Here is a 72,089-nt window from a genome sequence, read left to right as displayed (position 1 = left end):
AAGAGTAGCCATAGACGCAGCAGATCTAAGCACGAATAAAGATCCAATGCTAGAAGCTGATCTGCTAGCAGAGGTCAAGGTGACCCATATTCAGTGCCATTAGCAGAATCTACCACTGTTGTTAAGTAAGCAGCTTCAATAGCATAGCCTATTGTTTAAGATCCCAATTACCCGCCTGTTAAAGAGGCATTTTCTGAAGATAGAGTTCTAGGCATTACTGAGACAGTAAACCTGCTACATTAGCATATTTGAAGACGCAAACCACTCAAGTGAAAGACCACTCTCAACGGAAAGCGCACTGTGCTCTATTCTTCCTTCCTGTTAGTGGCCTCCATTGCTACAACATCTCACAAGACAGGATTAAAGTCGAATTTGCCACGATTTCCTATACGCACCCGACAAATACAGGTAGCCTGCCAATGCCAATACCATGTTTAAATTTGTACACACTGCAGCCAGAGAGACTCCCCGGAACCCCATATCTAGATACACTACTAAGAGAAAATTGAGTGGAACATGAAAAAGAAGAGCAATTGCTGTAGACCATGGGAGCGGCGGTGTAATTTTCTGAGTTCTCAGGTAAATCCTGAGAGGATGAAGGAATGCCTGCGTTATTAGATCAGGCAGGGAGAAAACAATGTAAGTGCTTACCAGGCGAGTAATGCTTTTGTCCTGGCCGAACAGGAGAAGAATTGGCTCCATATTACACCACAAATAGGTTCGAGATGCAGCTTACTAAGTGACATAAGCAGGAGCAGGGCCCAGCAGAGGTTATAGAAGGTTACAGAGACGGAGACAGAAGTAAAGGTAGCACAGAGAGCATAGCCTTTTTCGCTCAGCTATCCAACATGCACTTGTCACCGTTGTCTTGCGGTTCAGCCACGTTTCTATCATGCATTATGCGTTATGTTCAATCACCTCGCTTGTTATGTTCAAACAGGTCTCCGTGGCGCCAGGTTTGTCTCTGGCGGTGGGGCCGAAAACCCTGCTGGCCTTGTCGTGGAAGCCCAGGTATCTGGTCACCTTATGGTTAACACCTACATGCTCATCTGGCATAAATATATCTTAAGTAGAATGATTCAAAACATGAAGACATATATAATGTTGTATAAATAAATGAGGGGCCCATTGATCACGTCCTGTATGGAAACATTTAGCATCGAGAAGTATGGATGAACGTTCTAATATGCCTCACATTTTTAAATTATATTAAAGCAAATTGTTCTCGGATATGTTGCCATATCCCTTAATTTGGAACTTTTGATTTATTATAAATATAGAGTATCACTCATTCAGAAAACTATGATGTATGGATGCATATCTGAAGCAGTGATTCGTTGTTCTGACGCAAAGAATTTTTTTGTTTTGGATTCTTTGTATCGATTTGGAAATTGGTCGTTTGCGTCTGTCAGAGAGCTAGTCTAAGTTTGATCACATATGGGCCTGGTTTTGTTCTTTGTGGGCCTGGTCGTAGTTTCAAAACCATATTTCAATGGGTTCTATGGTAGTGTGTTGTTCATGGCAAGGAGTAGATATGCGATTCTAACGTCTCTATGGTGAAATCGTATATGAATGAACACGTCATGCATGCAAGCTTGTGTAATTGGACGGCAAGCAACAAGAAGGTTCATGGCCAGAACGTCTCCATGGCAAAATCATATATAGTAACACGTCTAGATTTCGATATCATACGTGAAGCAGAAACAAGTGCTGGCTTACTTTGTCATTTTGATCCCACTCCTAGCATAAAACATTATGAAAAATTTAAACTCAATGGCCTCTTCTTCAAGTAAACATCTTGGTACTCACAAGATGAGATTGCCTTAGTCATTAAGTGAATTATGACCTCTAAGTCTGACCTAAAAGCGTTGCATCTCAAGTTAATAATTTCTTAAAAGCTTTACACCAAAGCTTTATGAACCTTATGATTATCAGGTACTATTATTTTGACATGATTGCATTAAAACATGCTCATGTGGTCACCGTGGTTAAAGGCGTTTTATATTTTAAACTTGGAAATGAGTCCTTTATATGTTAGGTAGATATAGTTGACATGAATTTGATCCTATGGTGCACATTGCTTAACTTTACTACTCACACGATGGTACTATCTATAAATTGGGTCAAATTTTATTATTTCTTCCCCTCATGATTATCAGGTACTATTATTTTGACCTGATTGCATTAAAACATGCTCATGTGGTCACCGTGGTTAAAGGCGTTTTATATTTTAAACTTGGAAATGAGTCCTTTATATGTTAAGTAGATATAGTTGACATGAATTTGATCCTATGGTGCACATTTCTTAACTTTACTACTCACACGATGGTACTATCTATAAATTGGGTCAAATTTTATTATTTCTTCCCCTTAAAGGAGGCTGTAGGTAGGTCGTTCAACTACCTCTGCGGACAGGAAGGGATACCTTGCGAGGTCCTGGCTTTGGATCTGCAGATGCCTTACGTGGATAAATCGGCGCGATTTGTGTTTACACATTTTCAGAATTGGCACTAGAGCATGGAGACTTACTGTTTCATTCTTCATGCCTTTTTATGATTTGTTATGAAAGAATTTACTTGGAAGTGTTGTATTTCTGTTATAACTTTACAACGGGATTTTGAGGTCGTATTTAGTCTTTAAAAACCTGAAGCATCTTGGGCATTGGCTATGCAACTATTCCTAAGTCTCAGGAACACTCCCATGTGAACATCCGCTTTTTGATGTCTAACAGTCTAATAGTTTTCTCACCTTTCCGTTAATCTTGACTAAACAAGATGAGCTGAGCGCCTTTGGGAAAACCTGGGCGACACTGGGTGAAAAACCTGGGCAGGGACTTGTTGCCTCGCAGCTCATCTTGTTAATATTGAAAAAAAATTGGTTACCTAAATAACTATGATACGGAATGGTTAAAAAACAATGCAAAGTTTGATAATGATTTTTTTTCTATTCTTGATATCATTCTAAAAATCGATTGTAAATACCAATGTAATACACAAGGATGTATTGATAATTCTATTTGCATTTTCCTTAAAAGAAGATCCAAGTACTTGGATCAAGCATTATTGTGAGCCCCCCAAAAAAAATCTCCGTTTCTATTGGGACCTTTATTAGGATGAAGAAAAGTATAAGAAGATCGATGAAGTTGTTATGGCAGCCATATAGAAGGAAGAAAAGGCAACTCATGATCCCATAGAGAATCAAGTACATAAAGAACATATGGAAGAGGAATCTTATGATGTTCCCATGCTACAACTAGAGCCACCTAAAAACTCCATTAAAGATCAAGAGAAAGAAGAAGAAGCTCCTTTTTACCCGAGAAAAGAAAAGAAAAGAAATCATAGAATAACACATAAATAAATATCACATTACAGATCAATACCATGTTGGTGAACATCATTCTCAAGACTCCATATATAGTTTATTATTCACGTTGAAAAAAAACTATGGATACCCAAATAATTATTAATATTGTTTTTAATAAATTTAAACAAATATCAACGTTATTAATATATTGTGTATAAAATAAATTTGATGGTTTGGTTTACTCTCCATAGTTAAAGTACCTTGTTAGTGAGAGAATATTGATATTCTTGGGATTATACTTCATGGTTGAGTTGAAGAAGGTGAATCTTTCAAGTGGGTCTATTTAATAGACATATTCCAATTTTTAGGTATAGTGAACTATATAGAAAAAATATATTTCACATAAAACATAAATCTATATTGAATAATGATTTATCGATAATAAATTAACATATAAGAAAATATTTTATAATTTATTTAAATGATATTTTAATTTATTATAAAAAAGTTTAAAACAATTATATAAAGGAAAAAAATTATATGCAACAACATAATTTTAGTACAATTTTTTTTATTTAGTAATATTTTAGTTGTGAAATGATGTAGATGTGCTTTTGTTTTTCATTTGAGGTGGCAAAAAGTCCACCTCTTGAATTGCCTTCTTCTGATGCAACGCATCTCTTGGCTTATTAGTATTTTAAAATGTGAGGAACTTCCTTGTTGCAGTTTAAGAATTGAAAGTCCCAACCTTGAAAGTGACTGATTTGGAAAGGATAAGAGTTGCTACAAGTGAATAAATAGAGCCACTTTCTCTACACCATAATGTTAAGAGGAAAAACTAATCAAATCAGTTACCTCACACACCTTTACTTTGATTTTACCTTAAACAGACCATTGGAAGAAGGTGTAAATCTTGCAAGCAATGAACCGATTGCCTTGGTTTATCCTTTGTACACTTATATTACTTGAGATTTCTTTTAGGGAGGATTGTCGATAAAATTTGTAAACTGCATTTTAGCCTTGAAATCATATAGTGATCGGAAGCAAACTAGTGGAAATGGTTTTTGGAAGTATGAGGGTAACTTGAAGTCACCTAGTGTGGAAAAGCCACCCATTAAACTGGGAAGAAACTATGGGGAGCAATACATTTCTCTGTTGCTCTCGTAGTCATCCACACTCCAACATTACAGCTTCCACCTACCACATCCAAATGAGACCCTAAGAAGTGATTCAACAAATAAGATATTCTACTTGATTTTTTTTCCATGGATGAGATCACCATAATTATTCCTTCGAAGTTTCTAAGAAGTGTCTCATAGATTCCAAAAGTATTCAAATTTTCTAGAGATAAATTGTCTTCATAACTCAATTCTATTGGTATCTAAAGCCTGTCCTTGAGAGAAAGCGATCCATTGTTATCTTCTCAGACTCTTTGGATAGGAACATGGGAAGCAAGGGTGCGAATCCATGTTCCCATTGCATTAGTTTTCAAGCCCGTAGGATCACCTCCATCCAGTGCAAGGCTTTTCTGTTCTTTTAGTGGAAACCTTCATATTTAGTTGTTTAGACATGCAAGGAATACCAATGCCATGCAAGTAAGAAAACCGATAAATTTGCACTTCATAACCTTCCATGAACCTGCATACTGGTTTTTCTTGTCAGGAACCTTGGACTTCATAATCCTCCATGAACCTGCATATTGGTTTACATGTCAGGAAAATAATACAAATAACAATTAAAACAATGAGAGTCATGATTTTGTGAATAATTCAGAGTAGTGGCACAACTTTCAAGGAACAATAATCGCATAAACCGACAACTCAATAATTGTTTCTTTGAATAGTCAAGAATAATGGTCTAACTTTCAAGCCGCATCATGACATAAACCAATAGCACAGGATAATTAAATCACGTAATACATCACATAAACCAAGATTGTAGGATAATGAAATGATGTAACAGATGTCAAATTAGGGAAAAAAGGGTAAACATAAATGTGAGGGGAGCTGATTCAAAAGAAACGCCTGTCGGCGTACTTATTTTGTTATTATTTAATAAATCATTAAAATATAAATAAATTACAAATTATAACATATATATATATATATATATATATATATATATATATATATATATATATACAGAGAGAGAGAGAGAGAGAGAGAGAGAGAGAGAGAGAGAGAGAGAGAGAGAGAGAGAGAGAGAGAGAGAGGGGTACTTTTATATTCAAAATTTGGATTTACACAGCTAGAACCATTTTTACAATATCACAGCAAAACTAACTTCAATTTAATCGTCTATTTCCATATCCCAATACATCCATAATACTAACTTCTTTCCCCTACTTGCATTAACTGTAACAAAACACTGAAATCTCCCATAATCCCAAAAAAAGGATCCAGTATCAAAACATAATGGTAGTGCATGAAGAAACATTAACTAAAGTTGGACGGCCCCACTTCCTCACTGACCTCCTTGCCTCGGCTACTCGAACCTGCTCTTGAGGCCCCATATCATCCAAATTTTTGCAGCTGAGCTACTACCTCCTCGCGTAGCCCTATAACAATTTATTTCACTTTGGTGAATATGTTATCACTGATAAGCTCCAAATTAGAGGTGAGGAGGTTGGTCTCCTTTTTCATTGTCTTTCTCTCCAATGATTCCTCCACACTCTCAAACTTTGCATTGATGTGCTCGACGTTGGCTATAGGATCCCTCTCCAACAGTTTGACTCAAAGGGTGATGAGATCAATCCTACGCATAAGTAATTTAAACATGAACTCTGTGGCCTTCTTCCAGCAGGCCAAGTCTTCCTTTAGGGCATTTCTTATCATATCCTTCCTTTGGATCCATGACAATATCCTTCCAACCCATACTACTATTGAATCGATGCTCCAAACCTGCTACAACATATGATTCAAGAGGGGTCTATACATCTTTAAATACACAAATTCCCCCCCGCTCTTCATTCTCAGCGGATCATGCTTTAATTTCCTTGAGATATTCAATCCTCAATCCCATCAAATATGCTGGTTGTCCAAGGGATCTTCCAAACCACCCTTGCAACCAATTCATTAGATAATGAGACATTATCCATCGCTTCACCATTAATTCTCCAGACAAATATACAATCCTTCTTCTTCCTTGAAGTGATTGATTCTCCATACTATCGATAGGCTTATTTACTTTCGTGTATATGCCTTGCATGGTGATAATCCAGGGATCCTGGAGGATTCCATCCATTGATAGTTTGCAATGCTTTCCCCACCTATCTTGTTTTCTAGTTAGACTTATCTGCATCATCCCTTCATTAACGATTACGAGGAGCGAATTAATTTCTCTCCTCACCAACATTTTGTTACGGAATGGGTAGTTGGCCCATCTCCCTCCCATAGATATCACAACTGCCTTTGCCCAAGATCACCCTGTGATTCACCGACTCATCAACGGTATTGTTAATGTTCCGTAGGATGTGAAATAACTCAAATTGATCAATTTTTTTTAACTAGTAGTATATTCTTGAAACAATAGAATGCCTTGTGTCATGCTTCTGAGCATTAGAAGTTGTGAACATTCTTATAACTAATAGGGAGTCCCCTACCACTTTAATTTTCTTTATTTCGAGAGATATAGCTAGGTCCAAAGCTTTGCATAAGGCTAATAGTTCCACATTGTTATTGGTGGCAACTCCTAATCCCCATGCATAATTTATCCCAATTTGTTCGTCGGGGCAACAAGTACCCCTCCTGCACCTGGTCATGCCACCCTTGCAATATATAATATTAAAATAAATTTTATTTATAAATTTATAATTTAAAAACATTTAAATGATCAAAATTATAAATATATCACATCAATCATTATTATCTTTAAAATTCCTTTAATTTTTAAAAAATTTAATGTCTAAACCTTCGAAATATAATGACTAACTAAAAAAATGTTATATTTATATAAATAAAAGTAAATTATTATATTTATATTTATATTTATATTTTTTTATAAATATTTACTTAAATTTAATCACGTAACTTTTTGCTATAAAATAAATCATTACTCGATATATGATATCTAATGAAATATGTATGATATATTTATGCCGATAGGCACCTCCTATCAGAATCGGGAAGTTAATCATTTTTTCATTAATCTTTTTGATCGAATGGCCTGAATTGAAAAATGCCAGCATATTATTGTAGTCGTCACTAAATCAATGAATGAAATTCATAGCAGTAACTTTCTTGCATGTCTAGAACACATGTTTAAACCATACTTAAATTAATTTATTACAAAGTATGATTAAAAACTTACTGTGCCTCTCGTTGATAACCACCTATGTAGGATTAAGAAAAAATGAAATAAAAAAACTAGTGTCGAACACCCGTCTTTCACAGTGCCTTCGAAAATGGTCTCTTTGCATTTTGAAACATATGAATGGCTGAAGCAAAATGACACGTTTTGATCTATAAAAAGAATATGAAACAATATAAGATGGAACAACAGTTTTCCTTCCATATGCCTAACCTGGCGACATGCAATTATCCCATCATTTAATCATGAAATGCTTCACTATTGGCATTCTTGGCATTCTCTGCTCCAGAGATGCTCTGCGGAAATGGTTACTCGTATGAAGTTGATATATGGAGCATGGGAGTAGTGTTGTATGTTCTTCTTAGTGGAAAGACACCTTTTTATGTTGAGCATGAGGATGCCAAGGGCATGTATAAGAAAATACAGAATACAGACCCAGATCTCAATAGCCCTATGTGGAGGTTCATATCTGATTCTGCAAAGGAACTCGTTCATGGAATGTTGCAGAAAGACAACGTGCAGCGATTTTCTTGCTATCAAATCTTGAGTGAGTTTTTTGTTTCTTTGGATTCTGTTGGTATGCAGATTGTGTTTGAGAATAGGAATTAGGGTTTTATAAATTACAGTATTCAAACGTGATGATTGCAGGCCATCCTTGGATTTTGGGCAATGGAGAGACGGATCATGTGGCTTCTAGCTCCACCATCTACCACTGGGGCCGATGCAGCCGACCATTGAATACATATGAATCAGAGTGATTACAGAGCAAGAAAGACAAGACTGTGTGATTGAAGAATGCTTATATGATATATATAATTTTTATTTTTTTTACTGTTATTTTGTAATTATAATATATAAGGAGACTCTGGCATGCGGTGCTATTCTTTACCTCTGCAACGCTATTCAAGACTCTAGATTCTTGCATGCGACGCTATTCTTTACCTCTGAATTGAAACCAAACAGAAATAAGAAAAGGCATAAATTAATTTCAATATTCATTATTATTAATATTAATTAATATGTATATGAATATTACTTTTAATCGGGGTTTTGGCACGGTTACAAAGTTTTCTTTTGACATTAATATTATAACTAATATTAATATTAATATTTATGAAAAATATTAAAAACATTTGGTAGTGGTGAATTAATATTATTATTTTAAATAAATTATTGTATTAACTTTTCATTATATAAGTATGGGGTTTGGGGTTTTATTTTTTAGTTTCATATATAAATATGGGGTTGGTGTTTTATTTTTTAGTTTTATATATTTTAGTTATATGTATAAAGTTAAGGAAGGTAATTAAAAAGTTTTATGGTGTTTTTAATATAATGTTTGTTAATCAGTAAGAATTTACTTTTTAGTATAATTATTTTTTATTTTTTAATTTTAGAAATTATTAAAGGGTTTATATTTTTAATTAAAAAAATAATTTGGGTGTTTTATTTTAGTTTTTTGACACGTGTCAGGTTATTTATGAATTTAGTCACTTTTATGCTAATTAATTTCAATATTCATTATTATTAATATTAATTAATATGTATATGAATATTACTTTTAATCGGGTTCATAAGCACGGTTACCAAGTTTTTTTTTGACATTAATATTATAACTAATATTAATATTAATATTTATGAAAAATATTAAAAATATTTGGTAGTGGTGAAAAAGCGAGAAGCTAACTCACAGTGAAAAGAGTTTTGCTATAGTTAAAGTGGTTTTTCGGTGACCTCGATCCCCTAAACAGGTTTTTAGGGAATGCACCATGCCATTCACCAATCAACACGTAGCTGCTGGGAGGAGAGAGGAAACTACCTTTACCGGGCGGGTTTTGCCCGCACTACTTTTCGGCATGGTATTCTTAACAGTCGTGGGATCTAATGTAAGTAGATTAACCGCTCAAGTTTATCGTGCAAGTTGGATGATCATGCCAGTGACAACTGTCGGATCAGGCTAGCCAACCAAAGAAAACAAACAAAACCAGTAAAATTAAAGATGAAAGTTCGTGCAATGAGGACATTGTAAAAGAAATTATAAATTAAAAAATTTAATCTTTCCATAAATCTGTAGTTAAAATAAATCTATATTAATTTAAAATAAAATATTATTTTAATGAAAATATTAAATAATTACTTAACATGGAAACTCAAATTTATAATAATAAATCCACTTCTAATAAATCGACATCTGAGTTGACGCCCTTGAGCTTGTAGGGCCCTCACAAAAGAATAGTATGTGAACATCCGAACTACCTTTATTAAACACTGAAAAAATGAATTGAACTACAAGAAAATAAAACTCGAATTTACATGTAAGGGATCACGTACCCATGCTTCAAAATTTCCTTGCCAAGCCACATGGAACAAATTACCAGAGGTCCATAGAAAGATTATTGCCAACTGACCAAAGTGGGAAGCAAAATTTTTATGATAAAGGCGTTCTTCGATAATATCATCATGACTCTCAAAGTCATGTGTGGTCGCAATACCGAACCAAATACGATGAGTAGTTGGGTCCTGAGCCAAGCCTTGGCTGAACTTTGGAAATCTTGATGCCATATACTTTTCAAATCCTCCTAGCCTTTATCCTATTGCAATAATTCTTGCCAGGAAGAACGCCCATGTTGTGACGATTCCACCCAGAAGGTAATGAGCTACTCCTACAGCACGTCCCTGTACAATGCTCAAGGCTCTGGGCTGGATAGCAGGAGCAACCTTCAATTTGTTATGAGCCCAAACAATAGATTCAATAAGTTCTTGCCAATACCCACGGCCGCTGAATACGAACATTAAATTTGAACTGAATTTATGTCAACTTAATTTATGTCATTGTCACTGATTTAATTATCAGAGTTATAAATTTGATTGTCAATGTCATTTTGCTAAGTAAATATAATACGTTTTTCAAAATATATTATAATTATAAATTTACTTTTTATTATAAATATAAAAATAATCTATATAATGTAAAATTAAGTCTAACCGTTTTATATATATTTGAATTTTGATCATGTTTAATATAATATGTTGATTGAGAATTATTTTGAAATCTTTTAAGAAAGAAGTTTCAACTTCTGGTTGTGTTTCATTTTTTCCCAAAAATAATTAGCAGTAATATCTATATAGCTGTAATTTAGACTATTTCAATTACATTTGTTTTCTATAACTTACCACTTTAGTGCAGAATTCTTAATATTATGTCTTTTATTAAGAGTATTTATTATATAAATATTCTATAAATTAAAAGTTATTAAATAAAATTAAATAAATAAATCTAAAAATATTATTTATTTAAAAAAATAAATTATTTAAAAAATATAGTCATAACCGAGAGAAAGAAATCTATTACTAATAGTATGAATCCATATATTCACTGTGAATTACTAATTTTATGAACCCTAATGTGAATCTACATAACGTGAAATAAAGTTCATTTCTTCCTTTCATTTATTGGTAGAAAGTATCACGTGAATAGACATGAATTTAAATAAAGTACATTTTCATTCTCTCTTTTGATTTATAGGTAAAAATGTTATGTATTTTTAAAAGGAAATAATTTAATTTAAATGAAATATTAAAATTTATAAAAACAAATATCTAACTATATATCTATTATGTTGAATAATTTATTTGTAAGTTAAAATTTATATAAATAAATTTTGTGTATAACAAAAGCTATATAGTAGTTAGTACCTTCTGCTTAATTTAAATATATTTTGATGAAATAACTATAGTAAAAATAAACAATTAATAAAATATTGTATTATTAAATATCATTACCAAAAATTAAGAAATATGATTAGCTAATATTGTTTATATTAAAATATATATATCTATATGTGTGGATTTTATTTTTATTAATGTATATAATTGTTTATAATTAATTTTCTTAAAACATGTTTTTAATATAATAGAAATTCAAAAAATTATAATTCATAAAAATAGAAATAATAGAAAAAGAAAAAGAAAAAAATCAAAAGTTAAATAAAATAAAAAATAAAAAAATAGTAGCTAATAGAAATGGAAATTACTAAACAACATAATAAGATGTCAACCAATCACATTACAAATAAATAAATTTTAATAATACTAAAAAAAATAAAAATTGAATTCCTAATATTAAGCTATGAATAAAAGTCATAAATTTTTGGTCAAATACAAATTAATACTCACTCAAAAGCAAATTGCTCATATTACTAAAATATAATATTATAATAATATAATATTATTATTATATTATTGATGATGATGATGATGATGATGGTTAATCTCCGCTAAGACCAAACTTGGTCTATGAGAACTAAATAAACAAATTATTTATTTTGATTTAAGATTTTATTCCTATGCTCAAAAAGCTTGGAGAGAAACCTCCCGAGCTCACTATAATTTTTACATTGTAAAAGGCTAGGAAGTTCAGTATTGTAACAAAGATGGTGGAACTAAGATCTAATGTGGTTGTATGCGGGGCACTCTAAGATGAAGTGGTTTTCATCCTCAATGTTCCTATTCTCACATATATGGCAAATCCTTTCCATCCATGGTGTTTTAGGAACTGCCCAACAACCTGTTTCACTATGGAGCTCATGAGAATTCATTCTAATCTTTGCTATATTAATTTTCTTCTTTGAGCTAGTTAAAATGGAGAGATACTTTTGATCTTCTAGGGTGGGGTTGATGACCTTATTATAATAACTTAATTTTCTTTTAGCCGCTAAATCTTTCTCACACCACATTTTTTCTCTGAACTTAGAAGTAACAATATCGATAATTATTCCCTTTGGTTGATAATAATATACAGATATAATTATTATTATAAAGATAATATAATCAATATTATTATAATAAGAACAATAAAGACCAATTATTTATTATTTATGATAATTAATAACTATACAAATAATAGCGCTATAGTAACAATTGTAAACAAAATTACTCGATTAATTTGGATCGCGGGGAGATCTGAGAGGAGCTAGGGTTGAACAAAGGAAGTGATAGAGGTAAATAGATAACCATGGAAGCGTAGGGAGGAGGGAGCTCCACTCCCTCCTACAGTAAGGTGGTCTCAAGCAGAGGCGAAGAAGGGAAAAAGGGCAAGCCTCCACACTCCTTGGAGGACAAGACAAAAATTCCTGAAACCTAGAAGGAGGAAGGCTACAAAACCCATGTAGAGGGTGGGACGCACGAGGAAGACTGATAAAAGGGGAAAGTAGAAGACAGAGGTCAGAGAGCAGAGAACAGAACTAAGATGGGGCCCTCTAAGCCAAAGTCTAGCAATAAACCATGGGTAATACTGAATGATACAACACTTCAAGAGCACAGGGATCACATGACAAACTATGCTATAATATGTAAGTTTATGGGAATCTGGCCAATGAAGAAATCGTTCTACACTTGGATAAAATACAACTGGAAACCAAAAGGGGAGTTAAATATACATCTAGGATCCAAAGGTTTTTTTACAGTAGTGTTTACAAACTTGGAGGACAAAGATAGGATTTTTGAAGGAGGACCATAGTTCTATGTGGATCCTGGTCTCTATATGCGTCGGTGGATGATGAAATTTGTGCCGGAGCGAGAAACATTCACATCAGTTCCGGTATGGATTAGAATCTACTCCTTACCTTTGGATTATTGGATGCCAGAATCTTTAAAAGATATAGGCAACAAATTAGGTCATATTTTAAAGATTTCAGAGGCAACGCTATGAGGAAAGTATACCTCCTATGCACGAATATGTGTTGAGATGGACTTACCAGGAGCTCTTTCAGATGAGGTCATTCTAGAAGTCTACGATGATGAATGGGTTCAGGCAGTTGACTATGAGCACATTCCTTTCCAGTGTCACAAATGTCATCAGCATGGCCACCTATTCAGAGATTTCCCTCTTAATAAGAAGGTGGAATACCAAAATACCAACAAAGGGCAAGACCCAATAGGTTTTATTAAAGTGGGAGGAAAAGGGAAAGAAGGGGGAAGAAGGATACAGAAGAACCCTAATGATGACAGAACAAGAAGTCACAATAGTTTTGAGATCTTAGAAGAAAGAGAATAAGATTAAAGAACTCCAAAGAAAACATAAAATAAGGTAGCAAGGGGGAAAGGAAAAGAGAGAAGCATGGAGTTCACACAGGAATAGAACAAACACACAACAGACCCATTGAGTAACATGGAAGTAGAAAAAGACCATGATATGACTCAAAGTGAAAGTGGCACAAAGGACCAAGACTTACAGGAGATCCTGGACATGGAGAACCTAGAGCTAGAAATGTTTCTAGAGCAAGGAGGCAACTAGGAAATAAACTCCATATCACAGGAGGAAGTTGACAAAATACAACAGATATTCCTTAACAAGTCACACCAAAAAGCTTTAGAAGTCAAAAGAGGACACGACAACCAAGATAAAAAAGGGGTTTCTTCAATAGGGTTAATAACAGGAAAATTGGCTAAAATCCCAGGAAGGAGAAGAGGAAGAAAGAGACAAAAAGAATTGTTGCTAGAATGTGGCAAACTCATGATTGACTCAGGTAGGATGAAAGACCTATCCAGTTACTCCTTCACTACCCCCCCCATTGAAGATCACAACCTGGAACATTAGAGGACTAGGGAGTAGGAGAAAACAGAGAAATCTAAGCAACAGAATCAGAGAGGAAAAACCAAACATAGTGTTCATTCAGGAAACAAAATGCTCAGTTGAGAAGGTCAGAGAAAAACATAGCAAATGGTTAAATAGATATGAATATCTTGAGATCAAGGCAAATAACTCTGCTGGTGGCATTCTTACTCTTTGGGATCCTCAGAAATTTGGATTGTAGGATGCAGAGGCATCCAAAAACCACCTTTCTTTGATTATCCAACCTGTGGGTGATAGGGAGTGTTACATTATCACTAATGTCTATGGCCCTCAACCACTGGAAGATAAACTTTAGCTCCTCACTTCTCTGGAAGAAATGAAAAAGAGATACCCTGCTTTACCCTAGATTCTAAGGCAAGATTTTAACATGATAAAATCTCTCACGGGGAAAAAAGGGGGAACTAGAACACTTAGAAGGGATTCTGTTGCCTTCCAGAACTTCCTCACCAATATGAAACTAGTGGATATGGACACTGGCAATGGGATTTTCACATGGAATGACAAAAGAGGGGGCTCTACCCAAGTAGCCTCAAAATTAGATAGATTTATCATCTCAGAGGAACTTCTACTCACTGGGAGGAGATTGACAGCATTCATCCTACCTTTTGGTGGTTCTGACCACTGGCCCATCTAATTGGAGATTTCTCTAATCGGTAAACCAAGGAACAACCCCTTCAGGTTTGAGAATGTATGGCTCATGCACTCAGATTTCCTCACAAACATAGAGAAATGGTGGAAAGAAGAGCTTCACCTACAAGGTACAAAGATGTTCCTTCTACATCACAGGCTCAAACACATTAAAGGCAGACTCAAAGAGTGGAACAAGAATGAATTTGGAAACATCTTCAAAGCTAAAAGAGAAGTGGAAGGGAAACTAAAGGAATAAACCAAATTCTCATCACAGAAGGATACTCAGAGGAAAGGAAAAAGCTTGCAGACTCACTTCAGCATGAATGGGAGAACAAATGTCAATAAGAGGAAATATTCTGGAGACAGAAATCCAGAGTCCAATGAATTAAGGAAGGGGAGAGAAATAACAAATTCTTTCACAAATCTACCATAGCGCACAAAAACAGCAATAGAATTGTGAAACTCATAGATCAACATGGAACAGAGAAAAGTACTTATGAGGAGATGGAAGAGGTTCTGGTCTAGTATTTTCAGAAAATTTCTAAGGAAACCACAATAGATAGATCATAGTTTACGAGAAGATTTACTCAGTATATTCCTAAACTAGTCTCCAGGGAAGACAATCACAATCTCAACAGACCAGTAACAGGGAAGGAACTTGAGGAAGTCATCACAGAGATGCATAATGGGAAAGCTCTAGGCCCAAATGGCTTCAATGTGGACTTTTTCAAAACATGTTGGAGCATTGTAAAGCATGATATACTGGAGGTAGTGGAAGACTCGCGAAGATCGTAATCTGTCTTAAAGGCACTCAATGAATCGTTCATAGCCCCAATCCCAAAATAGGAAAGGGCCAACTCTCCAAACAGATTCAGACCTATAGCATTATGCAATGTGGTGTACAAAATTATATCCAAAGTAATTGCCAACTGAATCAAACCCCTCCTCCCAACCCTGGTGTCAGAGGAACAAACAGGTTATGTGGAAGGGAGATAAATTCTCGATAACATAATTCAAGCCCATGAAGTGGTTCATTCACTCAACACCAATAAACAGGCAGGGATGATAATTCAGCTAGACATAGCGAAAGCTTATGATAAACTTAGTTGGACTTATATAAGAGAGGTGTTAAAAGCCTATGGCTTTGACTATAGTTGGATTAGGTGGATCATGGCTCTTATAACCATTGCTAGCTGTTCAATTCTTCTCAATGGTTGTCCTTCTAGAACCTTCAAGCATACAAAGGGGTCTCAAGCATGGTGATCCTCTTTCCCCTTTCCTTTTTATTCTAATGATGGAAGGGTTAGGTAGAGCAATCAAAGCTGCGAAGGAGGAGGGACACATTCAAGGACTAAGACCCACTCGATATGGAGACGTGGTGACACATCAACAATTTGTGGATGATACTATGCTTCAAGCCATACCTACAGTCAAAGAAGCCAAAGCATTCAAGCAAATTTTGCATGAGTTTGCAATGGCTGCGGGCACTAAGGTAAGTCTTACAAAATCAAAAATCTTCTTTTTCAATACTGATATTTTGATTCAGAGAAACCTATCCAGAATTTTAGGCTTTCAAAGAGATTCATTGCCCTCGAAGTATCTGGGAGTTCCCCTCTCCGACAAATCATTGCACAAACACATCTAGGAGCATGTTTTCAATAAATTGGAAGACAAAATCAGAAAGTGGATAAAAAGAGCCCTAAATTTAGCAGGGAGGCTGATTCTCACTAAGGCAATCCTCCAAACCATCCCTGTTTTTATGCTATCTGCCATTCCGGCACCAACTGGAGTCATTAATCAAATTAGAAACATTCAAAGAGATTTTATCTGGGGAAAAGGTGACGAGAAGAAGAAATGGGCTTTGGTGGCTTGGGATAGGATATGAAAACCTAAATCCCATGGTGGTTTGGGTTTACATGACCCAAAATTCTAAACAAAGTTCTAGGTGCTAAAGTTTAGTGGAGATGGCTAAAGGAAATATGAGCCCCCAGGTTAAACTATGGAAACAAAAATATGCAATGAATTGGTAGGAAATGAACCTTATAAGAATGATAGGGCAAGTGAAAGGTTCGCAAGTATGGAATAGGGCCTGGGAGAACAAAGCCTTAGTTCAAAAACATAGTTTATGGGAGATCAAAAGTGAAAAATGGCCAGATTCTAGGAGGACAATTGGCAGCAGAAAGGCAATCTCATCAGTGAGGAATTAGCAAGTATCTAGGCAGAAACCATAAATAAAGGATTAATTAGGGTGAATGACTATTGGGATCAGTCAAGGAACAATGGCAAATGGAGAATATGGAAAATTCCAGTTTACAATGAGATGAACATGCTAAAAACTCAAGCTAAAGCCCTTGAAGATATTTTGGACAAAAGGCAGTTTCTAACCTCAACTTTAGATGATCAATTAAGATGGGGAAGTAATAAGGCAAGTATATTCAACCTTAAATAAGCCAAAAGAATAGCTACAGGGCTTAACTTCCCAAGCACTTACAAGACTTGGAAAAACCTTTGGACTAACTGTCATTGGATGAAGATCAAACTGTTCAAGTGGCTAGTTCAACAAGGCAAGATTCGCACTTGGGAAAATCTAAGAAAGAGAGGCTTTGTTGGCCCCTCCAGATGTCCCCTGTGTGGACAACAAGAAGAAACCTCAAATCATCTCCTTAATCTATGCTCATTCACTGCCACATTATGGAACTGGGCTAAATATGACTTTGAGTAGACAGACAGGTAGGAAAATGATATCATTGCTACACTAAAGAATTGGAGACAAGATTTCTCGGACAATGAGACAATAAACGCAGCCTGGTCTTTGACTCCAGGTTTCATAATCTGGAATGTATGGAAGGAGCAGAACAACAGGATTTTCAAAGACAAAACATACCTGGTGAGTAGCATCATCAATCTAATTCTTAAGTAACTCAAGGAAACAGTCAACACCCTTGGGAGTTTCTTTGCTAATAAACCCATAGGTAACAGAGAGGCAAGCATCCTAGATAAGTTGGAGCTTCAGGCACTTCTCCCTCATATCCCTCTGCAGATCAACAAGCATACCTCAAAAGGAGAGGCTTTCTTACACACCCCCTTCTTGAGGTTTCTTAAAATTTAACATAGATGGAGCCTCTAAAGGAAATATTGGAGATGTTGGGTAGGGAAGAGTCATCAGAGACGAGAAGGGCAACATACACGTAATTTTCTACAGTTATCTTAGAAAAGCTACCAACAATATGGCTGAACTCATGGCAATGGAACTATGCTTGGAAATACTGATCAAGTACAACATGCATAATGTCATCATTGAGGTTGACTCAGAATTAGTCATTAACTCGGTCAAGCGGATAAGTGCAGGATCTGCACTAAAGAAAATTTTAGGTCATTGGCGACTTCTGCAAGTCTATCACAAAATTCAAGCACACCTAAGAATTTTAAGAACTCTTAGATTTATGCATGTTCACAGGGAAGCCAACAAAGTAGCGGATTGGCTGGCCAATGAGGGGGGTAGAAGCGCACGAACTGACATGTGTTACAGGTAACTTGGAGGAGGTAACAGACAATAGGCTGCGAGATGAATTCTCATCTCAGGCTCTCATGGACAGACAACAATATCATAATATACCAAGAGACATTGTTTTACTTTTCGTCAATGAGGAATAAGAACACAATAGAAAGTTTTAAAAAGGAGGAGCACTTTGGGACCTCTCATAAAGTCAACAAAGTCTACATTAGACTAGGAGCTACAGGGAGGAAAAGCTTGGAGGAGATGTGCCACCAAGAAAAATGTCAATGGGAAACAATAGGCTACTAAGAAAATAAACATAAGGGTTACAAGAAAGAGGCAACCCTTCTAGGTGCGTCTTCCTCGAGCAGTGTAGCGGGGGCAAGGGGAAAATAAAATCAGAGTCTAGAACTACATGGGATAAACCACCCTCATCAGGCGCCCTATAACCTAGAGGTAGTTTTCCTAAAAGTCAGGCAATGCAACTTGGCTAGCAATGCATGGCGGGGGAAGGAGAGAGCTTACCACTCTCATCGCTCAGTATTCCTCGGGCTTTTGTGCTACATGACTTTGATTTTGGCCATCGGATCAGAATGGGGCAGATCTACGACCACAATTTGTCATGCAGGTTTGTGGGTCTGGATGGTCAAAATTGCTTACAGTTTACCACTCTTATCAAGAATCCTTGAACCCAAAAGTGGTTTTTTGAAAAAGCTAGCGATGCCACTTAGCGAGCAACACATGGCGGGGGAGGGTGAGGGAATATCGCCCTCTTCGCGCAATATTCCTTCAGCCTTTTAGACTGTGCCATATGGATAGTAGTCGTCGAATTAGTAGGGGAAGATTGACGGATATAGTTGGTCAAGCAGTTTAGTGGTTTTTTGCAGGCTATTGCTCCATGTGTTACAAAGTTAGACCATCAGATTATAAGGAGATAGATCAATGGCTGCGGACAAGAGTTCAGACTCCGGGGTCCACGCCTTTGCTTATGGGTCCATGGCAGTTTAGACTTTGGTTTTTGTTTGCATAAGTGTAGCTTTTTGTTGTGGGCACTTTGGGTGTTTTCTTTGGGGCTTTTCCCCTCTTCCCTTTGTGGGATTTAGCACCTCTAAGCGCTTGTTGTAAACTTTGTACATTATTTGCTTTCCTAAGTCAATAGAAGGTTCATCTCTTGCTTCAACAAAAAAAAATCTGTATAAATAATAGCAAGTATATTCTTATATAATTATATGTTTATGATTATTATATTAATATTATTATAATAATATAAACTCATATTATTATTATTATTATTATTATTATTCGGCTTTAGTATTTTTAATATTTATCTTAGGGTTTGTATAGATAAGGTTAATTATTATCAGTATTTAGGATTATTAATAACTATATAAATATTATCAACCAGATTATTAATAACGATATAAATATTAACAACGAGATTATTTATATATATTACTTTATAAATATTATAATAATTATATAAACTCCTAATATATATTAATTAATAATAAGAATAGCTCATAATAATATTAGATTAACAATATATTATTTAAATAATCTAATAATATAAAATTATAAAAAATTACTATCAATTATATTGTATTATAATAATAATAATAATAATAATAATAATAATAATAATAATAATAAAATTTGATTATCATATTATTATTATTATATTATTATTATAATATTAATATAATATTTATATAATAATATATAGAAATAATTTGGTTGTAATTATTATTCTCTTGGTTGTAATGTTTATATTTGGGTTTACAAATATTGGGTTTATAATATTAGTCCCTTCGGCTTAATATTGTTCCCTTGGGTTCATGTTCCCTTGGCGTTTTAGTATTATTCCCTTCGGTTTATTATTCATTTTGGTTTATAGTTACTGTTTATAATATTGATATTTTCCTTTACTTGATGTGAAGTTTACAATATTAGTCCCATGGGTTTAATATTATTCCCTTGCCTTCATAATCCCTTGGGTTTCAATATTTATGTCTTGGGTTTATAATATCAATCCCTTGAGTTTATTATTCCCTTTGGTTGATAACATAAATCATGGTAACCATTGTCAATCATAGCCAAACATCGTCAACCATGGTTGAATGTCGCATTGTGACAAGAATTTTCTGAGCGCCAAAATAAACCATGTTTATTTTAGTATTTGTAGTATTTATATTTGGTTTACCAATGTTGATTTTATAATATTAGTCCCTTGGTTGAATGTCACATTTTGAGAAAGATTGACTCACCATGAAAATAAACCATGTTTATTTTAGTGTTTGTAGTGTTTATATTTGGGTTTAACAATGTTGGGTTTATAATATTAGTCCCTTGGGTTTAATATTAGTCCCTTGGGTTTAATATTATTTCCTTGGGTTCATAATCCCTTGGGGTTTTAGTATTAGTCACTTAGTTTTATTATTCCTTTGGGTTTATAATATCAATCCCTTGGGTATATCATTCCCTTAGGTTTATAATATCAATCATGGTCAACCGTGGTTGATTCTCGCATTCTGACAAGGATTGTTTCACCATGAAAATAAATCATGTTTGTTTTGATGTTTGTAGTATTTAAAATTGGGTTTACAATTTTTTGGGTCTATAGTATTAGGCCCTTCCATTTAATATTATTCCATTGGGTTCATAATCCCTTCGGCTTTTAGTATTAATCCCTTAGGTTTATTGTTCATTAGGGTTTTAATATTAATTCTTTGGGTTTATTGTTCACTTGGGTTTATAATATAAATCTCTTGGGTTCATTAGTCTGTTTGGTTTATAATGTCAATCATTGTAAACCATTGCCAATCATATCCAAACATGGTCAATCATGGTCGAATGTCGCATTGTGACAAGAATTGTCCCACCATCAAAATAAACCATGTTTATTTTAGTGCTAGTAGTATTTATATTTGGGTTTATAATATTAGTCCCATGCTTCAATGTTGTTGGGTCTATAGTATTAGGCCCTTCGGTTTAATATTATTCCATTGTGTTCATATCCATTGGGATTTCAGTATTAATCCCTTGGGTTTATTGTTCATTGGGGTTTTAGTATTAATCCCTTGGGTTTATTGTTCATTTGGGTTTATAATATCAATCCCTTGGGTTCATTATTGTGTTTGGTTTATAATATCAATCATTGTAAACCATTGTCAATCATAGCCAAACATGGTCAATCATGGTAGAATGTCACATTATGACAAGAATTGTCTCACCATCAAAATAAAGCGTGTTTATTTTAGTGTTTGTAGTATTTATATTTGGGTTTAAGAATGTTGGTTTTATAATATTAGTCCCTTGGTTGAGTGTTGCATTTTGACAAAGATTGACTCACCATGAAAATAAACCATGTTTATTTTAGTGTTTCAGTGTTTATATTTGGGTTTAACAATGTTGGGTTTATAATATTAGTCCCATGGGTTTAATATTATTTCCTTGGGTTCATAAACCCTTGGGGTTTTAGTATTGATCCCTTTGTTTATTATTCCTTTAGGTTTATAATGTCAATCCCTTGGGTTTATTATTCCCTTCAGTTTACAGTATCGATCATGGTAAACCATTGTCAATCATAGCCAGCCATCGTTCAATGTCACATTGTGACAACGATTGTCTCACCATGAAAATAAATAATAATCCCTTAGGTTTATTATTCCTTTGGGTTGATTATATCAATCCCTTGGGTTTATTATTCCCTTGGGATTTTAGTATTTATCCCTTGGGTTTATTGTTCATTAGAGTTTTAGTATTAGTCCCTTGGGTTTATTGTTCATTTGGGTTTATAATATCAATCCTTTGGGTTCATTATTCTATTTGGTTTATAATATCAATCATTGTAAACCGTTGCCAATCATAGCCGAACATGGTCAATCATGGTTGAAGAATTGTCTCACCATCAAAATAAACCATGTTTATTTTAGTTTTTGTAGTATTTATATTTGGGTTTACCAATGTTGGGTTTATAATATTAGTCCCATGCTTCAATGTTGTTGGGCCTATAGTATTAGGCCCTTTGGTTTAATATTATTCCATTGGGTTCATAATCACTTGGGTTTTTAGCATTGATCCCTTGGGTTTATTGTTCATTTGGGTTTATAATATCAATCCTTTGGGTTCATTGTTGCATTTGGTTTATAATATCAATCATTGTAAACCATTGTCAATCATAGCCAAACATGGTCAATCATGTTTGAATGTTGCATTTGTGACAAGAATTGTCTCACCGTCGAAATAAACCATGTTTATTTTAGTGTTTGTAGTATTTATATTTGGGTTTACCAATGTTTGTTTTATAATATTAGTCCCTTGGTTGAATGTCGCATTTTGACAAAGATTGACTCACCATGAAAATAAACCATGTTTATTTTAGTGTTTGTAGTATTTATATTTGGGTTCAACAATGTTGGGTTTATAATATTAGTCCCATGTGTTTAATATTATTTCCTTGGGTTCATAAACCGTTGGGGTTTTAGTATTTTCCCTTTGTTTATTATTCTTTTATGTTTATAATATCAATCCCTTTGATTTATTATTCCCTTAGGTTTATAATATCGATCATGGTCAACCATTGTTGAATGTCACATAGTGACAAGGATTCTCTCACCATGAAAATAAACCATGTTTATTTTAGTCTTTCTAATATTTATATTAGGGTTTAGCAATGTTGGGTTTATAATATTAGTCCCTTGGGTTTAATATTATATCCTTAGGGTCATAATCCCTTGGGGTTTTAGTATTAATCCTTTGGGTTTATTATTAACTTGGGTTTTCATAATATCAATCATGGTCATCTTTATTAATCCCTTGTATTTTTAATATCAATCCCTTGCACTTCTTGATCCCTTAGGTCTTTAATATTTATCCATTGGGTTCAATAATTCCTTGTGTTTATAATATTAAATCATTAGGTTTATTAGTTCCTCGAGTTCATAATATTTGTCCCTTTTGTTTATCTTAGATTTTTGATGAAAAGAGATCTTGGGGGTTAACAAAAATCCCTTTCCTTAAAAAAAATATCAATCTTGAGGCCTACGGGTTGTGACCGACTAAGCCTTTCGGGAGCGTTTCTTTAGGCCTTGAGACTTTCAATCGTGGACTTACATTAAATAGGAGCCATATAACTTTATCGGGGCTTTTATACTATCAGAAGCATTACATATAGGCCTTTAAGCCTTAAAACCCCTATAAAGCTTAACTTATGCACGCGGCCACAATAACTATGAAAATATTTGGAATTATGCATATATCTTTTATAAAGAAAATATATAATAAAACATGCTTTTCCACTTCCAATATGGGCTCAGCACAATTCCCAAGGTATACTTCCCGCCGATTCATCCCTGTCGTTGATCTACACCTTTCAGATCGGACGATCTACAAAGGTTTTTGGGTGGGACATAAGGCCAAAGAATACCTGCCTGAAATGGGTGGTTTCCTCTCTTCAGCTGACTGGTACATGTTAAATGTAGAGTGGAAATGGGTTGATTCCATTAAAAACCATCCATCGCTTTTGCTCCGCCTGAAAACTGCCTTATAACTTAAAACTTCCTTTTTGCATGCCTTGCGGACCCGCCAGACTTATATAACATAATATATATCTCTATCGGATCCGGCCTGCAATTGGCATGTCATATATATATAAAGTGTTGTACAATGATTGTGGACCCGCTGGGGCTTTAAAATATAATACATATATGCTTTAAGTCTGGCCATTTTATTATAATATTTTATAACAGAAATTCATATAAAAGAGTGTAAACCACAATATATATGAATATCAATAAAAGTCTTTGGAACCTGCGATAAGACGGACGCGCCGAGTCATATAAAATATAGCGTATGAACTATCGGGTCCAGAACCCAATCGCTCATCGCAATCAGTGCTTTCATATACATACATACATACATACATACATACATACATACATACATACATACATACATATATATATATATATATGTTGTCTTACGGACCCACCACAATTATAAAACAATAATACATATCGTTTCAGGTCCGTCATCGCAAATTGTGATCGGCAAAACCCATATGCATGCATATAAAGGGCTTTCAATACAGCAGACCTGATGAACTTTTAAACCTATATATATTATTTTGGGTCCGACACACCCATATCACAATCGGCGAGTCATATACACGTAATATAAGCGGTTTACATTGTTTCAGACCCACCGTCATTATAAAATATGGCATATATATTATCGTCTAGTGATAATGTTTTAAGACTTGTTCCTTTCTTTTCCTTTGTAAAATCCATATATTTCTCCATTTCTTTTATATTTTTATTTCCGATATACTTGCTTTATCTTTTTTTCATAATATTTTTCGAATGACTTTGAATGAAACAATGAATATATTATTATTATAACTATTATTATATTTGTATATTATGATAATAATAAAATAATGATATAATATTATAATCAAATATTATTATTATTATATTTTTTATTATAATAATATTACAATATAATTGTTATTATTTTTTTATAATTTTATATTATTAGATTTTTTAAATAATATAATGATAATCTAATATTATTATGAGCTATTCTTATAATTAATTAATATATATATATATATTAGGAGTTTATATGATTATTATAATATCAATATAATATTCATACAATAATATATATAAATAATCTGGTTGTTAATATTGATCATAAAAATCATGATGACTAACTCATCCCCTTGGGACTTAAGATTGGCAACACTGATATCCAGAATCAAAAGTTTGGGGAAACTGTTCCAGAACCTGAAATACTTCCACGTTCTGAGAGACAACAATAAAGAAGCAGATCTTGAAGCTAATAAAGTTGCTCTTCTCTCTGCGGGGGAAATGATAAGAGACGGAGAGGAAACATGGGATCCAATTCCATAATCAGTCAGCTGATATGTTTTATTGCTTGCTATTGAAACAGTTCGTTTGTATTTATAAACTTGGACAAATCACAGAAATCGATTCCATAGTTGTAATCAAAAAGAGCTGGAAGCTGAACACAAACTCGATAGCACTTCAGGTTGTCGCTATTTGGGCTTTGCTCCCTCTCATTGTAATCTAAAATTGGGCATTTAGACCTCTCAGTTAATATAATCCATAACCGTTTCTGTGAAAAAAAATATAAAATAGAAAATAAAATATTTATATAGTTATTGATAAGTTTGATAATATTTATATAGTTATTAATAATTCTAAATACTAATAATAATTAACCTTATGGATACAAATCCTAAGATAAATATTAAGAATACTAAAGCCTAAAAATAATAGTAATAATAATAATTAATAATACTAATATTATTATGAGTTTGAATTATTATAATAATATTATTATAATATTATAACTGAATATTATTAATAACTATATAAATATATTTCTATATATTATTATATAAATATTATATTAATATTATAATAATAATATAAACTCCTAATAATATTATAATAATATTGATTATATTATTATGATAATATGGTAATTATATTTGCATATAATTATAATTATATAATAATAAGATAATATTATTATAATAATATAATCAAATATTATTATTATTACTATTATATTTTATTATTATAATAATAATACAATATAATTCTTATTATTTTCTTTATAATTTTATATTATTAGATTATTTAAATAATATAATGATAATCTAATATTATTATGAGCTATTTTTATTATTAATTAATATATATTAGGAGTTTATATAATTATTATATTATTAATATAATATTTATACAGTAATATATATAAATAATCTGGTTATTAATATATTGGAGTAGTTATTAACAATTCTATATAGTTATTAATAATCCTAAATACCCATAATAATTATTAATGTGGTTGATATAAGACTATCGGCGTATATCAACCACATTGGAATATGAGGTTGTGTGTATGCTTCATATTCGCCTATCGGCGTATATCAACCATATTTACCTTGGTAAATATGGTTGTGCTAGTAATAAGTTTAATTAATACATAAAAAAGGATATATTGTGAAATATATGATATATTGATAAGTTTAATTAATAAATAAAATAAATATATCTTTAAAATAATACTGTAAAAAAATATAAATATAATTTTAAATATTTTCTTAAAATTCATAAATAATCCCTAAATAAAACAAAAAATATTATAGTTTCATTTACTAATATTAAAAATAAGGTTTAAAAACAAACAACGGAACACAATTTGCAATATGGCACAAATATCTATCACTAACGCATGATGAACTAAAATTTCCTCCGAGTAATCGAAATATTCAATACATCAAGTTAGAACAGAAAGTAATTAGATACATTTTCCAATATTGTGTTGTTAGTCTCTACCACATGAAAGGCAGGGATTATAGTAATCAGAAAGGTGCCACTAATATTAGTTTGAATTGATTACTACATTGAATAAGGAAAGCTTTTAGGCTTGCAATATATTTTTCATAATGAAATCTCTTTCGCCATCTTATTTTGCCTCTTACTAAGGTAGGGAGGCCAGAACCATATGTTATATTTGTTTATTTTCTTAGCATTTTCATTTGTTTCCTTAGCATTTTGAATGCTTAAACTAATGCCAGAATTAGTTCAAGGAATTAAATATGCCATGCGAATGAGGTGACCACCCTTCATAGCATCTCAGGTTGGTAGTTGTACAAGCCATACCACATGGCTATCTGTGGATATCTGCATGTACTAGCACTGCATAACTATTTTCATGTATTGGCATCACTTGAATGTCTGCATGTACTGGCATCGTCCTGTCTTATCACTACTGCAACATGAAGGGCAGAGCTAGAAGCTCTGTAAGAGTTCAAAGCCATAATAAAATGATGCAAATGGTATGCAATAAGGTTGAATGGAACGGTGGTAAGCATAAGGAATCAAAATGCAACAGAGAATTAGGCACAAGTGCACAAACAACAAGAAGCAATGCACATAATATCAAAACACTATTAGAATGATCCCTGATATGTTGCATCTTTGATATCTTAGCATAAAAGGCACATCATTTTTTAATCAAAACATTGTACTGGGGCTTTCAGTGAATTACTTTAGGCAAAACTACGGTTCTGATGTGAGTGTGTGGGAGGTTTCTCCCAGTGGGATTATGAAGATAATTTATCTGGATCAACCCTTTGACATAAAAAGATATAAAAAATAGAGGATCGCTCAATCTCAAAGCTTCCAAAAATTTCAACCCAAATGAAGACATCAAAGAAACCACTAACCTATTTCTTGTATTTATTGTAACTATTGTAGATAATTTTCAGGAGGGACATCTTTCTCACCCTCAATCTACAATATACAGAAATTTTGTGACCTTTGAAAGGATTTTCCTCTGACCATTTATATAGTTTCTTCCGATCAAATTAAAAGGTCCTCTCATCAATGTCGGGCATAGCTTGAAGAAAGTGTTGAGACTGCGATGCAATCTGCTTAGTATCAGAGGATTTAGAAATGGAAAATTCAATCTCTTGCAAGGGCATCTAATAGAATTTTCTAAACTGTATTTTTCAAGGGGAGAGGGTTGCAAAAATATAGACACCACCCTCGCTGTTGCTATCATTTAGTGTCATCAATTAGATTTCAGGTGTCTCACAGGGCATCTTCTATCCATTGCAAACTTCTTTCCACTGGTTTGGGGAGCCTCCTCTACCAAGATTGGAACAGGTTGCTAATCGGCATTAACAAACCCTTCACTCTACTAATGTCAATATTCAATACTTAGAGGTTATTCTCTAGCTTGGTAACATTTTACAAATTCCATCTTTCTCTTGAATTAACTGCATTCAACAATTTAACAAAAATGTTGTTAGTGTCTTCAGTGGCCACTCCTCTTCTAGTACCCATTCTCATTAAAAGCAAGTATTATGGACTTGCTTCTCATTTTGTTGGTATGATCTCATTTTCCTTACCAGAGTTCCATCCCTTCTCCTCTTTCTATGAACTAGTTTATTGAAACGAGATCTATTGATTCGTCCCACAAGAAAATTTCCCATAATATTTATCTATGACCTCTTCGTGCGACTACCTTAACTTGCTATAGAGACAAATTGCTCTCTTCAAACTCAATCCATATTCCATCGGGTGGCTACCTCTTCTCGATACCTGGAAACTTTCACTCGATGTTGACTAATATCCAAGATGAGTAGATAGGCCCTTCTCAGGGATGCTACTTTTATCTTTTCATGCACTTCCAAATGACTCTCTCTTCTCGATACCCTAAAATTGATTCTTTCTTGCCTACTTTAGGATGAGGAGTGGAACTACCCTACACCAAGTTGTTGCTCTTACCAAACCTAAATTTTGCTTCTTTCCACCTTCGAAGGAATGAATAGGTTAGATAGTAGCGAGAAGAATATTTCAACCCATAATCGATTGAATGAATGTAGATTTTCGTCTTTTCGGTACCTCTTTCCTCGATAGCACGCTTCTTCCTATTGATGGTAGAGTCATGACTTAGAAATAAAGAAAAAAACTATTTAAATTTTAGTGTTCGTGGGTGGGATGCACAGGCAGAAGTCTGTTGCACTTTCCGGCTTAATCAAGTCCTTTATCTGCAGTAGATTTACCAAATCTACAAGAGTGTTGGCAAAGATATCAACTCCTAAGTCAAGCCAGTCACCAAATTATTCAATAATGTTTTTGATGTCTATCTCCCAATCTTGAGGTTTCCCTTCTAATGGTTGGTTACTTGTACATGACTCAACTTTGATCTGTTCACTGCAGTGGGTAGCAATTTTGCTTCCATATCCTTTAAACTGAACCATTATCCATAAGTGAAAATGGAAGGAAGCTGATCTTCTCTCGAGAAGGAAGGAAATTCCATTTTACTGTAATACCTACACATCCATCTCCCCTCTTTTCCTATTGGTATCAGCCTTTCACTAACTGAAGTGAGGTGACAACGTATTCTCCATAGACTAGAAAGGGTGTGAAGCCAAGCTCATGGTTGACTTTCACGAAGTTTGGATCACCCATCAAATAAAATGAAGTTGTGTCGACCATTTTTTTTTAGCACTTAAGGTTACCATGAAATGTGCAATAATCAAGTTTCATATTGGCTTGCATTTCGTCATTTTGTTTCAGAGCGGTCATACCATTCAGCACGACACATATAACATCTATCCTGAGATGTTAGAAGTAGTAAAAAAAAGCATATGATATGGTATATGGTGGTATCTAGGGTAGTGATTATTGCTTATTTAGGTGGATATTGGTGGCCACCCATCTATTCCACTTAAACCTGCAACCGGTTTCATTCGTTTCCTTGTTTATTTCAGCATTTAATATTTTTAGTAGTTTTTCGAGTCCTCAAGTTCCAGAGCAGTTTTGACCCCCTAAGCGGAGTTTTTTTAGGTTTGATGTAGACCCAAAGCCATAGGAAGGGGTCTGCGATAAATCCTATAGTACTCTGACAGACCTTTCCAACAAGGTATCATACATGCCAAACGAAGATGATATGATCAAGTTATGACCCAGGGAAGTTGGCTGCACAACTAACCCCAACGGGACCCACAAAGTCTTGGCGTTACATCTCTTGGGGTTAGGTTTTTGGTTGTTTAGGGTTTTTATCATGTTTTTCAATAATAAATAGGCCCTTGAGCCTCATTGTAACACAGTTGAGAGGCATGTAGCCACCACATTTCTTCTTAGAGATAAGCTACCATCACCTAAGCTAGTCTTGTTTCCATTATGTTTGTACACATATTTCAATATTTGATATTATTGAAATGAAGCATTATCTCTACTACATCTTTTTGTTTATGTTTATATCTATAATTTTTTGCATTCTTGTTTAAGTTTGAATCAGTGGCATCAGAGCGATCTTCTCTTTCTATGTTATTCTTTGCATGTCCCCAATGAGTTTGGGATATTAGGAGTTAAGGCTCGAACTGGCTGAACCTTTGCAAGACTAGCCTCACAAATGCTAACGACCTCCCATGGCGGAAGAGAAGAAAGATAAAGGGGAAGGAAATCCTTTCAAATTCTCACTCGAAGAAGCCCTCGAGCGACAAAGGAATGCGATGATAGACAACTTTTCTCAGATCCTTCAGCGGCTACCCAAAGGCGATGCATTTACTTCTGACAACTACTCCAGAATGCATGAACCTTTAAGGTACAAGTCAACTTTGACATCCCCATATTTGAAGGTCAAATAGATGCAAACGACATAGATAAATGGTTAAATCTGCTAGAAGGATATTGTTTTGTTCATGATTTTTTCAGCCAGGAAAAGATTACTTTTGCACCGCTGAAAGTCACTCGCCATGTCAAGGGCTAGTAGGAAACCTACTGTGAGAAGAAAGATGAAAGTATGCCCTCAATATTTTCATCCGCACCAACTATGAATTTGTTCCGAGATGCCATCAAGGAGAAGTACTACCTTGTTAGAAGCTATGAGGAAAAATAGATAAAGTGGACCACACTGTGGCAGGAAAGATACTAGGACATGCCAGAGTTTACCAATGTTTTCCATACCCTTCGGACAAAGTTGGGTATCAAGGATTCTGAGAAACCTTTGCTACTCAAGTATCGCGACTTCCTACAAAAGTACATCCAGGATGAGATGGAGTTCATAGACATGTTCTTGCTCACGATGAAATATAGTACATTGTCAAGATTGAGCAAATGTTTAAATAGAAAAATCGAGACTTTGGATCTGTGAATCCAAAACAAGGGAATGGCGTCCCCAAACTAGAGAACAAAGGGAAAAGCCAAGGCGGGGCGACCCAGGATAACCCACTGAAGCCGCAAGCAAAGAACAACACCACAAAGACAAAGAAGGACATGGGAAAGTGGTATGAGTTCCATACGAGCTCAACTCACAAAACAAGTGAGTGTTGGGCGAAATAGTCAATGGTGGTCAAGTTGAAGGATTTAGAGTCAGACACATGTTTTGATTCTGACTGAGAACCCGACAAGGGGAATGAAAAAGGGAAGAAAATTATTAACGTGGAGCCCAATGCCACTATGGCCTCCATGAAAATCTAGAAGATCGAGCCTGAATATCCATAAGAGGGGGAATGTCTATTCCACTCACAGATGTGGGTGAAGGATTCTCCACTACAATTCACTGTTGACAACAGGATCCAAAAGAACCTCATTTCAGTAGAGGTCATGAAGCATTTGGACCTATCCACTACATCACATTTGCAAACATACACCATTAGGTGGCTTTGCCAAGGACGATATCAACACGTCAGCGAGTAGTGCTGTCTTCCCTACAACATCAAGACCTTCACGGATGAGGTATTTTATGATGCTGTTCCTCTTTAAGTTTGTTATGTCTTATTAGGAGAACCATACTTATGGAAGGAACATGTTGTATATGAGTCTAGACCTCGCTCTGTTATTATTTCTTTGGGTAGTAAGTTATACAAGATACCGGAGGTAGCCCGACCTACTGCCATCTCCTTGATCTCTACCAAGCAATGCAGTAAGGTCATCTCCTAGACTAGGAAATTTGTTTTATTTCTGTTTCACTATCAAAGTAAGGGGAAGGTTGTAACCACATTCATGGTCGTTGGGAAGGGTTCTTCCAAGAAACAAAAGCAGGTGGATACGGTCATGGAAGAATACAGGGACATCTTCTCCTCAACCACAGGGGTACCCTTGCATTGTCAGGTCAAACATTTGATCGATTTGACTCCCAAAGCACCACTACCCAACGGGCTGATATATTACTGCTCCATTATAGAAAATGAAGAGATCAAGTGAAAAATACAGGAGTTGTTGCAAAAAGGGTACATCTAACCAAGTTCCTTGCCTTGTGGGATCCTTCTTGATGGTTGGCTTGGTGATGGGGCAGGCAGTGCAACATCTGATATATTTCCCAACATCCAGTCATAGCTTAGGCTAATAAAAGTACTTTTGTAGTGCAACCACAATTTTCTCCACACCAAAGTGTCTTGGGACCCCACTGTAGTGTGCCTCCCAAATCAGATTGGGACCTAGAGGCTCTGCATTTATTATCAGGCATTAAACAATATCACTCTCAGGAACAGGTATCCAATCTCATGGATTGATCATCTATTGGACCAACTCAAAGGCGAAAAATATTTCAGCAAGATCGATCTAAAGTCTAGTAATCACCAGGTTCCAATAGAGCCACATATGTATGGAAGACCACCTTTAAATCCAAGGAAGGCCTTTTCAAATGGTTGGTTATGCCCTTCAGGTTGTAAAATGCCCCCATTACCTTTATGAGGCTAATGGATGACATCTTGTGGCCCTTTACCAACTCATTCATGGTGGTTTATCGAACGGCATCCTCATCTTTAGCAAGAGTTGGGAATAACACTTGCAACACATTCGACAGGTCCTTCAAATCCTTTGGTACGACAAACTGTGTTCCAACTTGGAGAAATGCACCTTTGGCATGAACTAGGTCAAACATTTGGGTCACATCATAGATGAGTGTTGCGTGCATATGCACCTGAATAAGATCCAAGTCATTCGGGATTAGCCAGCCCCGACCAATCTAATGGAGCTTCACAACTTTTTAGGCCTTGCAAATGTTTATTTGAGGTTCATGTTGGGATTCTCCCATATTACTTGGCCTTTGAGTTAGATTACTAAGGGCAGGGTGAAAGAAAATTTTTCCCAGTTCGAGTCCCAACAGAAGGCATTTATAGAGTTGAAGCATCGTCTTTTCTCTACACCATTACTCACATTGTGAGACTTGCAACAACCATTTGAAATTGAGACAGACACCCCAGACAATGCTATTGGTGAAATACTCACCCAGCATGGCCATCCAGTGGCCTATCATAGTGAGACACTTTCCAATACAATTCAAAAGTACCCCACCTATGATAAAGAGATGTTTTCCATTATGCAGGCTTGTCGATAGTGGAAGTACTACATTCTGGGGAAGGAGACGATCATCCACACTGATCACTAACCTCTTCAATTTATACAGACATAGGGGAAGTTGCGGAACAATCACCATCTGAAGTGGTGTACATATCTGTAGTAATTCCACTTGAACATTAAATACAAAAAGGGCATTACTAATCATGTTGTAGACTACCTCAGTCAGCCCCCAATTGCAGCACTTACTATTGTTCTCAACTATTGTGGTCATGAGACGTATGGATGGCCACAACTATACAAAAATGATCCAGATTTCACTTCCACATACCAGATTCGAGTAGATGGAAAGAAAGTTCTTGATTTCCACCTCTAGGACGCATTATTAAGCTACCTGGACAACCTTTGTGTTCCTTCAAGAGAGCGTGCCAAGCTAATTTGGGAGGCACACTACAATGGGGTCCCAAGACACTTTGGTGTGGAGAAAATTGTGGTTGTACTAAAAAAGTACTTTTATTAGCCCAAGCTTTGACTAGATGCTGGGAAGTATGTCAGATCTTGCACTGCCTATGCCATCGCCAAGCCAACCATCAAGAAGAAAGGCGTGTACACTCCTCCCCCTACTCCTAGCTAGCTCTGGGAATCCACCTCCATGGACTATATGTTTGGTCTCCCTTCTACCAAGCATGGTAATCACTGTGTATTTTTGGTTGTGGATAAATTTTATAAAATGGTTATATTGGTGGCCTGCAAGAAGAGTATCACCATAGAGGACACTCTCAAACTCTTATTTGAACGAGTATAGGTACATTTTGGGATCCAACAGACCATTATCTCAAATTGGGATAGCAGGTTCCTGAGCACATTGAGGTCAAGCCTCTGGACACTATTTGACACCAAGCTCACAAAGTTGACTGCCTTCCATCCCTAGACTGATGGCCAGATGAAGGTCATTAATAAGATGATAGTGCACATACTTCACATGTACAACTCCAATCATCCTCAAACATGGGATAAGAGTCTTCCATATGTGAAGAACAACTATAATAGATCTCTCCGTAGCTCGACTGGTTGCAGTCCCTTTCAAGTGGGTCTAGGATTTCAACCATTGTGTTTTATTGATGTTGGCATGCCTCACATGACTACACAAACATAATCCACACATGTATTGTATGAGTATGATAAAGGGACCTGATTTATTGAATTCATCTAACACATCCGCCAGCATGTTCATGACATCCTAGAGAAGTCAAATGCCAAGTACAAGCAATGACATGATCAACATCGAGTGCCACACAAGTTTCAGGTGTTCGAGGAAGTTTGGTTGAATTTACAGAAAGAACGCCTTACCAGAGCCCATTAGAAGCTCATACCACTCTGATATGGTCCTTACACCATTACCAATGTTTTGGGAGACAACACTTTTGAGCTCGACATTCCCCCATTCCTTGGCTTGCACCTAGTGTAAAATGTGGATCGCATTCAACTATACTTCCCACCATTACTAGACAAATCATACATTGCAGAAAAACTCACACCAACAAAGTTAAACCTAGACTGCATAGAACATGCCACAACTGATCGGACTATGGACACACAGGTCAAGAACACTCACAACCAGAAGATTCTACTATATCGATTTGTCAAAGCTAGCCAACTCCTGTGCCAAGGCAAGTGGCTCACAAGGGACTAGGTTTAGCAGAAATTTCCTCACCTCATGGAGGCTTTGCATGCAATGGGGAAAATTTCTTCCTAAGGGGGAGGAATGATCCACGTGGATATTGGTTTCCACCCACTTATTCCAGTTAGATCTCTAGTCAGTTTCATTTGCTTCCTTGTTTATTTCAACATTTACTATTTTTAGTAGTTTTTTGGGTCCTGAACTTTTGAAGCATTTCTGATCCCCTAAACAACATTGTTTAGTTCCACTACAAGCTGTAGCCCTATGTAGGGGCCTACAAAAAATCATGTAGTACTTAGAGATACCTTTCCAGCAAGGTATCGTACACGCCAAAAATAGATAATATGACCAAGTTATGACCCCACGAAGCTGGCTGCCCAACTAACCCCAATGGGGCCCACAAACTATTGGCTTTACACCTCTTGGGGTTTGGGTTTGGGTTGTTTAGGGTTTTCTCATGTTTTTCAATAATAAATAGGCCCTTGAGCCTCATTGTAACATAGTTTAGAGGCATGTAGCTGCCACATGTCTTCTTAGAGATAAGCTTCCAATGCCTGAGCTAGTCTTGTTTCCATTCTATTTGTAAGCATATTTCGATATTTCATATTAATGAAATGAAGTGTTATCTCTGCTGAATATCTATATTTATGGTTATATTTGTAATTTTTTTCATTTGTGTTTAAGTTCAGATCACTTGATGAGCGAAGAACTTTGAGATTGTCAAAAACTATGAGATTGTGTAAACCATCAACTACCCTGTAAAAGTAATTTCATGTAAACAAAAGAAAAATATAATATAGTAATTTGAATATCATCTTCCTTAAAAATATAATATAGAAATTTTAATATCATCTTCCTTAGCGAACACATATATTGTATACGAACCTTCAAGAGAGTATGATAGTAATACACATAGGGACATGGCTTTCATGTATATCCGAAAATTAACTCATATATAGGCGTTCCACATTCAATCATACTGGAAACATGCTATAGCTCAAATAGGTACTGTCGACACATATATTATACGATCATAACACTCCACCAAGAACCCAAGAACATGGTTTTGTATCATAGGATTTATCATAGTCTATTAGTTGTTGTCATAGCCTATTAGTTGCGTTTACAAAAAAGGGAAAACTGAAATAAAACAAGGTCATTCTACTTTGTATCAAATTGTATACATCCTTGTAGTATGTTAATGTATATATTCTCTTGATATATTATTGTGGCTACAAGATTTAACAAGGGAGCTGTAGAGGCAGCAAGTCCCTGGCACCTTAATTAATTTTTCAAATAATAGAAAAATAAAATTGTTTACAAAGCAAGACTGCAGTAGTGCAATAGACTAGCTGTTGCTTTTGTTTACAATGCAAGACCACAATAGTTTAATAGACTAGCTATTGTAAAGCAACAACTGTTGTTAAGCAATAGCATGTAAGAGTTCGGATTTGAGTTTTCTTTACTTCATATTTTACCGAGATAAAAATTTATAATTTCATATACAGAAAAACTATAAATAGAAAAAAAGCATTAAAAATAATACCTCAAGGAATAAAAACACAGGACAACAGGTTTGCAATCATTAGATGCAAAAGATGGCAAGAATAATGTTGATTTTGAGAGTTCATTTGCATGATCCTTTTTAGAGCTATGAACCAGTGGGAGCTCCTGTGATGGCTTTAGTATAAGAAAAACAAATTGCACGGTCTCCACATCTCGTAATAGAAAGGAGACTGTTAGATATAGTGCATGATAGAATGCTTGAAGAAATGAAGGATAAAAAAGCAGCACCATCTCAATTCAATGTCACAGATTTCCATGTGGCAGGTCTAGAGTTGCAGGAAATCACTTATCTAAAGAGAGTTGCAGGAAAGCACTAATCTGAAGAGATGGAGCACTCCAAAAGAACTACTCTCGGGTACTCGTTAGTTTGCAAATGCTATGGACAAGTGTCCAAAGCAATCTTTATTGAATCTAAAACAAATGCCAACATCAAGGCCGCCATCAAAGACCATAGTTATTGAACCTAAAATGAATGGCAACATCAAAGACCAGAGTTAAACACAGGGACACTCTCTCGAGTATTTCCACTCGTCTTCATTGCAGTCGAAGATGGAAGGAGCTTGCCACATTAAGTTCTTACATTAGAAATCCGAACATTATACTCCCCAGTTAGAAAAATAAATTGCAATAGACTGTATACATATCAGCTTGAGGAAACAATTAGAAATCCGAACATTATACTCCCCAGTCAAAAAAATAAATTAAGATAGGTTGTATTCATATAAGCTTGAGGAAACATGGATTAGTATTTTACCGTTTCAGGGGTTGTGCAGCTGTGACTATAGTGTCAATTGGGGTTGCAGTAACTTGAATATCTAGGCCAGTCTTTTATGTATTAATCATACAAATATTTTTTGAACCCGATCGATCCCCATCCCTTTTTTCCTGTAGTGAAAAGATCTTACTTCAGTCATTATTTTTAAAAAACATGTTGACTTAAAATGTGAGTGAGGTCTCAAAAAGCTGGAAACATTCAATGAATCTGGTATGTTGGACTCATAAATTTATATCTTGCGGAGATTGAAACACCAAATCTATTTATCGATAAATGAAGTATATTAGTTGAGATGTCAAGTGTGTAACAGTGGAGCTTTCATCTTTTTGTTGTGTACAGGGTTTAAAAATGGAGCACTGCGTTTGTCAAATAATGGAAATTGCAGATAATAAAGGAAGAATTGATTGATAGGCCGATAGTAAAAAATTGATATACGGGGCAAGAAATGATTGACAGGTGAACAATAAGGGTGACATATGCTGCAAAGAAGTAAAGAACCAGAAAATCAGGCTTCGAATATGATGAGTTGAAGATGGTAATATCACGCGTCAAAAAGACTGTGCCACGTTTCCCATATTTGTCAAAAGGATTGTGCCATGTTTCCTATATTTTTCATGCAGTTCAACATAAAAGAGCTTGTTGTTCACATTTATTCGAGACTGGTTCATAAGTCTCTCTTCTTATGCATAAACACTGTCATTTGTTGCACTTCTTCCCTGTGTCCCTACTTTATTGTTATATGTTTGTGCCTAGTTGTATGCATCTATTTGTATCTGTGAAGTTCTCCCTTGAGAATCCATATGGAGATCGAGAACATTTCAAAACGACTACATCAACGTCCCTCACCTTCCCGAGGTTTGCTTATGATAGGGTATGCATCTTGATATCTAACAAGGGAACAATTTGCCTATGCTTATTTTTCCTTTGCCCCGCTACTAGGTCTTCAATTGATGGATCAACCGAAGAAACTTGGTAAAGTCCATAAACTCAGGCAACTGAGTCTAAGAAACAAGAGATCTTAGTAAACAAGAGAAACTGTGAATGGTGCTGCTTCAACGGGTTATGAATCCACCCCGACCATGCTTGTCTTTGCCTGTGATGCTAGTGGTGGTTTTTGACCAATGGGTGAATCTTAAAGTATCGAGACTAGTTCTCGATCGCTATACATAACAGGATCAATGACTGGAATTGAAAAAAGCAATGTTGGTGGATTTGCTACTGGGTCATCCTATGCTTCTCGATAAACAAGTGGATCTGCCTCTCAAATGGGCTCTCACGAGAAAGGTGAGTTGACAGAACTTCTGCTTATAAATTTATTAGCAAATTGTTTTAGAGTTGACAAAACTTCTACATATATGTTTATTACAAAATTGTTTATATAAAACAATTCCTATGCAATTAGGTCAGTTTTTGAATCTGGAAGTCCTGGATTTGTGGAAAAATAGGTCGGCATGAACCATTCCTTCTGAATAGAGATAGTTTAAGAATGTTGTGTCACTAGTTGGCTCTGTTTTCCAACAACCTCACTGGTAGAATACCTCTAGGCCAACTTGACAACCTCTTTCATCCATGCTCATAATGTTATAGCCTGTAGTGACCAAAGGAAGAAATTTGGGTAAAGAAACTGAACTGGAGCTATGTATTTCTTTTTTTCTATCTTTTGTGGAAATAATTGTTTTTCTGGAAATAATTGTATTTCCAAAGAATTACCTGCTTAACTTTGCTAAAATCGGTAAGCTTGCTAATCTTGAATTCCTAGACCTCAGTCACAATAGAATAAGAGGAAATCTTCCTTTCACTCTTCTAATATGACTCGCTTGACATAATTAGACCCCTGTAGCAACCAATTTTCAGGGCAGTCAATCATCCATCGAATCCTTTCAAGAAAAATAAATAAAATAAAATTCCCTTACCTCGTCTAATATATGTTTATGCTGATTGAAGTTTGTTGTATATCTAAGGATTCAAGTTTGTTGTATATCTATATTGTGATTGTGATGCAGGTGTGTTCACCCAGTGATGCTCATTCAGATTTCAAGCATGCAGGGATGGGTTGGGAGGTAGTGGCTCTGACTATGTTATTGGATTGAAATCAGTGGAGCAACATCCCTTCGAGTAGTTAGATGGAATATGCTTCCTGTATTCCTTCGAGTAGGCAGCCCGATCCTGCACCGCCCTCTTTGAGGCCTTTTAGGACCAAACAAATAGGTAAGGTCATTGTGTCGCTCACTGACTTGCCCTGCTGTGGAGAATAGTAACTGGATAAACTTATCTAGCTTAGTCACTGTCTCCTTTTCTTAGTTCTATTCTATAAGAAGTAATAGACTAAAGGCACGAGCCCAACCCATAGTTACATAATTCATGAATATTGATGGATGCTTGTAAGGTGATAGGGCACCCATAGAGATGTTGTTTAAGGATAAAAAGAGACTATGTAGCCACGAAGAATGAAAGCATTTTATATTTCCATTAGTCTCATTCTTTGTAATTGTACGAGCTACCCATACTGACTAACTCGCAAAATATATTATGTCAGTCTTTTCAAGATAATGGTGGCTCGAAGAAGAGATGCATTAATGGTTGGTGACTTGCTTGACCACCTAGAAGAGGGAGCGAGGGAGTGAAGTCAGGCCTTCAACAATGGTGAAGCCAAAGCCAAACCAGCAGAAGAAGGCCTTCAACAATGGTGAAGCCAAACCAACAGAAGAAGGCCTTCAACAATGGTGAAGCCAAACTAGCAGAAGAACATTTGCAGCAATCTAGTTTCCAAATCTCTCCGGTCCAAACACTGCTCCTCCCTTGGTTTTTCTCTGCTCCCTTGGTTTTCCTCCACCGCCCACTTGGAGAAACACAATTATGAATATGCAGACACTGAATCAACATGTAGACACTGAAGCAACATGCAGTAACTGATGTTGTGGTGGCAACAGGTGGCAACTTCAGCCACTTATAAATTAGTTCAGTTATTTGACACTTCCAAACTCTGCTAGCATTTCATACTGCTAGACTAATGCTAGCATTAGTTTAAACTAATTCCAAATAGTTCTAAAATATGAATGACATCAAGCGAAGATACTATATGCTTATAGCGTCTCTGCCTCGAGAAGAGGCCAAATAAGACGATGAAAAAATAAGATAGTGTGAACTGAAGTAAAAACAAAGTAAATATTAACGATAATTAATGTTATATTGCTCGATTTCGATTACTATAGTCCATGCCATCTGCCACATGGCAGGGACTAATAATTGTACATTAATGATTATTGTGAGACTCACACTTAGGTTAGGCCAGTTGTTTTTGAAGAGTGATTGCTATGGGGTTAATACTTTAAAACAATTTTCTTAGATATGCAAAGTTTTATTTTGTTTAAACATCTCCTTACAAATTAGAAAAAAAAAGGGAAACTAAACGTTGGATCGAGTCGTGTACAAAAAATGAAAATTACATTCATTTCCAATACTAAAAATCAAACATCATAAGTATCTTATTCAACGTATAAAACCAATACAAATACACATTTAAAATTAAAAAATAATTAAATAAATTCAAAAAATATCACTTCGTATAATTAAAGTTTAAATTTTAGATAAATCCAAACTTTCCGATAGAATATAATTTAGTGTTCGCTATAAGCCATTTCTTTGCACTGAAATTCTAAGCATCCACATTTCTGAGATCATTTACCACTCAATTAGCTTCTATTATGGTGCTTAATCATTAAACTAAAATTTAGTTGTTCAAATTTTATAATAAAGTTTCTAATCCTCCCATCGTTAACCATAAAGCAAATATTTTGTTGGCATTTTATGTATGAAGTTTATTTATTACAAATTATATATATGTATAGTTTTATATCAAAATTATTTTTCTATGTATTGATAGTATACATAGTTTGGGTCGGAGCTAGTCAAGCTCTGTAGTGTTTAGGATCTCATAATTTGCAACGGTCTAAAGAAGTGGCCAAATTCCAGCAAGATGACCTACATCCATGGACTTGGTAGCAGCGTGGTAGACTAGGTTATTTCCGATCTCCCATTATACAACGAATAATAAATTTTGACATCTTAAATGAACACGAACCTAACTCTGATCATAGTCCTTTACTTATAACTCTCAATTTTGTCATGCATAGAGTTCCCATAGAAAATAATACTTACAGCCAAAAGAACTTAATATTTGATAGAAATAAAAATGATCTCTTTCTAAATGAATTAAAAACTAATTTGCTTCCTTTATCTAGTATAGACAACATAGAAGACCTCTATCATAATTTTACTACAACCCTCTCATATTCTATTAACAAGTTCTCAATTGAAGTTTCAAATAATAAAAGAAATAGCAAAACCAATCCATGGTATGACAAAGATTGTAAAAGTGTGAGGAGAGAAATTAAGGAAGTTGTTGATGAATATCTTAAAATGGACAAGATAAAAATAGACAAAGCCCTAACTAAAAGGAAAAAGAGGCAGTACATTCGTCAAAGACAGGAGAATCTCTTACACCTCTCTAAGGTAGCTCCTAAGAAATTTTGGAGGCAGATTCTGACTAGGAAGACTAAGGATAGTAATACAATTGTTCTTCACGATTGGAATTCCTATCTTAAAAAGCTTTATGAATCTCCAAATGTCATGGATATTTTGGAAACCCTTCTCACAACGAAAGAAGTTTTCTCTTTAGAATACATTAAGTTTGGGGTTAATCGCCTCACTAATGGGAAATCTAAGGACATTGAACGTTACCAGGTGGAAATCATAAAAATTGGAGGTACTATCCTCATCCCCCATATCCAAAAGCTTTTCAATCAAGCAAGGGTTCCCTAAACCTTGGACTGAGAGCCTCATTATCCCTATTTTAAAAGTGGGGATACAAATAACCCCTCTAATTATCGGAAAATTATGGTCAACCCTCTCTTAGCCAAGTTATATGGTAGTATTTTGGGAAAGAAGTTAAGCATATGGCTTGAAAGTGAAGTTAAGCGGGCTAAAGGCCAAGCAAGTTTCAGAAGGCATCACTCAACAACAGACCACCTTGTTACACTTAGGATCATTGCGGAGGAATGTCGTAATGATAAATCCAATTTATTTTGTTGCTTTGTGGACTTTAGAAAGGCTTTCGATATGGTTCCTAGATATAGCCTTTGGAATAGATTAGAAGAGCTAAAGGTTCCTCTCGAGTTGAGAGCTGCCGCTATAAGGCTATATGAGAATGTAATTGCCAAGCTAAAGAGCAATGAGAGGTGGTCGAAGGATATTAAGTGTAACATCGAAGTTAAACAAGGTTTCCCCCTCTCCCTACCCTATTTGGCATTTACATCGATAAGCTTGAAGGCTATTTAGAGGAAGCAGGATGTGATGGCACAATCTTAGCTGGGATAGTCATCATCCTTCTTCTCTACGCTAACGATATTGTTCTTTTGGCAAGGTTCCCATCTGATCTTGATAAGAAACTCATGCTTCTTAAGGATTTCTACTCTACCATGGGTATGATTGTTAACACTGAAAAAACAAAAGTTATGATTATCAAATCCAACAAGGACACTTGCGCTAATTTTATGTATGACAATAATAACTTAGAGGAAGTGTATTCTTACAAGTACCTAGGAATTGATATTCATCACAAGCTCAACTGGAACCATAGCATTGAGAAAAGGATTAATGGTGAGTGGAAAGCTTATTTTGGCCTTGAAAATAATTGTAAAACAACAAACCTCGTAATGTGGGATAAAAAGAAGTTCCTCTTTGAAACTTTAGTCACTCCTGTTATCTTATATGGCTGTGAGGTTTGGGGTTGCAGGATCTCCAGAGAATCATGGATAAAGATTGAGAAAATCCAGAAGCGTTTTATAACTTATAACCTGAAAATTAAAAGTAATACACCCCATCCTATTCCCCTTATAGAAGCATGTCTTTCCCCTATTGAAGGCCTAGCTATGCTTAGGTGTCTGTTGTATAAGCACAAAATCAATAACATAGACGATCATAGACTTCCTAAGCTAGCTTTAAATTCTATCCAAAACCACCTAAGGCTCAATCAAGGGTGGCATAAAGACACAAGGGCCTGGTTAAACTATTGGGAGATCAACGAAAATGATGCATTGCAAAACATAAATAACATTAAAGATATTGTTACTTCTAAGTTCAAATAAAAAATGTGGTGTGAGAAAGATTTAGCGGCTAAAATAAAATTAAGCTATTATATGAAGGTCATCAACCCCACCCTAGAAGATCAAAAGTATCTCTCTATTTTAACTTGCTCAAAGAAGAAAATTAATATAGCAAAGATTAGAACGAATTCTCATGAGCTCCATAGTGAAACAGGTCGTTGGGCAGTTCCTAAAACGCCATGGATGGAAAGGATCTGCCATATATGTGAGAATAGGAACATCGAGGATCAAAACCACTTCCTCTAAGAGTGCCCCGCATACAACCACATTAGATCTCAGTTTCACAATCTTTTTTACAATACTAACCTTCCTAGCCTTTTACAATGTCAAAATTATAGTGAGCTCAGGAAGCTGCTTTCCAAGATTTTTGAGTATAGGAATAAAAATCTTAAATCAAAATAAATAATTTGTTTCTTTAGGTCCGATAGACCATTGTTTGGTCTCAACGGACGTTAACCATCATCATCATCATAAAAATGAGATTTAATATAATTTATTTTAATTATTTTTTGTTTTCTTAAACATAGTGAAAGTTTTAAAAAACTTATTAGAATTTTAAATTAAAATTTTATAGTTTACACTATTTTTTTTTTATATAATTTAAAATTTATTTATATATTTCAAAATCACTTCTTAAATAACATATAATTACAATTTAAATAAAAATTATATATCTTTCAATTATCCCAAAAAAAAAGAAAAAAGAAGAAAAAAAAAAAAAACAAACTTAAAATTAATGTTTATCAAAACCGTTCACTTTAATAATAGTAAATTACCTTTATCTAATTATACTGACTTTTCCAAATATCCATACATAATCATCACCCATAAGTAAGTCACTCAATCATTGATAATGGGTGAAAAATAACTTCATGTGATCATGTGGTGAATTAACAAGTTTAAAATAATGATTTTATTAAAACAATTTTGTTTAATAAAGTTCCTTCAAGATTAATTACAAAATTGATTAACCATCAACTTTAATAATAAATTACCCTTATCTAATTACACCCACATTTCCAAATATCCATACTATAATCATGGATGAAAAATAGCTTCATGTGGTGAATTAACAAGTTTAAAATAATTATTTTATTAAAACAATTTTGTGTAAAAGAGTGCCTTCAAGATTAATCAATTTTAAGCATCAACATTGGTGAACATGATAAATTATTTAGTTCAGTTGGCATAAATGTTGGTGAACAAATGGCAACAATAGATGGGTAATAAACAATAATAATTGAAGGTAATGTACACGATTTCAATGTGGTATCGTCAAATCAATAAAATCACACGTTAATGACATTTTTCATGAATCCATGGGACATCAACATGGCACCTGTATTATTTGAAAGTGACCATTACCATTAAAAGAGAAAATTTAAGAATTCAGTTTCACAACTATATGTAATGATATTGGGCTCAACATTTATTAATTTTTATTAATTAACGGGCTTATTCGATAAAATTTTCACCTTTCGTATTAACTTGTTTTATTATATTTACATAATTATTTTAATTACATTGTACTTTAAGTTTCGTAATTTATTAACATTTAATATTTCAATTAACGGTTAACGTTTATTTCATAACTAGATAAAAGTATTTTTTTCATATTAATTTAAATTTTATATTTTTTTCATATTATTTGAAAATTCAATATTTTTACAACAGGTAAAATATTCATTATAAATATTAGAAGTTTCAAAGTCGTGATTTCTAAAATCTCAACGAAACTTAAATTTATTTCATATTTATATATTAATATAATTAAAAATGAAAATTCCAAAACTCAATTTTTTTTATAAAAGTATTATATAAATTTATTTTATCTTAATATTTATTAAATTTTAAAAGTATTATTTTATTAAAATGTAAATTTAAATTTATTTCATTTAAAAATTTTACATTTTGAATCTGTTTTTTATAACTTTTTGTTAAATTTAGAATGTATATATATATATATATATATGGCACATTTTGAAATTAACTACATTTTACATTTATTACGATAGATAGATATTATATTTAATGTATATGTTGTTGCTATTGTATATTTAATGAGTTAATTTATCAATGTTGTATCTTGTGGTTATATATAATTAGTATTTATGTTGATGGCGCTGCACATTCAATGGATTAATTTATCAATGTTGTAGTTTGTGGCTATATACAATTAGTATTTATGTGTATTTTGCCAATAGACTATGCTAAGTAGACATATGCTTTACTAATCTGAACATATATTATTTTTTTTTGGTGTTTTTTAATCTAGTATTTCATATTGTGTAGAAATGTCAAAAGTCTAATATTTAACACCTATCTTCTATGTAAAGTTCATATCTTTACAAATAATTGTAGAAATTATGTGTATATTTTTATTAAAAGAAATTTATATTTATATAAAATGTATATTTAATTACATATATAAATGTCATATAAAAAAATTTCCATAAAACAAAATCCACAATTCAATATAAAAATATCAATAAACCAAAAGTTACCATTAACAACAAAATAATACAGAATTCTAAACAAATTAAATAAAAATTTAAAAAGCTAAACTATGGTATTAAAAAAAAAAATTCCGCATTGTATGATTAACTAAAAAATATTTTGTTTATTTTCGTGAATAAAAATATTAAATTTATTAATTTAACCCATCGATAAAAACATTTAATGCAAAAGACAGAATTAATTTATATCAGAATTAATAAAAATCCTGCTCGCATGGCTCTTGAGATCATCCTTATCATGAAAGCAGTAGTGCACATGCAAACACTCTTTGAGGAGCTTTTTAATTAATGGGTCTAGTTATATCTATCTATCTCAACAGTGTCCTTTTAATTTTATTGGAGGCTCCTTTGTTTCTGACAATTGACATGAACTTAATTCAGAATGACTCTTCTGCCTTTCACTGCACTGTGGGCGCCAGCAGTGGAGCGAAATCTGCTGCAATTTCATGTCGAAAGCTGCAGGAATATTGGTGACAGGTGATCGAAATGTTTGTGGCCAGTAATGATTGCAGAGAGTTTTTATATTTTACTAAAGGATATGGAGAATTGTTGTACAAACATGGTGAGGGTCATGTTCAATCCGAGTGGAATGACTTCACACATTTAAGAAAACTGAGATTTGATATTTTATGTACCTATGGACAGATTCTATGGTTAACTTATTATCTGCTGTAAACATTAAATGGTAATGTATAATATACTTTAATAATTTAAGCTTTAATCGGTCTGCATTATATTCTGTAAACATTAAATGGTAATGTATTATATACTTTAATAATTTAAGCTTTAATCGGTATGCATTATATTCATTATATTCTGTTAGCAAAAACATTGATAAATTCAGCAGGTCGATCCAATAGAATCTGCTTAGATATCTCTATCACAGACTAAGGTAGGAAAAAATTCGCATATATCTACCTCAGAAAATTAAGTAGAATGGGATGGTGACTATCAGAGAAATAAATAAATAAGGATATTAACCACCGCTACATATTTTTAATCACAAAAACTTTTAAAATTATAAAATAATATATATTTAAAATAATTTTAAATTTAATTATTATTTATATGACTTTTATATATTAATTAATATATTAAAAATGAGATTTTTACATATTTTTAACAACATAACTTTTAAATTATAAATATAATATATGTTTATAAATAATCTTTACACTTAATTATTATTTATATTATATAAATCTAAATGTCACATGTATCTATATACGTGGGATTCCCACGGTGCATTTGCCCACAACATTGAAGGTAGAGCGTGATAATATGGTATCATTACTTACAATTGTAAACCAGGGTGGGATATTTCTAAATAACTTAAATTTGGTTTTCTAGTCGTAGAGCACTTCACCCATGTGTTGTGGAATGAATTTTTTGTAATGAATTTTTCAAGACGCCACATCAACAATGCTATTTAAGGAATTAGTTAGCATTTTGGTGTTAATGAAACTTCAATATTTAAGTCAATGGAAGTATTGTTTTTCCGGTGATTGAATTATGGGGTTTAAACATGGTAGGTCATATTTGTCATTTTAACTTATTGAGTTGCATATTTTTTATTTTTAATATATTAGGTTTATCACACATTTAATTTGAAAGAAACACAATTACATTTTGTATTTGAGCAAGTTAAAAACTAGAAGATATAAAAAATAACTAAATTTGTTGGGATTAAATGTGATAAAAATCACTTAGCTTCTCTTTTTTCTTTTAATTTTATCTATCTTTGGCCAAATACCTGGATTGGTAGCAATTGACTCTATTGGCTATTGATTTCCTTTCATCATCGAGGAAATATCTTTATCTGGCTCTATTGGCTATTGATTTCCTTCCGTCATTGAGGAAACATCTTTATCTAAGGCTGAGCTCTCAGATACATGGTATCTCTTTATGCCCCCTACTTCCTTTTCATTTTGTCTAAGGCCTAGCTCTTAGATACATGGGATCTCCTTATGCCCCGTACTTCCTTTTCATTGGATGTATCTGCTATATGCTTTGACACTATGATATTTATTGAATCTGATCCCTTTTGGCTAGGAATCATTATTTCAGACTAATCTTCCATTCCATCATAGCGAATTTCAATGCCATCTTGCTCCATAGCTCCCCTATCCCCTTGTGTTCCTTTTTTATTCTATGCCTCTACATCTTGAGGGTTCTACTTCATTTCTTCTTCTTCATCTTCTGAAAGATGTGGATCTGAAAATTGCCATCACTTTTTCTTTTGGAGCCTTTTCTTTGTCCAGTATATGAACTTTTTAGTCCGTGGGCATGAGTTCTATAGGTGTGTGTTTGAAAACAAATATGAAACTTGAATGCCCTCTTTTCAAAATTTAATGCTTGAGTCTACTTGAAATCTTTGTGAGTCAAACGAATGCAATTTGGTAGACCTTTGTTAAGGTCTATCTCTACACAAACCCTAGCAAAGGTAAAAATACCTTTTTCATTTCTTTCTAGATATGTCTTCATAAAATTTCCTCATGAATTTCCAACACCTTCTAATAGTTGATCCTTCCAGAAAGGTAGAGGGAAATTGTGGAGTCTCACCCATACTAGAATTTTTGTAACCACCATTGATGTATCATCGAACCCAAGAAATGATGAAGTTAGGAAAAATCCTAATCTAGAACAAATTCCATATCTTTTTGTGTATCAAATTGTACAACAAAATAACCTTCGATGTGCAAATAAATATCACAATGTGAGGTCTGATTGGTGAATAACCGTTGATTCAAATTTTCTAACTTATGCCAACTTCCATTGAATTTATAGATAAGTACTCTAGATTGGAGGATAGTTGAAAGACCATTTAGATCTAGTAGATTTATTGCCATAGCTAATGTGTGTTCAATCTATTCAACAATGTAAAGACCTAGGATATTTTGGATTTATTCAAATAAAGTGTGTGTCCTTCCACATCTTTGAAATATCGTGATCCACTAATGTTTGTGGATTGAATAACTTTTTTATATAATGTAGATACACTGAGATAAAGTGTGTACCCTTCGACATCCTTGAAAGATGGTGATCCACTAATGTTTTTGGATTGAACAACTTTCTTATATAATGTAGATACACTGAGATAAAGTGTGTGTCCTTCCACATCCTTGAAAGAGCGCAATCCACTCATGTTTGTGGATTGAATACCTTTCTTATATAATGTAGATACACAGAGGTTTGTACAATTCCGGCCACCACTTCCTAACCTCAATCCACTCATGTTTGTGGATTGAATACCTTTCTTATATAATGTAGATACACAGAGGTTTGTACAATTCCAACCACCACTTCCTAACCTCAAATTTAATATAATGGTGAAATCACGTACAATACCATATTCCTTCAAAGTTAGTATCCCCTCAAATAATAATCTTGGAGAAAGAACACAATCCAAAGGGTTTTCTAAATACTACTTTTTTTTAGCCCTTTAAGATTCTTTAAAAAAATTTGAAAAACAGTCTCCTCCTCTTCAGTCGATCTTTTGATCAGATCTGTGGATAGTCCTTCTACCCACTCCAATGAAGCTAGGGAAGGATTTTTATGAACCAAATCTACTTTAATTTATGGGAAGGATTTTTCTGAAGCAAAGGACAACTTCATCGGTGATGACGAGATGCTCCTATCTAAAGAAAATGGTGAAACTGAAACTTGCCCACGTCTCCTTCCTCCAATCCTCTCAGTTTACATTAAATTATAAGCTGTTATTGACATTTATTTTTAAATATTTTTTTATAATTTTATTACTTAGTTTTATAAGTAAATATAATTTTCAATCAAAGATAAATAAGTATATTGAAATTTGTTTGTCCTATTAAAAAATCGGCCGAGTAATGTAACATATGAAGATGCATAGTAATACCCGTGTTTAATATAAGGCTCATAATTAAGGCTCACAATTAGAGATAGAAATTGGATTTATACTTGAGCACGTTCCAGATGACTTGATTCATAGGAGGACCGATAGAACAAGAGAATGTTTCTTCACAATAAAAATATGGTGAGCCACGTGGACATATATATTTCTAATTATAGAATTATTTTATATCTTATAAAATAATATTATTTTTAATATATTCATTGAATATTTTCTGATAATTTTCTTATCATAATTTTAGGAAATTATTTATGTGCGACCTAAATAAAATTATAACATTCTATTTATATTTATATATTTATATATATATTCTGGAAGATTAGTTTAATTTGTTGAAGTCTAGTTATTAAAGTACATTGCAATTTGGAGGGAGATTATGGGTTAAATTTTAATGGATAGAATGTGATTATTCATATATATATATATATTATATATATATATATATATATATATATATATTATATAATTAAATATATATATAAATTTTAAAATTAATATATATGAAAATTAATAGTTTTAAAATATATATAGATATTATATAATATTTACCTATTTAATATAATATATGAATAAATAACTATATTTAAATTTAAAAAATATGGGAGGATGTGTTTTTTAGCTTTGGCTAAACATGCAGAAAATATGAAACATTATTTCTGCATTTAAGAACCTTGGGTCCTTGCTAAAATTGATCATTTCCATCACTATAAGTTAAGGGTAGTCAGAAGATGCATAAGAATCTGAATCGTAATAATGGTTGGAAGGTTAGTAGGTGTTGGGTCCCTCCCTTTTGCTCTAATTTTTTACTTTTATTATTTTTCTAGGTTTTCTTCTTATTTTTATTCCTTTTTTTTTTGTTATTTTCTAGTGTTTGTTATTATTTTTTCAATTTAAGGGGTACATTTTATGTCTCCTTTCTTTAGGTGTTTTTTAGAGTAGATCTTAATTTTACATCTCTTTCTAATAGAGCTTGTCACTGTTATTCATAAATAAAATAGAAATTGTTTTCATAGATTAATATTTATTTATTGTTATTTTATTATTATTTAGTTATTTTATTTGGTCCTATCATTCTATTGTTTAGGTTAATTTCTTTAGACATTCTTTATTAGTTAGTATGTTTTAAATATTTATTGGGTATTATGTAGTCAATCTTAATAATTTATCCTTTCTATTAAATTTTTTAACCAATTATTATTTGCTAAATTATTCATTCTCTTGGTTGGTTCTAGAATTTAAGTTGGTTAGTCTCAACTTTTTTGGTTTAACTATATTTTAAAAAGTAGTTAGTTAATTAGGTAGTCGAATTTAGTTTTCATAGGGTTTATTTTATAATCTAATGTTTTTTTAACATTCTTACTTAGTTTATTATCTATTCAAACTATCGGTTATACTATAAGGGTCGAAAAATTAGGTCTCTTCATTGCCATTTAATCGGATGCCATGATCTGACTTTGCATCTACTGACTCTCCATCTAGTCCCGATGATGAACCACACTGGATGGTTCTCCTCTCCTCATTTCTATATAATGTGACACCATGATCTCACTCCTAGTGACTCTGCGTCTACTTTAGTCATGATGATAATCCACACTCGATATCTTGATGATGAATTGTGATGACCCCGTAAATGTAATTATTTAAAAGTTTACTGCAGTAAAAACTGAATGACATTGAGAATTTATTTTCTTTTAAAGAGTAATCTGTTGATTGGAATTATGCATTAAAGTAATGTTTAAAGAATTACTCAAAAGAGCATTGAGCTTCCCAAAAAGGGAAAACAGTTAATGGAACTGAAAATAACCACCTTCCTTAACTGGAAAGATTTCCAGGAAAAAGGAAAAAGGGGTGAATAGTTTCTCTCTGTGCTGTAGAGACAGACAGAGAAGAAAACAGGAAAGAAAGAACCTTGTTTGGGACTAAGTCTAGTAAGGACCAGATAGTCAAGCACACAGTGCTGGCTTACTGAGGATAGTGATCCGGTAAGCAGAAGCTTGGGGGGAGACTCAGGTCTTGAGAGACTGATCTCACGGTTGGGAGGATATCAAGCTTTACACAGAGATTTAGATAGGAGACTGCTTCCAGACTCACCGTGTCAGTGAAGACCAGGTAAGTAACGGACCCTTAAGTCTCCATGATTATCTGTGTAAATTGTAAATGTATCTGTTACTGTCAGTTAGATTGTAGCTACAGTTAGTAGGCAGGATGTAAGCAATAGCTATACAGAACGAAAGACAGTACGAGAAAGAGTAACTGACAGTTATAAATTACTTAGATGTAAGTGAAACACAGTGGGGCTATGGTCAGCTGTGCAAGATTAGATAGCAAAACTATAAACCAAATTACAAAATGATTACAGTTATCTGTATAAACAAGAGGTATATGTATTTCTGCATGAGAGAAAATATATGTACAGAGTATTATAGAGTTCAAAAGACAGAGCATGAAGTCGGTAACATTTGAAGACTGTTGAATGGTAACTGTAGAAAGACCAAGACAGAATAATAAGAACCATGGCATATCCCATAACGCAGCCAATAGAAACATTTGACAAACCCTGTTTTGTATCCAAAAGAATGGTCCAAGTTAAAGAATCATCTGAGACGGATAACGGGTTATCCACATCCTGACCACATCCTGGTCAATATAAATCGTGGTCCAATGAGCACGAACAGTCTTAAACCTCTATGATTCAACTTAGACGAATGCCTTTTCTTTATAACCAATTAAATAATAACGACAAACACGTATTAAGTAAGATAATAGACGAATAATAGCGAACCCTGAAAACCCTGAATGGGTTCAGCTAAAACAGATGAGGGTTCCGGCGAGCCCGCAACAACCCTTAAACATGATACGAATCTAAAGACTGTGTAGAGAATAGAGATATAATGCGCACAATATCATAAACATGAGACAAGAATCATGTCATAACATCGACAGCCATTCCTGTAAATAATGTAAAAGTAAAGCATAGGCATTGAAATATAACAAAGCAATAACAGAGCTCGATAGTATTGAGACAGCCGTTTTGACGGTTAGAAAACAATAAAAACGAGGATTCTGAAACATAAGTTATGGCCATTAAATAAGTTATAGCCCCGTAGGGTTTCCAGTCTCAAGAAGCATTAACATGTCGCCCATACATCTACAGGGGTTAGATGCAGGTGCGACTGTTCTGCCAACAGTATGCATGAGCCAACAGCGAACATATGTATAAACCCTTGAAGGATGCATTGCCAAAGTACATGCGGGTGTGGTCCGAGCAAACAAGATTTTAAACAAGAACAGACATACGCATTCGATTAACCATCAAATCCTATGTATTACAAAAGGGCAACGTTTCAACCCGTATCATAAGAAAGCCATGGCGTAATAACTGTGGTAAATATATACATATGTATGAAAAACCATAGGCCGCGAATCAATCAAGTTCACAGTTTGGTAAACCAGATTTCCCAATATTTAAATTCACGGCCGTAGCCACCAGTATGTTCACAAAATTATACATCAGTCTAAATAAGACCAGGCAAAACCTATAGCTACGGAAGTCAGGGTAGAAACCCAAATCATTACAAGCGAAATGGTGCCGACAATATCTCAAGACCATGTAACCGGATCGAGACCAGGGTTTTGATATAACCTGCGGCCAACCAGATGTTATCAGGTTGGGGTCTCATCCTAAAAACCAGAGTAAACCCTCTGGAAATCCGAGAGAGATAAGGATGCATCAACCGAAACAAAACCCGGATGACTAGTTAAATACCTGTGTAGCTCGGCGGTCCTCATTTGGAGGGGCTCTTCCAGATCCACAGAAGTGGGAGATGTCGTTTACACCTGGCAAGCAAAAGAGCAAACGTTAAACAAATTTCATAAACCTGTAAACACCGAATCGAAATAAATCATTAAGTTGGTGTGCATTTACCTGGCTAGGTCAGGACTGAGAATCCATGTGGAGAAACCCTTCTGTAATGAAGTAAGAACCCGAAGTTGCGGCGGCCTCGGAGCGGAATGGCAGAATAAAACTTTGCAGTGGAGAGCAGAGAGAGCTGGAGATCGTCAAGCAGAGGAAGAATTACGAATAAACCGGAGGAAAACGTGTATATACCTTACCTGCCGGTGGAGGAGACGTGGCACGGTGTTGGCCCTTGATCTCAGACAACAAATATACACCGTTGATGGAGGTGATGCTACCAAGGAGGAAGGCGCGGGAAAGTCCAGGTTCAGTGACCATACCACTGTCACGTGATCCGGACAGCAGAACTTAACGTTGTTGCCATATGTCCAATGCTGGAGGTGCCAGCTAATAAAGTCAAAACAGCTTTGAATTGCTCGAAGGGTAAAGTATGCCATCGTAGCAATGTTAACATTAGACCATCGGTGCATGGATTATTACATAGGTTAGTAAAACTACCTGTCACCATAATTATATCGCCTTAGGTTAGGCTGGGTACTCGATGGTGGCAGCTAACTAAGGATTGCATAAATTACATAAAGTGCAAATGCATATCTACGTAGGTACTATTGAAATCTATATATGAATTTTTTTTTTTATGTGTATAGATATAAGCTTATGGGTATGTGACAAATTGGTATCAGAGCCCAGATTATTCATACTGTGGCCTCTGGGATCTGAATAAATATCAAAAGATGAGAAGATCATAATGACATTAACAATCTTTTGGTAAAAACAAAATGTGCAGGTAGCTCACAATATTATATGTTTCATGACCAGACCAGGCTAGTCAAGAAGAGGGAAAAGAGCAACAAAGGTATCACAAGTGATAGTTAGCATGTAGGGGTCTGGCGGTGCACAGCACAGGCCTACAGCCAATTTGGGGCCTGCAGCAAATTTTGGAGACAATGCGGAGTTATGGGTGCAGCTGGGTGAGGAGACTCGCAGCACGAATCTGGCCATACTTGAAACCGTTCAAGAACTGAAAAATGAAATGGCTCGGCTCCGGGCAGATAATGCACGATTGATAATGGAGCAGGAGAGGATATTAAAAAGTCTTTCTGACAAACAGAACCCGCCACTAGCTAACCCCAGCGCAGAACAACAGAGAATAACAGAGGAAGAACGCTATCACGCAGAATCTGAAATCCCTGAAGAAGAAGAGGACCAATCTGCTAATGCCTCAGAACAGCAGACCTCAAAGCGTCAAAAGGTGGAATTGCAAGGGGAATTTCGAAAGATTAAACCCCCACACTATGATGGGGAACAAGAGGAAGCAGCTGAAGCATGGCTAATCAACATGAATAAATACTTTCAGCTATATGAATATGACCATAACTTGAAGGCACGATTGGCCATCTTCCAGTTACAAGGGAAGGCGACACTGTGGTGGGAGGAGGTAAAAATTGTTAAAGGAGTAACTGAACGAACCATAACCTGGGAAAAATTCCAGAAATATTTCAAGGAGAGATACTTGACGGAACGGTTTTATGATGAGAAGGCAAAGGAATTCCATGATCTGCGATTGGGACAGAAGACCATGGATGAGTTCATCAATCATTTCACATCTTTGCTTCGCTATGTACCCTACCTTAAAGAAGAAAAAGCCAAGGTGCAGCGGTTTGTTAGCAGCTTACCCATGTATATGAGGGAAAGGATTGAATTTGACAATCCTAAATCAATGGATGAAGCGATTCGCAAAGCCAGAATCTGCTATCAACAGAGTAAGCAGAAAGGGGATAGTACCAACAGAAAATGGAATGAGAAAAAGAACAACAAAGCTGTTGGAAATAATAAAGGAAGTCGAAGCAGTGGAATCAAAGGTAGCAACAAGAACCAAAACAATAGAGCAGCACCAAGGAGTGCATTCAGGGCCAAGTCCATCGGTGAAACCAGAATGAGTGAACCACCCGCCAAGATGGATACTGAGGGATCAAACAGACCTCCAGTGCAGTGCTGGGGCTGTGGTGGACCGCACTATGTCAAGAATTGTCCGCAAAGGAAGGGAACTGACCAGATATCCCAGATTCATGAGGCATCAACCGTGGGTGACGTGGGACGGAGTATGCCAAGAATTAATGCAGCTTTGGACGACCGCCAGGCAGAATATCAGCCCACCATGGTAGAGTTTGAAGGTAAAATTCTTAACCTCTCCATCTCTGTTCTAATTGATCCTAGAGCTACTTTAAGTTATATTAGTCCCAAGATAGTTGAACAGTGTAAATTGCAGCCTGAAAAATTCAGGAATCCTTGGCTGGTACAGTTAGCTACAGGGACCAAAAGACGAGTAATGGCAAAGGTCAAAAGCTGTCCTATAGTGATAGCAGGACAACCAGTAGTGGCAGACCTGAACGTGCTTCCCCTCGGGTCCTATGATGTCCTAATTGGGATGGACTGGCTAGAAAAGCATTGGGCTTTAGTGAACTGCAAAACAAAGGTTATACGGTACAGGGATGAAGCTGGAATAGAACAAGATATGCAGGGAATTAAACGACCCGTGCAGATCCGACCAATCACTGCATCTCAGCTGGCAAAATGCATCCGGAATAGATGCCAAGTGTATGCTATTCAGGTGGGATATGCAGAAACTAAGAATAAGGAAAACCCACTGGAACACCTCCCGGTGATAAAAGAGTTCACGGATGTATTTCCAGAGGAAATTCCTGGATTACCTCCTAAGAGGGACATAGACTTCACCATTGAGTTAATACCAGGAGCTGCTCCAGTTTCGCGGACAACTTATAGGATGAGTGTACCAGAGTTGACTGAATTGAAAATGCAACTGCAAGAATTGCTGGATAAGAATTATATCCGCCCCAGTGTATCTCCATGGGGAGCTCCGGTGTTATTCGTCCGAAAGAAGGATGGAACTCTCAGAATGTGTATTGATTACCGGCAACTAAACAAGCTCACAATTAAAAATAAATACCCTCTACCGTGGATCGATGAGCTTTTTGATCAAGTCAAGGGAGCGAAAGTATTTTCTAAAATCGATCTGCGATCTGGATACCATTAGATCAGAATTAAGGATGAAGATATCGCTAAAACAGCTTTCAGGACCCGGTATGGGCACTATGAATTTGTAGTGCTACCTTTTGGGTTCACCAATGCACCCGCCACGTTCATGTGTTTGATGAATATCGTATTCCATCAATTTTTAGACAAATTTGTACTAATATTCATTGATGATATTTTGATCTATTCTCGCTCTAAGGAGGAGCATGAGGAACATCTTCGGATGGTACTGCAAACTTTGCAGGAACATCAGTTATATGCTAAGCTCAGCAAATGTGATTTCTATAAAGAGGAAATCCAGTATTTGGGTCACGTGATTTCAAAGGAAGGGATTGTTGTGGATCCTAAGAAAATAAAAACAATATTGGAATGGCCTGTGCCAAAAGATGTGGCGGATATCAGATCCTTCATGGGATTGGCTGGATACTACAGAAGATTCGTGGAAGGTTTTTCAAGGGTGGCATATCCCATCACGTCTTTGCAAAAGAAAGGAAGGTCATTCAAATGGAGTTCTGAATGTCAACAAAGTTTTGAGAAGCTTAAGCAGTTACTCACATCTGCTCCTGTTTTAAGTATAGCTGGTCCGAACAAAGACTATGTGGTATGTACCGATGCAAGTGGAGAAGGCATCGGAGGTGTGCTGATGCAAGAAGGGAGAGTAATAGCCTATGAATCAAGAAAATTGAAAGAACATGAGCAGAAGTATTCTGCTTATGACTTGGAGTTGGCAGCTGTCATACATGCGCTTAAGATGTGGCGACACTACCTTCTAGGAAGGAAATTTCTGTTATTAACAAATCATCATAGCTTAACAAATTACTTTAGTCAACCCACACTGAATGAAAGACAAGCCCGTTGGGCAGATTTCTTAAGTGGGTTCGATTTTGACATCAAGCATCTGAAAGGAAAGGAAAATCGTGTAGCCGACGCTCTAAGTCGAAAGGTACATTGTTTATATGAAATTACCTTCAGTAAGTGGGAAAATTCCTTGCAGGAAATGATGAAAACAGCAGCAAGCCAAGATGCTGAATACCAACGGTTGAAGCAACAAGTGCCACTTTCCAGCAAGGAAAGTCCGCAGGAATATGAGATCAGCAAGGATGGAATGCTGTTTTACAGAAAAAGATTGGTTGTACCAAATGACAACAACCTCAAAAACTTAATCTTGAATGAGTTTCATACCAGTCATTACGCTGGCCATCCCGGGTACCAGAAAATGCTGACTGCACTTCGGAAGGAGTATTACTGGTCGAGAATGAAAAAGCATGTGGCTGAATATTTAGCGCGGTGTTTGGAGTGTCAGCAGATCAAGACGGAGCATCAACACCCGGCTGGATTATTGCAACCCCTGCCCATTCCATAATGGAAATGGGAAATTATATCAATGGATTTCATAACGGGGCTGCCAAAAACAAAAAGAAACAATGACTCTATTATGGTGGTGGTTGATAAGTTAAGCAAAGCAGCACATTTCATACCAGTACAATCCACCTACAGGGCAGTGAAAATTGTGCACATCTTCATGCAAAATGTGTTCAGACTTCATGGACTCCCAAAGACTATAATATCAGATCGGGATGTAAAGTTTACATCCGCTTTCTGGAGGGCTCTATTTGCAGAATTGGGTACACAGCTGAATTTTAGCACAGCTTATCACCCCCAGACTGATGGACAGACGGAGAGAGTAAATCAGATGGTGGAAGATATGTTGAGGACATGTGTCGTGTAGAAACAGACACAATGGGAGGACTATTTGCACCTGGTATAATTCGCTTACAACAATGGATATCACACATCGATTCAGATGTCTCCATTCGAAGTCCTGTATGGACGGAAATGTCGGACACCCTCAAATTGGAGTGGCCCAGAGGACAAATTAAAATTGGGACCAGAAATGCTCCAGGAGATGGAGGACATGGTCAAGAAGGTACGAGCCAACCTGAAGGCCACTCAAGATCGGCAGAAAAATTTTGCAGATCGGAAAAGAAGTTTTAAAGAGTACGAAGTGGGCGATCACGTTTACATCAGAATTCAGGCCAGGAAAAGCACACTGCAGTGGAGCATTTGTGCTAAACTTGCACCCCACTACTTCGAACCTTTTCAGGTCTTAGCAAGGGTTGGGCCAGTAGCTTATCAGCGAGCCTTACCAAGCCACATTAGAATTCATAATTTTTTCCATGTATCCATGCTTAAGAAGTATGTTTATGACTCTAAGCATGTGACCAAGTGGCAGAATATAAGGGTAAGGACTGTTGTTAGTTAAACTATTAAGAAAAAAATGATTGGAAACAAAAGACTAATATTTTTTATTGATTGCAGGTCGAACCGGAAGGAGAGGTCCTGGTCGAACCGCTGAGCATTCTCGACAGGAGAGAAGTGCAGTTGCGGAAGCGGGTTATTACCCAAATTAAAGTGCAGTGGCAGCACTATGGGCCTAAAGAGGCCACTTGGGAGGACGAAGAGCTGTTTCGGAAAGCCTATCTGGAACTGTTTGGAGACACTAGACATCGGGACGATGTCCAATCTCAGGAGGGGGAGATGTGATGACCCCGTAAATGTAATTATTTAAAAGTTTACTGCAGTAAAAAATGAATGACATTGAGAATTTATTTTCTTTTAAAGAGTAATCTGTTGATTGGAATTATGCATTAAAGTAATGTTTAAAGAATTACTCAAAAGAGCATTGAGCTTCCCAAAAAGGGAAAACAGTTAATGGAACTAAAAATAACCACCTTCCTTAACTGGAAAGATTTCCAGGAAAAAGGAAAAAGGGGTGAATAGTTTCTCTCTGTGCTGTAGAGACAGACAGAGAAGAAAACAGGAAAGAAAGAACCTTGTTTGGGACTAAGTCTGGTAAGGACCAGATAGTCAAGCACACAGTGCTGGCTTACTGAGGATAGTGATCCGGTAAGCAGAAGCTTGGGGGGAGACTCAGGTCTTGAGAGACTGATCTCACGGTTGGGAGGATATCAAGCTTTACACAGAGATTTAGATAGGAGACTGCTTCCAGACTCACCGTGTCAGTGAAGACCAGGTAAGTAACGGACCCTTAAGTCTCCATGATTATCTGTGTAAATTGTAAATGTATCTGTTACTGTCAGTTAGATTGTAGCTACAGTTAGTAGGCAGGATGTAAGCAATAGCTATACAGAACGAAAGATAGTACGAGAAAGAGTAACTGACAGTTATAAATTACTTAGATGTAAGTGAAACACAGTGGGGCTATGGTCAGCTGTGCAAGATTAGATAGCAAAACTATAAACCAAATTACAAAATGATTACAGTTATCTGTATAAACAAGAGGTATATGTATTTCTGCATGAGAGAAAATATATGTACAGAGTATTATAGAGTTCAAAAGACAGAGCATGAAGTCGGTAACATTTGAAGACTGTTGAATGGTAACTGTAGAAAGACCAAGACAGAATAATAAGAACCATGGCATATCCCATAACGCAGCCAATAGAAACATTTGACAAACCCTGTTTTGTATCCAAAAGAATGGTCCAAGTTAAAGAATCATCTGAGACGGATAACGAGTTATCCACATCCTGACCACATCCTGGTCAATATAAATCATGGTCCAATGAGCACGAATAGTCTTAAACCTCTATGATTCAACTTAGACGAATGCCTTTTCTTTATAACCAATTAAATAATAATGACAAACAGGTATTAAGTAAGATAATGGACGAATAATAGCGAACCCCGAAAACCCTGAATGGGTTCAGCTAAAACAGATGAGGGTTCCGGCGAGCCCGCAACAACCCTTAAACATGATACGAATCTAAAGACTGTGTAGAGAATAGAGATATAATGCGCACAGTATCATAAACATGAGACAAGAATCATGTCATAACATCGACAGCCATTCCTGTAAATAATGTAAAAGTAAAGCATAGGCATTGAAATATAACAAAGCAATAACGGAGCTCGATAGTATTGAGACAGCCGTATTGACGGTTAGAAAACAATAAAAACGAGGATTCTGAAACATAAGTTATGGCCATTAAATAAGTTATAGCCCCGTAGGGTTTCTAGTCTCAAGAAGCATTAACATGTCGCCCATACATCTACAGGGGTTAGATGCAGGTGCGACTGTTCTGCCAACAGTATGCATGAGCCAACAGCGAACATATGTATAAACACTTGAAGGATGCATTGCCAAAGTACATGCGGGTGTGGTCCGAGCAAACAAGATTTTAAACAAGAACAGACATACGCATTCGATTAACCATCAAATCCTATGTATTACAAAAGGGCAATGTTTCAACCCGTATCATAAGAAATCCATGGCGTAATAACTATGGTAAATATATACATATGTATGAAAAACCATAGGCCGCGAACCAATCAAGTTCACAGTTTGGTAAACCAGATTTCCCAATATTTAAATTCACGGCCGTAGCCACCAGTATGTTCACAAAATTATACATCAGTCTAAATAAGACCAGGCAAAACCTATAGCTACGGAAGTTAGGGTAGAAACCCAAATCATTACAAGCGAAATGGTGCCGACAATATCTCAAGACCATGTAACCGGATCGAGACCAGGGTTTTGATATAACCTACGGCCAACCAGATGTTATCAGGTTGGGGTCTCATCCTAAAAACCAGAGTAAACCCTCTGGCAATCCGAGAGAGATAAGGATGCATCAACCGAAACAAAACCCGGATGACTAGTTAAATACCTGTGTAGCTCGGCGGTCCTCATTTGGAGGGGCTCTTCCAGATCCACAGAAGTGGGAGATGCCGTTTACACCTGGCAAGAAAAAGAGCAAACGTTAAACAAATTTCATAAACCTGTAAACACCGAATCGAAATAAATCATCAAGTTGGTGTGCATTTACCTGGCTAGGTCAGGACTGAGAATCTATGTGGAGAAACCCTTCTGTAATAAAGTAAGAACCCGAAGTTGCGGCGGCCTCGGAGTGGAATGGCAGAATAAACCTTTGTGGTGGAGAGCAGAGAGAGCTGGAGATCGTCGAGCAGAGGAAGAATTACGAATAAACCGAAGGAAAACGTATATATACCTTACCTGCCAGTGGAGGAGACGTGGCACGGTGTTGGCCCTTGATCTCAGACAGCAAATGTACACCGTTGATGGAGGCGATGCTACCAAGGAGGAAGGCGCGGGAAAGTCTAGGTTCAGTGACCATACCACTGTCACGTGATCCGGACAGCAGAACTTAACGTTTTTGCCATATGTCCAACGCTGGAGGTGCCAGCTAATAAAGTCAAAACAGCTTTGACTTGCTCAAAGGGTAAAGTATGCCATCGTAGCAATGTTAACATTAGACCATCGGTGCATGGATTATTACATAGGTTAATAAAACTACCTGTCACCATAATTATATCGCCTTAGGTTAGGCTGGGTACTCGATGGTGGCAGTTAACTAAGGATTGCATACATTACATAAAGTGTAGATGCATATCTACGTAGGTACTATTGAAATCTATATATGAAAAAAAAAAATTATGTGTATAGATATAAGCTTATGGGTATGTGACAAATTGGTATCAGAGCCCAGATTATTCATACTGTGGCCTCTGGGATGTGAATAAATATCAAAAGATGAGAAGATCATAATGACATTAACAATCTTTTGGAAAAAACAAAATGTGCAGGTAGCTCACAATATTATATGTTTCATGACCAGACCAGGCTAGTCAAGAAGAGGGAAAAGAGCAACAAAGGTATCACAAGTGATAGTTAGCATGCAGGGGTCTGGCGGCGCACAGCACAGGCCTGCAGCCAATTTGGGGCCTGCAGCAAATTTTGGAGACAATGCGGAGTTATGGGTGCAGCTGGGTGAGGAGACCCGCAGCACGAATCTGGCCATACTAGAAACCGTTCAAGAACTGAAAAATGAAATGGCTCGGCTCCGGGAGGATAATGCACGATTGATAATGGAGCAGGAGAGGATATTAAAAAGTCTGTCTGACAAACAGAACCCGCCACTAGCTAACCCCAGCGCAGAACAGCAGAGAATAACAGAGGAGGAACGCTATCACGCAGAATCTGAAATCCCTGAAGAAGAAGAGGATCAATCTGCTAATGCCTCAGAACAACAGACCTCAAAGCGTCAAAAGGTGGAATTGCAAGGGGAATTTCGAAAGATTAAACCCCCACACTATGATGGGGAACAAGAGGAAGCAGCTGAAGCATGGCTAATCAACATGAATAAATACTTTCAGCTATATGAATATGACCATAACTTGAAGGCATGATTGGCCGTCTTCCACTTACAAGGGAAGGCGACACTGTGGTGGGAGGAGGTAAAAATTGTTAAAGGAGTAACTGAACGAACCATAACCTGGGAAAAATTCCAGAAATATTTCAAGGAGAGATACTTGACGGAACGATTTTATGATGAGAAGGCAAAGGAATTCCATGATCTGCGATTGGGACAGCAGACCATGGATGAGTTCATCAATCGTTTCACATCTTTGCTTCACTATGTACCCTACCTTAAAGAAGAAAAAGCCAAGGTGCAGCGGTTTGTTAGCAACTTACCCATGTATATGAGGGAAAGGATTGAATTTGACAATCCTAAATCAATGGATGAAGTGATTCGCAAAGCCAGAATCTGCTATCAACAGAGTAAGCAGAAAGGGGATAGTACCAACAGAAAATGGAATGAGAAAAAGAACAGCAAAGTTGTTGGAAATAATAAAGGAAGTCGAAGCAGTTGAATCAAAGGTAGCAACAAGAACCAAAACAATAGAGCAGCACCAAGGAGTGCATTCAGGGCCAAGTCCATCGGTGAAACCAGAATGAGTGAACCACCCGCCAAGATGGATACTGAGGGATCAAACAGACCTCCAGTGCAGTGCTGGGGCTGTGGTAGACCGCACTATGTCAAGAATTGTCCGCAGAGGAAGGGAACTGACCAGATATCCCAGATTCATTAGGCATCAACCGTGGGTGACGTGGGACGGAGTATGCCAAGAATTAACGCAGCTTTGGATGACCGCCAGGCAGAATATCAGCCCACCATGGTAGAGTTTGAAGGTAAAATTCTTAACCTCTCCATCTCTGTTCTAATTGATCCTGGAGCTACTTTAAGTTATATTAGTCCCAAGATAGTTGAACAGTGTAAATTGCAGCCTGAAAAATTTAGGAATCCTTGGCTGGTACAGTTAGCTACAGGGACCAAAAGACGAGTAATGGCAAAGGTCAAAAGCTCTCCTATAGTGATAGCAGGACAGCCAGTAGTGGCAGACCTGAACGTGCTTCCCCTCAGATCCTATGATGTCCTAATTGGGATGGACTGGCTAGAAAAGCATTGGGCTTTAGTGAACTGCAAAACAAAGGTTATACGGTACAGGGATGAAGCTGGAATAGAACAAGATATGCAGGGAATTAAACGACCCGTGCAGATCCGACCAATTATTGCATCTCAACTGAAAAAATGCATCCGGAATAGATGCCAAGTGTATGCTATTCAGGTGGGATATGCAGAAACTAAGAATAAGGAAAACCCACTGGAACACCTCCCGGTGATAAAAGAGTTCGCGGATGTATTTCCAGAGGAAATTCCTGGATTACCTCCTAAGAGGGACATAAACTTCACCATTGAGTTAATACCAGGAGCTGCTCCAGTTTCGCGGACACCTTATAGGATGAGTGTACCAGAGTTGACTGAATTGAAAATGCAACTGCAAGAATTGCTGGATAAGAATTATATCCGCCCCAGTGTATCTCCATGGGGAGCTCCGGTGTTATTCGTCCGAAAGAAGGATCGCACTCTCAGAATGTGTATTGATTACCGGCAACTAAACAAGCTCACAATTAAAAATAGATACCCTCTACTGCGGATCGATGAGCTTTTTGATCAAGTCAAGGGAGCGAAAGTATTTTCTAAAATCGATCTGCGATCTGGATACCATCAGATCAGAATTAAGGATGAAGATATTGCTAAAACAGCTTTCAGGACCCGGTCTGGGCACTATGAATTTGTAGTGCTACCTTTTGGGTTAACCAATGCACCCGCCACGTTCATGTGTTTGATGAACAGCGTATTCCATCAATTTTTAGACAAATTTGTACTAATATTCATTGATGATATTTTGATCTATTCTCGCTCTAAGGAGGAGCATGAGGAACATCTTTGGATGGTACTGCAAACTTTGCGGGAACATCAGTTATATGCTAAGCTCAGCAAATGTGATTTCTATAAAGAGGAAATCCATTATTTGGGTCATGTGATTTCAAAGGAAGGGATTGCTGTGGATCCTGAGAAAATAAAAACCATATTGGAATGGCCTGTGCCAAAAGATGTGGCGGATATCAGATCCTTCATGGGATTGGCTGGATACTACAGAAGATTCGTGGAAGGTTTTTCAAGGGTGGCATATCCCATCACGTCTTTGCAAAAGAAAGGAAGGTCATTCAAATGGAGTTCTGAATGTCAACAAAGTTTTGAGAAGCTTAAGCAGTTACTCACATCTGCTCCTGTTTTAAGTATAGCTGATCCGAACAAAGACTATGTGGTATGTACCGATGCAAGTGGAGAAGGCGTCGGAGGTGTGCTGATGCAAGAAGGGAGAGTAATAGCCTATGAATCAAGAAAATTGAAAGAACATGAGCAGAAGTATTCTGCTTATGACTTGGAGTTGGCAGCTGTCATACATGCACTTAAGATGTGGCGACACTACCTTCTAGGAAGGAAATTTCTGTTATTAACAGATCATCATAGCTTAACAAATTACTTTAGTCAACCCACACTGAATGCAAGACAAGCCCGTTGGGCAGATTTCTTAAGTGGGTTCGATTTTGACATCAAGCATCTGAAAGGAAAGGAAAATCGTGTAGCCGACGCTCTAAGTCGAAAGGTACATTGTTTATATGAAATTACCTTCAGTAAGTTGGAAAATTCTTTGCAGGAAATGATGAAAACAACAACAAGCCAAGATGCTAAATACCAACGGTTGAAGCAACAAGTGCCACTTTCCAGCAAGGAAAGTCCGCAGGAATATGAGATCAGCAAGGATGGAATGCTGTTTTACAGAAAAAGATTGGTTGTACCAAATGCCAACAACCTCAAAAACTTAATCTTGAATGAGTTTCATACCAGTCATTACGCTGGCCATCCCGGGTACCAGAAAATGCTGACTGCACTTCGGAAGGAGTATTACTGGGCGGGAATGAAAAAGCATGTGGCTGAATATTTAGCGCGGTGTTTGGAGTGTCAGCAGATCAAGACGGAGCATCAGCACCCGGCTAGATTATTGCAACCCCTGCCCATTCCATAATGGAAATGGGAAATTATATCAATGGATTTCATAACGGGGCTGCCAAAAACAAAAAGAAACAATGACTCTATTATGGTGGTGGTTGATAAGTTAAGCAAAGCAGCACATTTCATACCAGTACAATCCACCTACAGGGCAATGCAAATTGCGCACATCTTCATGCAAAATGTGTTCAGACTTCATGGACTCCCAAAGACTATAATATCAGATGGGGATGTAAAGTTTACATCCGCTTTCTGGAGGGCGCTATTTGCAGAATTGGGTACACAGCTGAATTTTAGCACAGCTTATCACCCCCAGACTGATGGACAGACTGAGAGAGTAAATCAGATGCTGGAAGATATGTTGAGGGCATGTGTCCTGCAGAAACCGACACAATGGGAGGACTATTTGCACCTGGTAGAATTCACTTACAACAATGGATATCACACATCGATTCAGATGTCTCCATTCGAAGTCCTGTATGGACGGAAATGTCGGACACCCTCAAATTGGAGTGGCCCAGAGGACAAATTAAAATTGGGACCATAAATTCTCCAGGAGATGGAGGACATGGTCAAGAAGGTACGAGCCAACCTGAAGGCCGCTCAAGATCGGCAGAAAAATTTTGCAGATCGGAAAAGAAGATTCAAAGAGTACCAAGTGGGCGATCACGTTTACATCAGAATTCAGGCCAGGAAAAGCACACTGCAGTGGAGCAGTTGTGCTAAACTTGCACCCCGCTACTTCGGACCTTTTCAGGTCTTAGCAAGGGTTGGGCCGGTAGCTTATCAGCTAGCCTTACCAAGCCACATTAGAATTCATAATGTTTTCCATGTATCCATGCTTAAGAAGTATGTTTATGACCCTAAGCATGTGATCAAGTGGCAGAATATAAGGGTAAGGACTGTTGTTAGTTAAACTATTAAAAAAAAATGATTGGAAACAAAAGACTGATATTTTTTATTGATTGCAAGTCGAACCAGAAGGAGAGGTCCTGGTCGAACCGCTGAGCATTCTCGACAGGAGAGAAGTGCAGTTGTGGAAGCGGGTTATTACCCAAATTAAAGTGCAGTGGCAGAAGTATGGGCCTGAAGAGGCCACTTGGGAGGACGAAGAGCTGTTTCGGAAAGCCTATCCGGAACTGTTTGGAGACACTACACATCGGCACAATGTCCAATCTCAGGAGGGGGAGATGTGATGACCCCGTAAGTGTAATTATTTAAAAGTTTACTGCAGTAAAAACTGAATGACATTGAGAATTTATTTTCTTTTAAAGAGTAATCTGTTGATTGGAATTATGCATTAAAGTAATGTTTAAAGAATTACTCAAAAGAGCATTGAGCTTCCCAAAAAGGGAAAACAGTTAATGGAACTGAAAATAAACACCTTCCTTAACTGGAAAGATTTCCAGGAAAAAGGAAAAAGGGGTGAATAGTTTCTCTCTGTGCTGTAGAGACAGACAAAGAAGAAAACAGGAAAGAAAGAACCTTGTTTGGGACTAAGTCTAGTAAGGACCAGATTGTCAAGCACACAGTGCTGGCTTACTGAGGATAGTGATCCGGTAAGCAGAAGCTTGGGGGGAGACTCAGGTCTTGAGAGACTGATCTCACGGTTGGGAGGATATCAAGCTTTACACAGAGATTTAGATAGGAGACTGCTTCCAGACTCACCGTGTCAGTGAAGACCAGGTAAGTAACAGACCCTTAAGTCTCCATGATTATTTGTGTAAATTGTAAATGTATCTGTTACTGTCAGTTAGATTGTAGCTACAGTTAGTAGGCAGGATGTAAGCAATAGCTATACAGAACGAAAGATAGTACGAGAAAGAGTAACTGACAGTTATAAATTACTTAGATGTAAGTGAAACACAGTGGGGCTATGGTCAGCTGTGCAAGATTAGATAGCAAAACTATAAACCAAATTACAAAATGATTACAGTTATCTGTATAAACAAGAGGTATATGTATTTCTGCATGAGAGAAAATATATGTACAGAGTATTATAGAGTTCAAAAGATAGAGCATGAAGTCGGTAACATTTTAAGACTGTTGAATGGTAACTGTAGAAAGACCAAGACAAAATAATAAGAACCATGGCATATCCCACAACGCAGCCAATAGAAACATTTGACAAACCCTGTTTTGTATCCAAAAGAAGGGTCCAAGTTAAAGAATCATCTGAGACGGATAACGGGTTATCCACATCCTGACCACATCCTGGTCAATATAAATCGTGGTCCAATGAGCACGAACAGTCTTAAACCTCTATGATTCAACTTAGACGAATGCCTTTTCTTTATAACCAATTAAATAATAATGACAAACAGGTATTAAGTAAGATAATGGACGAATAATAGCGAACCCTGAAAACCCTGAATGGGTTCAGCTAAAACAGATGAGGGTTCCGGCGAGCCCGCAACAACCCTTAAACATGATACGAATCTAACGACTGTGTAGAGAATAGAGATATAATGCGCACAGTATCATAAACATGAGACAAGAATCATGTCATAACATCGATAGCCATTCCTGTAAATAATGTAAAAGTAAAGCATAGGCATTGAAATATAACAAAGCAATAACGGAGCTCGATAGTATTGAGACAGCCGTATTGACGGTTAGAAAACAATAAAAACGAGGATTCTGAAACATAAGTTATGGCCATTAAATAAGTTATAGCCCCGTAGGGTTTCCAGTCTCAAGAAGCATTAACATGTCGCCCATACATGTACAAGGGTTAGATGCAGGTGCGACTGTTCTGCCAACAGTATGCATGAGCCAACAGCGAACATATGTATAAACCCTTGAAGGATGCATTTCCAAAGTACATGCGGGTGTGGTCCGAGCAAACAAGATTTTAAACAAGAACAGACATACGCATTTGATTAACCATCAAATCCTATGTATTACAAAAGGGCAATCTTTCAACCCGTATCATAAGAAATCCATGGCGTAATAACTGTGGTAAATATATACATATGTATGAAAAACCATAGGCCGCGAACCAATCAAGTTCACAGTTTGGTAAACCAGATTTCCCAATATTTAAATTCACGGCCTTAGCCACTAGTATGTTCACAAAATTATACATCAGTCTAAATAAGACCAGGCAAAACCTATAGCTACGGAAGTCAGGGTAGAAACCCAAATCATTACAAGCGAAATGGTGCCGACAATATCTCAAGACCGTGCAACTGGATCGAGACCAGGGTTTTGATATAACCTGCGACCAACCAGATGTTATCAGGTTGGGGTCTCATCCTAAAAACCAGAGTAAACCCTTTGGCAATCCGAGAGAGATAAGGATGCATCAACCGAAACAAAACCCGGATGACTAGTTAAATACCTGTGTAGCTCGGCGGTCCTCATTTGGAGGGGCTCTTCCAGATCCACAGAAGTGGGAGATGCCGTTTACACCTGGCAAGCAAAAGAGCAGACGTTAAACAAATTTCATAAACCTGTAAACACCGAATTGAAATAAATCATTAAGTTGGTGTGCATTTACCTGGCTAGGTTAGGACTGAGAATCCATGTGGAGAAACCCTTCTGTAATGAAGTAAGAACCCGAAGTTGCGGCGGCCTCGGAGCGGAATGGCAGAATAAACCTTTGCGGTGGAGAGCAGAGAGAGCTGGAGATCGCCGAGCAGAGGAAGAATTACGAATAAACCGGAGGAAAACGTGTATATACCTTACCTGCCGGTGGAGGAGACGTGGCACGGTGTTGGCCCTTGATCTCAGACAGCAAATGTACACCGTTGATGGAGGCGATGCTACCAAGGAGGAAGGCGCGGGAAAGTCCAGGTTCAGTGACCATACCACTGTCACGTGATCCGGACAGCAGAACTTAACGTTGTTGCCATATGTCCAACGCTGGAGGTGCCAGCTAATAAAGTCAAAACAGCTTTGAATTGCTCGAAGGGTAAAGTATGCCATCGTAGCAATGTTAACATTAGACCATCGGTGCATGGATTATTACATAGGTTAATAAAACTACCTGTCACCATAATTATATCGCCTTAGGTTAGGCTGGGTACTCGATGGTGGCAGCTAACTAAGGATTGCATACATTACATAAAGTGCAGATGCATATCTACGTAGGTACTATTGAAATCTATATATATAAAACGATTTTATGTGTATAGATATAAGCTTATGGGTATGTGACATGAATCACACTAGATAGTGCATCTAGTGACTCTACATCTAGTCATCAGGATGAACCTCACTAGATATCCTAATGATGAACCACACTAGATGGTTTATAAGACAAAAAGCTCGTATGTGATTATATTCCAAAAGATGTTCTAACATTTATAATTATGAATCACAAAAACCAAAATTCATATATTTTTTTTATTAATTTTAACTTGTTATCCTGATTTTTCATATTTAAAATTACTATTATTAAAAAACAATATTATTTTTTAAATAATTTTTTTTATTATAATTTAAAAAATAAAAATAAAACAAACTTTTAATTTAATACAAAACCACACATCAAGCATCCTATTGTGTTCCCACATAATCATTTTTCCGCAGATAGAATGAAAACATTATACGTCTTATATCAAATACAAGCATCTCATGTAAACTTAAACATATAACATGGAATTTCTAATATTTAGCATTTAATATTTTTAATCTAATGCCAGCCTTATTTAAAAATGCATCTAATTATTATTATGTATGAACACGATATAAATTTAAAAATATAAAGAGGTTTACGAACACTCCAAAAAGAAGTATAGTAAATATTTAAAAATATAAATAAACTAGAGGTATGGTAAATTATTAAAACTTTTTTATATTTACTCCATAAACTTCTTTATATTTACAGAATACTCAAAAAAGAGGTTTTATTTAGGTGAAACTTATGGGCAAAATACCATTTTAATACCGTGGACCAAATATCGTATTTATAAAAGAAGTATGGTAAATAAATAAATATAAGAGAGGTTTAAAAAGGTATGGTAAATAAATAAAAATATAACAGATAGGATTAGAAAAAAACATCTAATTATATACCAAGCCTATGGGCCAAATACCATGGAAAATAAAAGAAGTATGGTAAATAAACAAAACCTCCTTTTATATTTACTTCATAATCCACTTTATATTTATGAGCACTAAAAAAAATTATTTAGATGAAACTTATGGGCCAAATTATTATTAATATCATCGAAAAAAATTATTATTAACCATAATATTAATATTATTATTATTAAATCTAATATTCATATTAATATATTATAATATAAATTTAATAACTTTGAATTAATACAATATTAAATTTTTTATATTATAATATATATTAATATATGATAATATATGTTAACTCTAGAGATATATCGAAGGGAAGAACAAATACATTGAGTGATACACGTGGAGATATAGGGGGAGTGACAAGGGAGAGAGGGAGATAAACTAAAAGAGACGAGAGGAAGAATTGAGAGAGACGGGGAGAACAGAGAGAGATATAGAAGGGTAAGAGAGAGCAGGAGGCACAAAGATGGAGAAGGGAGAGAGAAAGAGAGATAGTAAGAGTAACTAAACATTGCTAGACACATAAATGAATCATACATATTAAATAAAATTAACAATAATCTATCTATTAAAAATAAATCTATAAAATGTAATTTTCTTTTCAAACCATTTAATACAGGTATTTTTTTAAATTTAAAATAACACTATTTAAATAATTTAAAATGATTAACATGGAAGGCAGATACATAAAATGTAAAGTTTCTAGAAAACCCAATATATGCTTTCCATAAAATGTAAATTTTCTCGAAAATCCATTGTTAACAACATTTTAACATCTACCTACCACAATCATATTTACACTAAACAAATAAAATTTATACAAAAGATTCTTCGGCGAAGATCACATGAAACATCATTTGTCAAAAATGATGTTTCATGAAATAAAATGTAATTTTCTTTTTGAAAAATCCATTTAATATACATATTTTATCTTTTTTTAAATTTGAAATAATTCTATTTAAATAATTTAACATTTTAACATATACCTATCACAATAATATTTACACTAAACCAATAAAATGT

General features: G+C 35.6%; 1 protein-coding gene, 1 long non-coding RNA gene and 1 pseudogene across 2 annotated transcripts; 1 reads left to right on the top strand and 2 right to left on the bottom strand.

Annotated features, from left to right (window-relative positions):
* Nucleotides 1–360: 360 nt before the first annotated feature.
* On the bottom strand, nt 361–702 carry LOC149177902 (protein DETOXIFICATION 49 pseudogene; annotated as a pseudogene).
* A 53,496-nt stretch (nt 703–54,198) lies between these two features.
* On the top strand, nt 54,199–58,147 carry LOC149177901 (uncharacterized). The gene is made up of 7 exons (XM_089421913.1): nt 54,199–54,214; nt 54,378–54,391; nt 54,632–54,982; nt 55,115–55,381; nt 55,493–55,891; nt 56,033–56,611; nt 57,332–58,147. Exons 1-7 carry the CDS (start codon nt 54,199–54,201, stop codon nt 58,145–58,147), a joined length of 2,442 nt encoding a protein of 813 aa, XP_089278039.1.
* Nucleotides 58,148–61,137: 2,990 nt separating this feature from the next.
* LOC149177900 (uncharacterized) lies at nt 61,138–61,708 on the bottom strand. Its single transcript, XR_016258807.1, has 3 exons — nt 61,635–61,708; nt 61,476–61,546; nt 61,138–61,352 (listed from the first exon to the last, which is right to left on the bottom strand). It is a non-coding gene; the product is annotated as an uncharacterized LOC149177900 (long non-coding RNA).
* Between the last annotated feature and the right edge of the window lie 10,381 nt (nt 61,709–72,089).

This window comes from Pinus tabuliformis, chromosome 4_1 (assembly GCF_031772625.1).
Source record: "Pinus tabuliformis cultivar Carrire ecotype Pingquan chromosome 4_1, CPIR1, whole genome shotgun sequence".
NCBI lineage: Eukaryota > Viridiplantae > Streptophyta > Pinopsida > Pinales > Pinaceae > Pinus > Pinus tabuliformis.
Note: the sequence above shows the minus strand (reverse complement) of the source record. Positions and strands in the feature narration are given on the sequence as shown.

Coding starts and splice junctions, on each gene's coding strand:
- LOC149177901 (XM_089421913.1), top strand. Junction 55,382..55,492: donor TTAAAGAAGAAAAAGCCAAG/GTGCAGCGGTTT, acceptor TGCTATCAACAG/AGTAAGCAGAAAGGGGATAG. Junction 55,892..56,032: donor CAGAATATCAGCCCACCATG/GTAGAGTTTGAA, acceptor TGGCTGGTACAG/TTAGCTACAGGGACCAAAAG.